General features: G+C 37.9%; 1 protein-coding gene across 1 annotated transcript; it reads right to left on the bottom strand.

Annotated features, from left to right (window-relative positions):
* Window positions 1-11772: 11772 nt before the first annotated feature.
* Window positions 11773-67564, bottom strand: TFAP2D (transcription factor AP-2 delta). The gene is made up of 8 exons (XM_069488590.1): window positions 67000-67564; window positions 65447-65944; window positions 61823-61883; window positions 52116-52281; window positions 51818-51936; window positions 36643-36784; window positions 30233-30346; window positions 11773-12160 (listed from the first exon to the last, which is right to left on the bottom strand). The coding sequence occupies exons 1-8, from the start codon at window positions 67036-67038 to the stop codon at window positions 11941-11943; spliced, it is 1359 nt and encodes a 452-aa protein (XP_069344691.1). The 5' UTR covers window positions 67039-67564; the 3' UTR covers window positions 11773-11940.
* Between the last annotated feature and the right edge of the window lie 4525 nt (window positions 67565-72089).

Genomic DNA, 72089 nt, shown 5'->3' with positions numbered 1-72089 from the left:
GCAGATGTTAAGAGACTTCATGGAATGACATGCAAATTGGGTTTTTATTACTTTCTGTATTAAAACTCCTCACTGACTGCTAATTGTACCTAGGATGAAATACAGGGTCTTCAGTGGAGGCACAGGGCCCTGAACACTTGTCAGCCTCCTCTCCAGCCCTATTCCTGGCTCAGCTGCTCCTGGCTCATGTATGGCAACCTCACTGGCCCTTGACAGTTCTTGCAAACACACAGCCCTCTCGCTCCTCAGGGGCCTAGTGCATGCTGTCCCTCCACCAGCAATGCTCTGCCCTTCCCCCTTGGACTAGTTAACGCCTACTCATCCTTCAGGTCATTAACCCCTTTCATTAGAGAGGTTTGCCCTACCCTTCCTTGGGTAGGTTAATCTCTGCAGTATTTTTCTCCATAAAAGCACTTACAGTTTTTACCTTTGTTAATTACTTTTATTAATAATAAAATTATAACTACATGAGCATTAACTGTGAGTCAGGCTAAGTACTTAGCATGGTTTATTGCCTTTAATTCTCACTGTATTACTAATTCTACTTTACAGAAGATTTAGAGAGGTTATGGAACTTTTACAGAGCACACAGCTATGAGAGTGGTTAGGCACAAACTCCAGTTGAAGCAGTCTGACTCCGGCACCCTCCTCACTCCTAACTCTTTGCAAAACTGTCTCCAAAATGGCTTTTTCTATGCTAGGCTCTCTGGTAAGCAATTTGCATGTCCTCGTTCAGTGCAGCCTCACAATAATTTTAGAGGGCAGTACTATTAGTATTATCATCTTCATTATATGGATAAGAAAATCAAGGCATGCAGAGTGATTTGCCTAAGGTTATGCCCAATTTGAAAACGTATTTGCACAACCAAAGGACTTCATAGAAAAGCGGCCAAGACAAGATCACAATCCAGGCAACTTGACCCCAGTCTCTGCTTTGAATCAATTCTGTGCATGGTCTTCAGTGCTGCTCTCTCCCTTTGAATCCATGGATTCAAGGACTCTGTTTTGTTTAGCACCACATGTCTGGCACAGTGCTAAGCTCAGAGGAGCAAATCAATATATATTTGTTGAATGAGTGAAAAGAGAGTTTTGACCTTTTCTATCATGGCTAAAACATGTGTTTGCTCAGGTCAACATATATTTTATCATCAGAAATTATCCTCCAACAACTTCGAGCTATATTTCCTATATTAAGTATGAAACAGTACCCCCTCCCTCACTGCTTTTGATCGCTGGTCCAAGGCTTTTGGCTACTATAGGGAGCATTTCCAGCAGACATCATCAGCTCATTCAGAGCAGAGATAAGTCCTTCACTGTCTCCTCAGTTTTTCTGACAGGAAATCAACCTGTTTCCAGTACAGCAGTTTTTAATTGTCAACTAGATCAGTTACATATTGCTGGGTAACAAACTATCCCAAAACATAATGAATGTAAACAGCAAGCATTTATTATTTCTTGCGAGTCTGAGGGTTGGCTCGGCCGTTCGGCTGATCTGTATTGAGTGCCCTTGTGTTGGTGGGTCTTGCTCATGCATCTGTGCTCTCCTAGCAGATTGGCTGGGAGCTCATGTCTTTTCCACACAATCCCCTCTCCTGCAGCAGGCTAGCCTGGATTCGTCCTCTAGGTAGAGGCAGGAATCTAAGTGATGGGAAGGAAAAGGAGAAGGAGTTGGGGATGGGGGAAAGAAGAGAGGGAGAGAGAGAGAAGGAGAAAGAAGAAATGAGCAAGTGTTTTTTCAAGTCCCTACTTGCATTGTCTGTTACTGTCTCATTGGCTAAAGGATGTCACATGGCTAAGTCCAGAGTTGGTGTGGAAGAGCCCCAAAGGGTGTGGGTAAAGGAAGGTGGGAAAATTAGGGCCATTAGTACAATTTAAAAATGCAAATTGGAATAGTATTTACTTAGAAGAACAATCTCAAAATCACAACAACTCAAAATCCATCAGAGGTTCAGATGAGAAGAACAGTCTTCTTAAAGTCCTAACTGATGGATATCAGTTAGTTACTCTAAATATAACCCTGGATTAAACCTGGCAGTAGAAGGCTGAATAACTGGGCTATCATTCTCACCAAAAAGACTCTTGTTTTCACTGAACTGTGTTTAGACATAATGCCATTTGTCTAAAAACCATTCTTTCTCCTTGTTGGATCTGCTGCAGTGGTTCTTAACAGGCAAGGCATGGGGGTGGGGATTGGGATGGAGGACATTGAATATTGGCCCCTAAGGGACATTTGGCAATGTCTGGAGACAAAGTTTGTTGTAACAGCTGGAGGAAGAGTGCTATGGTCATCTAGTAGGTAGAGACCAGGTATAGTATTAAACATCCTATAATACACAGAATAACCTCCCACCGCAAAGTGTCATCCAGTTAAAATGTCAATGGAAGCTGGGTGTGGTGGCATGCACCTGTAGTCCAGCTACTTGGGAGGCTGAGGCAGGAGGATTGTTTCAGCCCAGGAGTTCAAGGTTGTAGTGAGCTATGATCAGGCCAATGTACTCTAGCCTGGGTGACAGAGGCAGATTCTATCACTAACAAAATAAAAATAAAAATAAATGTCAATGGTGCCAAGGTTGAGAAACTCTAATCCATTGAAAGGATGTTGTTTGTAGTTTTTCCAAGGATTCTTTTGAAAAACTTTTTTTTCCTAATTATGTGTCAGAAATAGTTGTACTTCTGAGCAAATGTTTTGATTTAGTCTTAGACACAAACACTGCAAATTGAATAAATGATCAACTTTTCCATTTTGCAATGGCTGTTAGAAAGCTCAGAGTCTCAGAGTCAAATCTGTTACCCACCTGTAGCAAATACCCACATCTCCATTTTTCTTTTAATAGACAAGGTCTCGCTATGTTGCCCAGGCTGGAGTGCAATCAGAGCGCACTATTGGGCTCAAGTGATCCTTCTGCCTCAGCTTCTCAAGTATCTGGGAGTACAGGCACATGCCACCATGCCTACCTTCTATTTTTTGTTAGCTTCATTTCTGGCTCCATTTTATAATCTTACCATTAATTTTTCTTTGTCTTTCCCAGCTATATCTAATTTATAGTCTTTTATTATTTTTTAAGTTTCTGGAAGCTGTTTTAAATCTCATTTTTGAAGAATCTAGGGATATAAATGTATACATGAATAAAATAAAACAAAGTATTTCTAGTCTGTAATCAAGGACTTACTCAAAAATAAGTACAGAATGAGAATTGCTATTTGTAGCCACTGGAAGTAGGCATGAGCTCTTAGATCTAGAACTTGAAATTAATTTGATTCTTTTTTTTTTTGCAGTTAGTGTTCAAAGTTTATTTTATTCATGTGTTTATTTGTATCCCACACTTTGCAAAGAAGATAAAAGACTAAAAGTTAAACATTTACAGTTAATCACCTTAAGTTTAAAGTTTTCTCAATAAACAGGTGAAGAGTTATGTGCTTAAAAGATTTTGCCTGTTTTAAATAGAATACTTGATTAACTCTGGACTGCATATATCAATCATGCTGGATAACAGTGTTACCTATAGTATTAATAAAAATAATCAAAATTATTAGTAAATACTAATATAAAAATCATGTGTGATAAAACAGGTTAAACCAATAGTTTTAAAATTGAAACAGAATAATTTTATTATTTTTAACTTTGAGATATGATTCTGTATGACATGCTCTTTCTTCTTTTCTTTTTTTTTTTCAGCTTATTATGGGGGTACAAAAGTTCAGGTTATATATGTTGCCCATGTCCCCCATCCCCCTGAGTCAGAGCTTCAAGTGTGTCCATTCCCCAGACAGTGCACATCACACTCATCATGTAGTTATACACCCATCCCCTCCCCCCACCCCCCACCTCAGTCCGATATCCAATTGGTGTTATTCCCAAATGTGCACTTAGGTGATGATTAGGGAAACCAATTTGCTGGTGAGTACATGTGGTGCTTCTTTTTCCATCCTTGGGATACTTCACTTAATAGAATGGGTTCCAACTCTCTCCAGGAGAAAAAAAGGGATTCTATATCACCATTATTTCTTATAGCTGAGTAATACTCCATGGTATACATATACCACATTTTACTAATCCACTCATGTATTGATGGGCATTTGGGTTGTTTCCACATCTTTGCAATTGTGAATTGTGCTGCTATAAACATTCGGGTGCAGGTGTCTATTTTATAGAATGACTTTTGTTCTTTGGGGTAGATGCCCAATAATGGGATTGCTGGATCGAATGGTAAGTCTATTTGAATCTGTTTAAGGTATCTCCATATTGCCTCCCACAGGGGTTGCACTAGTTTGCAGTCCCACCAGCAGTGTATGAGTGTACCTGTCTCTTAGCATCCACACCAACATGTATTGTTTTGGGACTTTTTGATAAAGGCCATTCTCACTGTACATAAGTGATATCTCATTGTGGTTTTGATTTGCATTTCCCTGATGATTAGAGATGTTGAGCATTTTTTCATACGTTTGTTAGCCAATCTTACATCTTCTTTTGAAAAATTTCTATTTATGTCCTTTGCCCACTTTTTGACAGGGATGTTTGATTTTTTCTTACTGATTTTCCTGAGTTCTAAATAGATTCTTGTTATCAGTCCTTTATCTGATGTGTAGCATGCGAAAACTTTTTCCCATTCTGTAGGTTGTCTGTTTATTCTCGTGACTGTTTCTTTGGCTGTGCAGAAGCTTTTTAATTTAATCAGGTCCCATTTATTTATTTTTGTTGTTGCTGTGATTGCCTTAGGGGTCTTTCTCATAAATTTTTTGCCTAGGCCAATGTCTGTAAGAGTCTTTCCTACATTTTCTTCTATTAAATTACCAACATCATTTTTCACAGATATAGAAAAAATAATTTTACGCTTTGTATGGAACCAGAGAAGACCCCGTTTAGCAAAAGCAATTTTAAGCAATAAAAACAAAATGGGAGGTATCAATTTGCCGGACTTCAAACTATACTACAAGGCTGTGGTTATTAAAACTGCTTGCTATTGGCACAAGCGCAGGGACACAGACCAGTGGAACAGAACAGAAAATCCAAATATAAAACCATCCTCATATGTGGCGTGCAGGAGAATAGTATGGATTTAGAATTCATTAGCATTGTGCTAAGCCATGATAAGTTATCGTAACAAATAGACTCTCTTGGCCTCCCCCATCCCAGTTTGAGTGGTTTAACATAATAGAAGTTTAGGTTGAAGTAATGTGTTCTTCTCCTCCATGTGGTCATTCAGGCATCCAGGTACTTTCTGTCTTGTGTCTCTGACATCTCTAAGACAGTAGTTCTCAACCCTGAGTGATTTAGCAATGTTTGGAGTTAATTTGGGTTGTCACAATGGGAGGAATGCTACTGACATCTCCCTCATAGAAACCAAGGATCTGCTAAACATCCTACAACACACAAGACAGCTCCTTACAATAAAGAATTAACTGGCCCCCTATGCCAATAGTGCCAAGGTTCAGAATCCTTTCTCTAGGGCCTCATCATATACTTCATATAGAAGAGGACAGAACTGAAGAAAAATGCAGGGCTGATTTTTACCAGTAGTAGTGAATATCACTTCTACTCTTCAACTGGAGAGAACTTAATTACATGGCTACAAACAGCAAGAAGCTTAATCTAGGCAGGAGTTGGCAAACTATAGCCCTCAAGGCTAATCCAGCCTACTGACTATGTTTGTAAATGATGATTTATTGAAACACAGTCACAGCTATTGTTTACATATTGTCTATAGCTACTTCCATGCTAATCGGCAGAGTCGAGTAGTTGCAACAGAGACCATATGGCCTGCATAGCCTAAAATATGTACTATCAGGCCCCTGATAGAACAAATTTGCCAACTCCTGGGTTAGGGACAAACCCAGAAAAAGGTAAAATGGACTTTGTTAGATGATAATTGGTCTCTGCCACAAGAAAAGAAATGATAATTAAAATTATGGTAGAAGGTAATATTGCCCAAGGAGAATGTTCATGGTGAGAAGATAAAAGATCTTAATATTTAAGCCCATAGTTAGCTTTTATGGACAGCAAGAACATCATGATTGCTCTTGGAAGGAAGTCCAAACATAAATTTATACATCGTACTTCACTGCCTTTTTTCCAGATGCTTTTGACATAAAGAAAATAATTAAGGAAATGCAATGTTAAAGAAGAATAGCTTTGAAAACTTATGTTAGACTCTAACTGGAAATAACTAATGCATCCACATTTAAAAACTTCTCTTCTGCTTTTTATGGAGGATTATTGCATTATTTCAAAATTTTTTAAGTGTCTGAGTCTTTTTGAAATATCTATGATGTAGATGGGAAGTAGCTGAAATAGAGTTTTTTAAGTGTAGTAGGTATGAGTGTCTGTCTGCCAATTTGGATATATGAGAAATGTCACTTTATTTTCTATAACATGACAATTTCTATTTTTGAGCTTTCATGGTGAAATGTGGCAGAAATTTTATCTCAGTCTACTCAGAGTCTCCTTGTGTTGCATCTATATCCCAAGGTTGGGTGGGACACCAGTGTTTGAAGAAACATCTGGCCTGGGTCTTTATCTGTTGATGCTGGTATCTGCAGAGATGCCCATTCTTCTATAGTGTGTAATGCCAGGCCTGGGCATCTGTAAACTATTATTTCTCATAAGTCTTTGCCAACTGTCTTCTAATTAGATTCTGCCAGTGGGAGGCACTGGTGGGAATTGGAAGGAAGAAGGAGGGAAAAGGATGCTCCGGTGTATTTCTAGTGTCTGCTGGCTTTCCTCCAGCAGAAGAGGGAGGTTAAGGTTCCAGGCTCCAGCATCTTTTGCACTCCCAGCATTAGCATGCTCTACCCACTCAGAAGCACAACCAGCACCAGCCTTAAGGAGGCTCTCTCAGAGGTTCAAACAATAACCATGAGTAGGAAGGTTCTCACCTCCGAGTTCCTACATTTGGGTAACTACACCTCCTCCTTTTTGTTCTCCCATGTCTGGGGATGATAGCTGTTTTTTCAATTATTAACATTTGGGTGACTCAGAGTCTTGATTTTGTTCTTTCAGCCTTCTAACACCTGTTTCTCCTATTCTCTCTATTAAAGCCTCTCTCTGAAATCTCTAGAGGGGTTTCTGAATTCCTATCTGGTCTTTGGCATGTGTCTTGGATTTTTCCTGTCAGTACTTCTGTCCAACCTGTGAGGACTCTGCATTCCTGTCAGCTATCTGGGTTGCTCCTGGGTGAGCCTGAAATATCATATTGCTGCTTCTTTTTTCCTGCTTGCACTCACGTCATCCTGGTCTGTTCCTGCCACGTTGAGAGAAAGTCTTCGGGAGAAACTCTGGGAGGCTACCTGAGACCCACCTGTCTAGACACACACCACATCTGCTGGGCTTTCTTCCTCTCTGGGATGAGTATGTAGCTCCCCCTCTGTCATGACATTCACACTTCAACTTCACCCCCAGGCCATGGCCTCATCTGGGAGATACAAGGATAGCTAAGCTTTTAAAAATTCTACTTTTTCCTCTTTCTTTCCCCAACCTGTGGACTATATTCTGGTCTCCAGAGCGTGTATTTGTGTGTGTATGTGTAAGGAGGAAGAAAATAAAAAGGTCCTGACTGATATGCTTTTAAACCTCAAGTCCCCCCTAGAGCCTGATTTTGAAACTGAAAACTTTTATAAAAGTTTCACTTTTTTGTTGCCTGCATTCTTCTGGGTCACATTCGTTCCCTGAGGCAATGCAGGCAAAATGTTAGCTGCCCCCAAATGCAGGAGGAAGGTAGGAATAACCAGAAATACAAGGTACATCTGTTAGTTTTCAAAATAGCTTCCTGCCCCCAAAGTTTTTCATTCTCCCAAAACTACAAGGTCCTCTTTTCCTGATCTCCACCTTTTTGTTTCCCTAATCACAACTCCCTTTCTTGGTTTCTCACCCTTCTGCTCTCCCACCACCTTCTGTTTTCTAGAACCTGGTCTGGTTTGTGCTGGGCGCCCTGTGCAAATTTGCTTCATGGCACATAACAGTATCTAATGGCTGTCTTCACAGGAGACTGTAAAAAGCTGAACAGCAAAAAGAAAAAAAAAAAAAATAGATGCCCTATTCCACTCTGCATCTTCAGTCTCTAGGACAGAGCCTGGCATAGAAGTACAATAAACTGATCTCTAGGCAAAAAATGATTTGTTTAAATTCTAAGTATTAAAGACAATAACTAACACTCACATAGCACTAACCTGTGCTTGTTCTGCTATAAGCAGTTCAAATACTTGATTCTAACTATTTGATTCTGACAGCAATTTTGTGAATAAGTACCCATTATTTACCTTCATTTTCCAGATGGGAAAATGGAAGCACAGAGAGGTCCAGCAACTTGCCCACAGTCACACAGTAGCAAGTGAAAAGGCCATGATTTAAACCCAGGTAGTTTGGCTTTACAGTCCATACCGAGTCACTAGGCCGTGCCACCTCTCACACATTGACTTGGCTTTTGTAAGGAGACAGCACACTCATTGTGCAGGGGATTCTGACACATTTTTAAAAATCCCAGTGGTTTAAAATCCTTCCAAAGAGGTATAAAAGGAAGAAAATATGGGAAAATAGATCGCATTATTTTTCTCATTATTAACACAGGTAATTTCACATTTATCTTAAAAGTGCTGTGCCAGAAGGGCAAATTCTTATCACTGTCACACTTGGGTCAGGACGCTCATAGTCGCTAAAGGGTCCTGTTCTACCCTAGATGTTGAAGAGAACATACCCTAAAAAGGGAAAGGAAAAAGGAACTGCAGAGCCAAGCAGAATTATCCCTATTTTAAAGGCATCTAAAAAGAAGGCGGGAGGAGAATAGACAAAGCATATTTCCAGTGCTATGATCGTTCCAGGGAAGAAAAATATAGAGTAATTTAGAGTTTTCATTAATTTTTTTAGAGCCACCAAACTTAAGTCAAATGTCTATTTTAATGAAATAGCCTGGTCGTGGCATTTAAATTGATTATTGAAACAGTCTTAAAACAAACATGTCTTTGCATAGAAATTTGACTTACTCCTTCATTAAGTTTTAAATATAAAAATTTTGTGTTGTCATTATTAATTTTGAGTAAGTATGAGAGATTTGGACAATTTTTCTGGGCCAGTAATGGTTTATCTGTTAAAGTTTTCCATCACTTTATTACTACTTATTATAACACTGAAAATCAGACAGATTTTTGTGAGCTATCTTCCTTTACTACAAACTATAATGATTATAATTTCACTTTTATTGAAATCTTGATACCTAGTTTTTATTGTTCTACATCAAATATACCTATTTGCAACTAATGTGCCACCTTGAAAAGATGTCCTTATTCAAATAAAAATAATGATCCATAAATTACCATGGAGGAAGCAAGCCAGATTGAAGCACGGAGTATTGGAAAATAAATCAAAATTAAAAGGTCCTTTGGCCCATTTTGGACAAAGAACACACACACATTCATTTATTCATTTATTTAAAAAGTGTTGAGTACCTATTATATACAAGGCAAAAGTTGGTATGTTAACAATGTCTATTAGAATATGATAATAAATAGTGATTCTAAACATGACCAGTCCATCAATTCTTTTATGTCCTAATGGCTGGTTAAGTTAAATGATGGGTGCTATCCATTTAAGGCTCTTACGACACCCAAAATCCTGGTAAATAATATGCACTGTAGTTATAGTTATACTTTTTTTCCCCAAGTCTAATAAATAATACCCCATTGAGGTGTTTATAACCCCAACTAGTCACAACTAAAGGTGAGTAAGTAAGCTTGTAATATAAGCCAGATCTAATTTTTTGTCTGATTATTGGTGAACATTTGACATGGTGTATAACTACATTTAATATCTAGCAGATATGCATATCAAAATGCCATATTAAATACATATGTATTATTAATAACAAATGGAATAAAAGAAAGTTAATGTTAAATTTTATTAAGGAAATAGTAGCCCACATTATCCATATATAACTTTCCTACTACTTATTAAACTGAAATGTTTGTCATTTTTATTTCATATGTATATTTTACAATATGATAAATTGCATGTAAGATGGAAGCATTTATTTTGTGATGAAATTTGGAACTGCAGCAGAATTTCGGCTTTATTCTATTTTATTTAAAAAATTTCAAAGCCATGAATAATGGTAAAATTTTAAAAATGGAACTAAACACATGAAATCACAATTCTTACTTTTACATTTCTTTATTTTAAGCTCTTCTACTGTGTAACTATAAACCCCCTTTATTATGGAATTCCTTAGTAGTGTCTTCTGTTAATTAAATTTAGTCTAGAAAATTTAGATTTTCATTGGTATAGTTCCTTTTTTTGTACAAGATTGAAGATAATGGTCAAATGATTTTAAAAATTATTGTTAGGTAAAAATAGTTTTTGTGATCTTTACATGAAAATTCTTGAGCTATTTCCTCTCAATTAAAAATAATACTAATGTTTCCCATGGGGTTATAATATGGCAGAGACTTTTTAAAAGTAATTAAATATGTTCATGAGAGGAGAGTATTTTCATTCTTAAGTAATGGGATTCCACAAATTATTAAACTGATTCTTTTTTTTTTTTTTTTACATAGACGATGACCTACATTTTTATTTGCCTAGAAGTTTAAAAATTGTTAACAGTAGAAAGGTTAGTTCAATGTGGTACCAGTCAAGTTTCTTTACACATTCAGGTTTATATGGACCAAACTCTCATTCAATTAGCCCCTGGCCTTTGCAGCCAGGAACTTCTGGTTTTCGGTGTCTAAACTAAAGGACAATGAAGTTATAAGAATAAGCTATGAAAAAAGGAAGCATCTTAAAGGCAAAAGTCTTCTCTGATCATTCTGATTTTGTTTTCTTTATTGAGCACAGACCTGAATGCTTTTGTGCCTCTCAAGGTTTAGAACACAGCTCTTGGGTAGGTAGAAGCAGCACAAAAGTAGAAAAGAAAAAACTAGCTCTCATTTTAACCATACAGTCATTGGCCACCAGAACTTCAAGAGGCCTCCCTTGGGTCCCTGTTTTCCTCTCCTGTCTCTGAGGGGCAGGACTTCCCAGAAAGATCATTGTTCTTATTCCCATGTTTTTCCAGGCAAAACAATGCCACTGCTTTTCACTGGGAGCCCAACAATGGCAAAGCTACCCTTTCCTGTATCCATTCTGCCTCACCCCACTAAATGCAATCTGTTTCCTTGAACTGTTACGTTGGTGGTGCACAGAGAATGGATAGAGGAGTCCATCTCTTATATCTTCAGTATTATGCTTTCTGTGTATCTTCTTAGCTATGGGTGAGGGAATGAATCTGGGATGGGGTGGGAATGTCATAGATAGAAGGGAGAGAGTTTTCTGCAGTTTAAATTCCACCAAGGAACTGGCAGTTAAGTGGGCTAGGGGTGACCAAATTTTATATCTGCTGTCCAATTCACAGGACAAAGAGTCATAACTGTTTCTTTCAGTTCCCCAAACATTTATTAATGGATTAATTTCCAGATTGATCTATTTACTGGAAAGAGGCACTGAGTTACAGGGAGTTAAGTCAAGAAAGACTGGAGCCAGCCGTAAGCACTGGTGGTGGATTCCAGTTGGTCATGCTTTCTGATCCCTAACTATCGAGTTGGATAAGAAAGTGCATCAGTTAGATGTGAAAAAGCATGTGCTGCCTCTCCAAAGTCCAGAAGTGCTTAGAAACTGTGATGTATATAATTCAGAACAATAAATTACGTGCACAAAAGGAGTTTATCATAACATAAAATTAAAAAGTGACAATTTCATCACACGGTAACACTGCTGTTTTCCTTTTTTTCTTTTTTTCTTTTTTTTTTTTTTGGTTTTGTCCTTTTTTGTTTCATTTTTCATTTCCATTTTTGTTTTTTTATGGAGGGTTGGGGAAGGGTAGCAATTTGGTCCACCGAAGATTAGTCACCCTCAATGATATATATATTAGAAAAAATATCAGCAGCAAGACTCTCTGGAATAGATTCTGTTTGATGTAGCTAGTCTGTCTTTTCTGTTTTGCCCTCTTTCACGGCAGCCTCTGAAGTTTTCCGCAGGGGGGCTTTCTCCGAGTTGGCATGTCCTTGGCCAGAATCCGCCGCTCCACCGTTTTTGTGAGTAGTATGTTTTTCCAAGTAGTTCAGCATTTCACTGAGGACTGTTTGGAAAGTGCTTAGAGCTGCACATATTGCTGGAGTCCCAAAGCCATGAGTGATCAAACTAGAAATGAGAAATGGTAGGATAAAAGAATGAATGATTTGCAATAGGATATACAACAGCACTTCTCTCCATTTAATCCAGAACATTCAATTAAACAAGTGTTTATTGGGTTCCTAAACTGTGCTGAACATTGTGGAAGATACAACACAATTAAATATGTTTTCCTTGACTATAAGAAATTTAGGACCAATGTAGAAAAAGACTTGTCATTGAAAGACTTGATAGGTACTAATTATTATCAAGTCTGAGCATTTAACATGTGACTTGATTCTCCACCTCATTAGGAAGTAGCTAGAAAATGTAACTTTCTATGTATGAGAATCATCTTGCTTTCAAGAATGGCATATATGCTTGTAAGGGCACAGATCACCCATGAAGAAATCATAATTGGTTGAGTGTGCCCAATGGCTAGCTGTTCCTCTAGCTTGATTCTTCTTTTCCATAGTAACGCAGTGTTTTCTGGGCTTATGGCCATCCAGCTGGAAACTACATTTCCAAGCTTCTCTTGCAGCTAGGTTTGGACGTGGTACTAACCTACACACAATAGAACACTGGGGGAAGTGATATATGCAATCCTTACTTGCTTAAAAGGAAACTGAGTGCCCTCTATTTACTCTCAAAATAGCTATGCATTATGTAAACGAAGATAATCACATTAGTGGCAGGGACAGAGCAAAATAGAAGGAACTTCTTTACCTCCCTCTGGACTCCTAAATGAGAGATAAATAAAATTCTATTTTATGTAAGTCACTCTACATTTGGGTCTCAGAAGCTAAATAATTAACTAATAATCATAACTAACAAGCAAATTTAAGGAGTATTATGGTATCCTCAGCATAGGTAGCCCTTCCAACTATGACAAATGTCATCTCTGGTTGGACAAATACATAACTGTAGATTCACTCTTGTTGTGAACAGAACCTACAAAGATTGTTCATTTGTGTACATTTTTCCAAAGTGACACTTTATCAGTTTGCTCCCCATAATTTATGTCTTGTAATAATATGGGAAAACATGCTTGCCACATATTATGCTCATGTTATAATATATATACAACATTGCACATTAAAAAAATAAAGCCATTAACTGCTTACAAGTCCTAGGTTGTAATAGTAGTTATGACATTAGCAGTTTTAAAGTCATATAGTACCATCCTTCATAATATGTTAACTACCCATAGTTACTTCTCTTAGGGTATATAGGGTATCTTTAACAAAAAAAAAAAAAAAATGAGATTTTTAAAACAATGCAAATGAGGGGTTTAAGGTTCAAGGTAGCCTTCTGATATACCGGAGTGGAAGTAATAGTAGGATCTATCATATGGGGTTATTGTTTATATTAATTCGTGCAGAGGGCTCAGAATAATGTCAGACCTACACTAAGTGCTGGATAAATGATAGAGATTGTTGGCTGTGGTATATTCATGGTAAGGATAAAATTTTCTGCATGCTCCTTATTATATTCTACAGGTTGTTACCATCTTTCCTCTGGATACATTACAAAGCTTGTCCTATGCCACAGTCATAACTGGCACACATTAAAAAGAAAAAAATGATGTCAGTCTATGATTACTTAGAAAACAAGAATGGACAATGCTTGAACAATTATGTGCACCCAAATTTGTAGTATAAGACATCATTAGAGCTCAAGTACCATATTCACATCTTTGCTGCAATATCTTGCATTGCCAAGCAGGAAAACTGATTGCAGCTCCATTTCTACAATGAGACAACTAGAGGAGAATCTATATGATTTTGGATCTATCAGGGAGCCAGGAAAACAACTGCAATTGTTGGAGTAGTAAAAGAATTAATCATGATATCATCCACCAAAAGAACTGAGTGAAACCAGCCATGAATGTTTTTCTAGATGGTTGGCCCTAGGCACAAACTGCCTCTGACTTTTTTCTTATGCTTTACTGCTGTTTAGAACTCCTTACACCATTAGATGAATTTTATTTCCCCTATATTGGCATGTCTTTTTTGTTGTGACTCACCTCTTCATCTATAGCTTAGTATACAGTATTTAGTTTCACTGGGGGAAATATTAAAATTAATAGCCAATATTTGAGTTCTGAACATATGTCAGGTCCTGTTCTAAGTTCTTTATCTGTATCACCTCATATAATCCTAGCTAAAACAATAAGGAGTTTCTATTTTGCAGATGAAGAACTGAGGCTCAGAGACGTGAAATAATTTGCCTGAGAAATTGGATATTCTGTATTGTCTCTATGCTTATGTTCCTCTTGGACCTTCTTTACTTCTTTCCTTTGAGAAATCACATTTCTCTGGGGAGTTTTAGCTCAGCCTCTCTGACTTAACTCTGTTCTTGGGCAGCCTTGTAGGGAGATAATGATTCTTCTTATTCACTTTCCTGTCGAAGAGCAGGGTTTTTAAAAATCAAGCATAAAATGAGTAGTTCTGTATAAAAGCTTTAAGCTTTATTTATCCACGTCAAGAAAAAGGTTGTCACTACAATAAAAGATTCCTCTTAAGCTGGTATCACTTCTTGACTGATGGGATTTCTAGCTTCCAAAATATATATCTAATCATTAGCAGGTTGCATTGTCATCTTTGCCCTGGATTGAGAACCAGGTGCACTGGGTCCTCAATTTTGTTCTGGCCTCAGGCACTTTGTGATTTGGGGAAAGTTATTTAGACGACAAAGATCTGACAAGAACATCTACTTGCATGTTCTTTCCAACTCTAAGCTTTGCTTTAAGAGTACTAACGTTTATGGTGCTCTTCTTAAAACCAAGGACATGGGTGGGGCCTGGTGGCTTCATGCCTGTAATCCTAGCACTGTGGGAGGCCAAGTCCGGAGGACTGCTTGAGATCAGGAGTTTAAGACCAGTCTGAGCAACAGCAAGACCCCATCTCTGCTAAAAATAGAAAAACTTAGCTGGGCGTGGTGTTGCACTCCTGTACTCCCTGCTACTCCGGTGGCTGAGACAGGAGGATCACTTGAGCCCAGGAGTTTGAGATTGCAGTGAGCTATGATGCTGTCACTGCACTCTACCCTGGGCAATGGAGTGAGACTCTCTGTCAAAAAAAAATATAAATAAATAGATACAAATAAAACCAAAGACATGGCCAGAGGTTATGGAAGTTGAAAACTCACTTAGTTCAACAGAGGAGTCTAAAATTGATTGTGGAATATTTAACTTAAGAAAAGTAACTACCTGAAATGTCATCTTTCAACATGAAAAACGTTATGCAAATTTTGTTAATTACCTTAACTTAACATTGCCTGCACCTTAAAAAAAATGTGCATGGCACACTGCACAGGATGATAATAAATACAAGGCATAGCCTTGCATCTATAGAAAAATTAAAAAAAAAATAGAAATGTTAGGGCTGACTTTCAATCCTAGATGGAAAATAAACTAAGGTCATCTGTAAGGTAACAAACTATAGTAAAATCTCCAAAATCTCTGATAATGAAGATTATTTTTGCCTTTAGAAAATATTATTTTTCAGGCACAGATTTGCTCTTTAAATTATACTTGGCATTTGCATATACTGTCATTAGATTGCTATGAGAGAACATTTCATATGCAAATATCACGAGGGTTAAATAGTAGCCATAATGACTCGAAAAAGGTAGTCAAAATATAGTTCTTCTATATTCAAATTATTCATTGAGAGTCAATTCCTCTATCTTCAGTGAAGCAATTGAAGGAGAAAACTGGTATTACGCTAGATGTGTCATGTTAGTGACACATTTGTAAAATTTTTGCTGAACAGTGATTGCACAGGATTCAAATGTTGGATCAGATTTCTTAATGTTTCCCAAATCTCCTTCCTTCATCCTATGTAATCATGTTTTCTATTGCCTTATTTTTGTAAAGCTTATTTCAGGCTTATTCTTCTTAATCTTCAAACCTATGATAGTCATTCCTAATTGTGCACCTTTGTGTGTCTTCCCTCTTTTCAGCCAATCCAAATTTCACTCAACTTTCAAAGCTTCTTTGACGATACTGATGAAAAAGAGTTAGGGTCCTGGTCCCTTGCTAAAGATATTGAAAAAGATGTGCTCCTTCCAAAGGATAGAAACCTGCCAAAGTGATGAGAGGAATTAAATAGAATTTTGGGGAGAAAGGAGTAACATTCCCAAAAAGATTATAAAACCAGAATCCACAGAGGACAATGGGAAGAAAACAGACAGGTAAGGCTAAGCTCCCAGTCAACAAAGTGAGGAGAGGAGTGGGAGCAATATTGGTGGCATCAGAGCATCAGTGATAAACAAAGTACACCAGATATTTACTACAAGTGGCAAGTAAGATGTTATATGTATCTCTAAATATTCATGGTTTGGGTCTCCTATTATAAATTGGTAATCAAATGTTATGGTTTAATCTTGAAAAAAGTACAGGAAGTATTAAACAAAATCAAAATAAACTATAAACCAACAGCAGCAACAACAAAAATACACAGGACTAAAGATAAAGCATTTGACAAAATTTAACATCCTTTCATAAAAAAAGCTCTCAATAATTTTAGGTATAGGTGGAATGTACCTCAACATAATAAAGGCCGTGTATGAGAAGCCTACAGCTAACATCATACTCAATGGTGAAAAGCTGAAAACATTTCCTCTAAGATCAGGAACAGGACAAAGGGCCCACTCTTACTGCTTCTGTTTAACATAGTACTGGAAGTCCTAGCCAGAGCAATTAGGCAAGGGAAAGAAATAAAAGTCAGTTAAATCAGAAAAGAAGTTTGAATGTTTCTGTTGCAGATGACGTGACTTTATATATAGAAAATCCTAAAAACTCCACTAAAAAACTTAGAACTAAAAAATGAATTCAGTGAAGTTGCAGGATACAGAAATCAATTGCATTTCTATGCACTACCAATGAACTATTTGAAAAAGGAAGTTAAGAAAACAATTCTGTTTACAATAGTATCAAAAAGAATAAAATACTTATGGATAAATTTCACCATAAGACATTGATAAAAGAAAACTGAAGATGACACATACATATGGAAAGATATTCTGGTTGTTTGGTGAGTACAATGTGCATTGCTTCAGTGATATATGAACTAAAGGCCCTGACTTCACCACAATGCAATATATAAATGTAGCAAAATGTCACCTGTACCCTATGAATATATACAAATCAAAAATAAATAGAAAAAAGAAAGATATACTGTATTCATGGATTGGAAGAGTTAATATTTTTAAAATGTCCGTACTGCACAAAGCAATCTATAGATCCAACACAATCCTTGTTAAGAAGACATTTTAAAAGAAATAGAAAAAAAATCCTAAAATTCATATGAAACTATAAAAGACCACTGAATGCCAAACCAATCTTTAGAAACAAAAATGAAAGTGGAAGCATCATGCTTCCTGATTTCAAATTATATTATAAAGCTGTAATAATTAAAACAGTATGGTACCAGCATAAAAACAGACACATAGACTGATGGAACAGAATGAGTCCAGAAATAAAGCCACACATATATGGTTAGCTAATCTTTGACAAGAACACAAAGAATACACAATAGGAAAAGGATAGTCTCTTCCTTAAATAATGCTGGCAAAACTGGATATACACATACAAAAGAATGAAATTGGACCCTTATCTTATACCATACACAGAAATTAACTTAAAAAGGATTGAAGATTTAAACGTAAGATCCAAAACTGTAAAACTCCTAGGAAAAAAACAGGGAGGAATCTCTTTGACATTGGTCCTGGCAGTGATTTATTGAATCTGACACCAAAAGCTCAGTCAACAAAACCAAAAATAGACAAATGGGATTATGTCAAACTAAAAAAGCTTCTGCACAGCAAAGGAAACAATCATAAAATGAAACAGCAACCTATAGAATGGGAGAAAATATTAGTGAACCATATATCCCCTATGGGATTAATATCCAAAATATATAAGGAGCTCATACAACTTACTATCAAAAAACCAAATAATCTGATTTTAAAAATGGGCAAAGAAACTGAATAAACATTTTTCTAAAGGCAACATACAAATATCCAACAGGTATAGGAAAAGATGCTCAACATCACTAATCATCAGGGACATGCAAAGTAAAACCATAATGAAACATCACCTGACACTTGTTTAGGGTAGCTATTATCAAAAAGACAAACAGTAAGTGTTCGTGACAGTGTGGAGAAAAGAGAACCCTTGCACATTGTTGGTGGGAATGTAAATTGGGATAGCCATTATAAGAAACACTATAGAGATTCCTCAAAAATTTAACACTACAACCATAACATAATTCACCAATCTCACTTCTGGGTATATATCCAAAGGAAATTAAATCAATATCTCAAAGAGAGATATATACCCTCATCTTCATTGCAATATTATTCATAATAGCCAAGATTTGGAAACAACTGAAATATCTTACATAAGACACTATACACATAAAATTGAATATTATTTAGTCATGAGAAAGAAGGAAATTCTATCATTTGTGACAACATAAATGAATCTGGAAAACATTATGCTAAGTGAATGTGAGGTGCTTTGATTAACTTGACTATGGTAATCATTTCGCAATGTCTATGAAATTATCACATGGTATACCTTAAATATATACAATTTTTATTTGTCAATTTACTGTAATAAACCTGGAAAAAAATAAACAGGTCTGAGATGGGGAACTATTATCATCAACCTATACTCCACCTGACATTACCTTCCGGCAGCACTTGGGTATCAGCCACCTCCAGGAGGCATCAGCCTAGGGGAACAGGGGTAGGGACTCCAGGGTAGGGAATAATTGAGTTAACAAGAGGCTAAATGTTCTTTGGTTTCATTTGGGAATCTTTGATGATTAGTAGGATTTAGTTTTAAAGTTTTGCTCCCAGAATGAGGAAGAGGAACAATGCAGACAGAGACCGGATGCTTAGGGAAAGAGTGTTGTGTTAGCATATGAAAGATTAAATAATAAGATACTGATACTTTGCTTTCTTTTTAAAGAGTTTAATCTTTAAAACTGGTGATAGTATAATTAATGAAGTTGAGACTTTTTTTTAAGTCTAGAAAACTCCCATTTCTGGATAAAGAAAATATAGGCACATGTTTCAGAAACAATGAAGCTATTAGGTAATCTTTGAGAAACATGGAAGATAGGGAACAAAGTAGTAAAATTAAACAGAGAAACATGCCTTAATAGTTAAAGCAGTGGGGGGAAAGACAGATTTTAGAAACTCGAGGTTATTAAATTATTTTAACTAGTCCTCTAACAAATTTCTGTAATGGGATATTTTTAAAAATTGAGTTTATCAAGCTTGAATTTGCATGTGGTAATATCACCTCTTTTCAGGTGTACAGTTGGTTGGATTTTGACAAGCTTACACATTTGTGTAACTACCAACATTTCTCACAAAGCTTTCTCGTGTCTCTTTTCAGTCAACTCACTCTCCCCACTCCCAGCTCCTGGCAATCACTGCTCTAATTTCTGTCCCTATAACTTTTACCTTTCCTCAGAGTATCATATAAACTGAACCATAAAGTCTGTAGACTTTTGTGACTGGCTTCTTTCACTTAGTACAGTAATTTTGAGACTCATCTATGTTGTTGTATTTATCAATAGATAGTTTCCTTTTATTGCTGGTAGGTATTGCACTGAATGTATTTTTCACAATTTGTTCATGTAATGGGTTATTAAAAAGTTTAAGCACTAGTATTTAAAAGTAGACATGATCACTGACATGCTGCATAGATTTAGTAAGAAGTACAATAAAGGAACTGCATTTTCCTCTAGAAAAGGGTAATTACAGTCGTAGCAATGTAATTTAGTGTAAGATTTTAGAAATGGATCTGACAAAAATCTCTTCAAATATTGTATGATAGTGAGGGGGGACTAAACTAGATGACAGTAGTATAAGGCAAATTCACAGCTGGTTACGCAGTGACACCCAGAGTGTGGATGTAAGGGCAGTTGTCAACCTTGAAGGATGTTTCTAGTGGAGAGCTGCAAGGCTCTCATTAATCCCACTCTGCTCAACATGTTAATTAACAATGTGATTGACGGAATCATGGATTTTTAACTTAATGGCTTGAATTAAAATAGAGAGGAAAATTCCTGCATTGCATAACAGAACCAAAGTTCTGAAATACCTTAATGTGGTAGACAGCTTAATTGGTGGGCCAAAATCAATGATATGAAATTTAGGGGAGATTAAGGAAAGCATGTCTACTTGGGTAAAAAGCAAATTAGTGTTGCAGTATACTAAGGGAGAGATTTGACTCAGGAGCAATTCATAGGGAAAAGGCTTACAAAAGCAGTGAGTCTAAACTGAACAAAGCAAGGGTCAAAATTTGAGGTTTGGATCATAGGTAGTCACGCTTAAAAGCTACATCTACCTTGCACTATGTTGTCTTCATTTTCCCTCTCTCTCTCTCTCTCTCTCTCTCTCTGTAACTGGATTCCAGCTCATTGATTTCATTTTCCTATTACTAATTTCACACTGAGGAGCAGAAAGTCTCTGACAACTGACTGTGAGGAATGCGATCACCTGCTGAGAAAATCCGACTGCTGTAGTTTATGGCACCTGACATTAGGGAAAATGTAACTTATATTTAACAGTCATCTTCCTACTTTTATTCACGGTTTTAAAAACTATTTTGCTAGACCTCCTAATTAACATTCTCCAAAGCATCTTTCTGCAACATAAACCATCTCTTCAAAATGGCTCAGTTCAGGAAGGTGGTGACTGTTTGCTGGATTCAGAGATGAAGCTCTACTTCTCAATTTTCACCCTAGGTATTTAGGTTTCCCTCTTAAGTGTTCACATTTCAGCCATTGAAAGGACATCACAGGGTAGAGCAATTTTTCTAGGGAGATTGTATATGAGTGTGTGTGTGTGAGAGAGAGAGAGAGAGAGAGAGAGATCATGCATGCCTGTGTGGACTTGTACTGTTTTTGCCTTTTCATACAGTGATATACTCTTCTTGACCTTGACCTGAATAAGTTTTACTGATGTAGCCTTTAACTTTTTAAAGGGACATATATCATACCAGTTAAAACTGTGTTCTCTATCAGTGGGTGTTAGAAATGAAGAAATTGAGACTCAGAAATGAAAGAGGAGAAGAGGGTAGAACAGAAGGTAGAAGAGACTCTTGTTGCAAGATGAATAAATTTTAATTCTTTCTTCTTTTTCCCTGTGTAGTTTTGCTAATAGGATGGTAGTAACATCCCATCTTCAACTCGGTGTCTATATTTATAAACTGCTTGACGTTAATAATTAGGACCCATCAGAAAACTTCCATATAATAGAAATTTCACAAACTTCACACCTTATGATCCCTGTTTAAGTGCATTTCTTGCTTGCGGTCCCAGGCCTTACCCATATTTGTCTTTAAAATCTCCAAAGATTCAGTGCTTACTTGGAACATACCCTAATATAGGATTCCAAATGGACATCTGTCAGAAGAATAAGAGTTATTTTACTTTCCTTAGTCTAAGTAAATATGGTTTGCATTTCACCAGCTTTGTTGTATGCTACAAAGCTGCTTACATATTGTTCTAATTGTCTTTCAAAAATTCTTTCTTTACTTTAACTAATTTGTCTAAACTGATTTAAATTAAACCACTAAAGCAACTTTCTAAAACATAGCCTAGAGCAAACTTCTATGGAATCTTCACCTGGATTCTTCCTATCTTGGCAAGAGTTGTGTCTGGTATCCAATACCTGTCTACCTACCAAGGAAATACTGATTTAGAATGTATTGAAAAGAAAATGAAAGTTTCTTTAGTATTTGCCACTAAAGACTGGGTCACTCTGTTGTATCTGCCAACCATAGATGATTTTTTCTGAGTACAAAAAGCTGCAAGTAATAGATACTATTATGCTACAAACTAGATGACCAACAATCAAGAGAAAGTAGTCTGCCACCATCATTTGAGTAATTCAACTAAAAGCTAATTTCATTTCATAAAATTTCAACTTAGTACTTGAAAAAGCTTGGCAAGCAAACTTCTCTTTTCCTCTACTTCTTTTGGTATGTATGAAGGTTGAAACAGAGTTTGGGTTATTATTCCTATTATTTTGTTATGTTCTATCATTCCAATGGTCATATGCTATCATGAATCTTTTAGATTCTAGAATTGCATAGAAATGCAATTTCTAGAATTGCATACAGACACTACTCAGTTCTGCTTTTTGGCCTCGGGAAAGCATGCACACAAGATTTAAAGGGAAGACAGATCTCCCTTTCCTTCCCTCTGGGATTATTCACCTACTGCAGGTTTAGGTCCAAATGTAGTCCAGGATGCTCAGCCTGTACCCCCCACTACAGTGTTAGGTGGCCACCAGAAAAGAGCCCTCTTCTGCTCATGAGAACAGCTGTTAGGAGTCTGGGAACCAGACTCTGGAGAACAATAGCAAAGGATTGCAGATCTTCTCTGCCAAACTTTACTTCCTTTCATAGCTCTGAGTATAAGGCAGCACATCTGCTAAATGTAGGCCATGGAGAAAGACCCTCATACTGAGCAAAGTAGATGGGGTTTATCCTCCAGAAATTGATGGCATCTATTTTTTGTGGCCTAATTGACTGAGGAAACAGGAGAGGGGAAACTAACTGATGGTGCCCCAAAGGCTTTTAAATTTTAATTTAATTAAGGTACATAATTAAGGTATCTAATTCTCTGGTAGTGGGGAATCATTGAAATGTACTCATTAGCAAGGCCTTGACAGCACTCCCAAATGTCTCAAGGTTTCTTTAGCTGGTGGTTCTCAACTCTAAATGCATATAAGAAATCACCCAAGAAGCTCATTTCAAAAATACCAAGGTATAGGTCTCACACCAGAGACCCTGACTTAATTGGTTTGGGATGGGTCCCAAGTATGAGTATATTTTAAACAGTCCCCATTCAGTGTAAATGAAGCCAGGGAGTTAGACATGTCTCCTTGAGGCCAAGAAATAATGCCTCACTCCTGTGTCTGCTTTCCTCCATGGGAAAACACTTCTTCAGCATTTCCCCAAGAACTGCAGAACTTTAGTTCCATAGAATGTTAGCAGGTATTCTGAGATTTAAAAACAGTCTCTGTGATCAAGTTTTGGAAACATGAGCCTAAGGGTACAATCATTGCAGGTACATTAGAAGAGACCAAAGCCAATCACATCCAAGTCAGCTTTTTTACTTGATAATACTTGACACATGCACCATATCTTTTACATACGGGAATGGAGTTTTTAGGAACAAGTTAACCATTTCCTTACATTTCTCCCTGTCAGATACATCATATTTTCTATTTGGAATGAAAATGCTAAGCTTAGGACTTAACACTTCTTAAAGTGAATTTTATTGAACTTTTGACTTTTTAAAATGAACAGGTGGAGAAAACATAAGAAGATATGAGGTCATATAGAAATACAGTGTAAGTAATAATTTAAAACAGAGTAGCAAATTAAGAATGGGGTAAAATGTCATTGGTCTAGAAGGAGCTTGAAAGATCATCCAGGTTAACTGCATCGACTTACAGCTGAACATGCAGAGGCCAGACAGGTGAAGTGTCTATTCTAAAACTATACATCTAGTTGATAACCAAGAGGAAACTGAGTTAGGTCCCCTGACAAGCCATCATAAGTTCTTCCCACCATCCTGTGCTGTCTCCCTGTGGATTCTTCCCCAATCCAAAGCTTAACAAAGATAGAGATTATTTAAATACAAATTTACCAGATTTCTTCTCCAATGTGTTCACTCCCCAAAGTCAATTATTCACACATGTAGTTATTACAGGGTCATGTTTGCAACCTTTAATTAGAAGCAATTGATTCTGCATGTATCTCCTGACAAAGATTCTTTGCTTGATCTAACTTTAGTCAGGCTCTTGAACCTTCTCTAGGCCTTTCTGTGCACTTCCTTGTAAAATTCAGTTTTAGCAAGAATTTGCTTTTAGCAAGTCCATTTAGCAAGAACCCTACACCCTCAATATCTGATCTCCCTTGATATGTACTCAGGTTCTTCATTCTTTGCCATTCTCTAGGTGTTATCTGATCACCATGGTCTGTCTTCAGCAAGAATCCCACTAGGTAGGTTTAGCCAGAATCCTCTATACCCCTGACATTTCCTCTTGGCAATTTTCCATCTCACACTGTTCCTTGGCTATCAATTCCCACTTGACCATGTTGGATTTAGAGTTGAGCCCAATCTCTGTCCCTCCTGGCAAAATCCCATTACAATGGTCCCCATACCTATCACAATGGTTTTGAATAAAGTCATTCTTACCATGCTGTAAGAAGTATCATTGAATATTTTTTCTTTAATACTCCTACAGCATTTAGTTCAGTGTCATGCAACTTGTGAAGTACGATACAGATCGACAACTGATTTAACTCTTTAATTTACTGCTTAATGTTAAATGAATGCAAGTAGTTTAAGAGGAGCATGATAGTTGCTCTTATCTGCCAACAAAGTAAAAACCGTTGCCTGCTTTATTTTTAGTATACATTTTTGCTAGTAAATGTTTTCCCTCAAGGAAATCTATTTTTCACTCTTATATAATACAGGCTGTCCTTTCTTAACTAGTGAATAAGACCTGAATATTACAGGTATATTTATCTTTGCATGTGAGTGTGGCACTCACTTTTGGAGTTTAAGTTAAAGTTATAAACTTTAATTTCAACCTTACATAAGAAAGCTTATTTGGGAAACATAGGATTTTTTTTTTCTTCATAATTCAGGCCTGCTAGTTCCAATATTCTTAAATTATGAAATGGTCTTAAAAGGACTATTGAACTGACAGAACACCCTGAAGGAGGCTTGATAATTTTATTTCTTAAATGCTAAGCCTGGTTATATAATTTATTTTATGATCTTTCCTTTTGAAATTATAGATTAAATTGAAATTTCTTCATTTCTCTTCTGACACCAAAGAATGTTTTCACAAGATTAAGAAGATCCCCCACTGCTGATGACCTTCAGAGACACTTTTCAATCCCAATTAAAAAAAAAAAACCTGAAAACTATACATACTTTAATCTCTTTGGAGAAGACCAAACATGCTCACGTTTAAGTAGAGACAAACATCCTCTTTTTAGCATGTTGCCAAGAACATAGCACTCCAAAAATACCAGTAGAGTTGCCTGGAATACCTGTCATGGGTCGACCACTAAAGAGCATGGGAATGGATAACCCAGGAAGAGAAAAATCAGGAAGATATAAGAACTGCTGTTAGAAATGGGGAGGAAAACAGAATTAAAGTGACTCTGTAAGGCCCTCATGGAGTGGGATGTTAGCGAGAGAGTATTGCCTTAATTGAAGGAAAGCGTGTCTAACAGAATTGTCAGAGATAGAAGACCAATGTGTCACTGAAAGTTTTCAAGCCTGAAATGGATGACAACTTGATAGGGATGTTGGAGAGATCTAAATGTTGAAGGATAGTGGGAAATATAAGGAGCCTGCCTTCCAATACGGAGAATCAATGAAGAAAATTTTATCACTAGCAAACACACAGATATCTGGGGCTGTCTATATATTTCTTATTTCTCAAGGGTTATGGGAGTAGTAGGAGGGTCTATTTCTAAGAAGCTGAGATGTCAGTATACTTTCTGACTTAGGAGAATGAAAGCATATTGATTATTTTACTTTTTTGGTCCATAGCCCAGTGAAAACACCATGGCCCTGGGAATAAATCAGTGGAGAATACATTTCAGACCAATAGAGATATTATAATCTACATTTATTAACATATATTTATTGTATGCATACTATGTGCTAGGTACTATGGGTAGAAAGATGAAAGACTTTCTGATTGCCCTAGGCAAACTGCCAGGATGTTTAATCCTCTATCGTAGAATCACTTTTACATATTAGAAGTCTTAATATGTAATTTTTTCCACTTTAGCAGTTCCTAAATTCTAAAGATGATCCTTTAGTCATCTTTCCACTACCTGCCATTTTTTTGTTGAGCAATGTTAATTTATTTTCATAACTTTAATAACAGGGGCCAATTTATGAAATTCAATCCTGCCATTAGCATGGTAAAATACCAGAAACAATAAAATTTTAGCCTCCCAAGGTGGGTGCTGAGAAAAATCTTCCCCATTTTTATGATAGCCAGCCCTCTCTGAACTGAGCATTAAAGATAGTCTGACTTCTTATATACATTGTCAAACATGCTTTTGCTTGACCTCAGATTCAAGGAGATTATGAGAGCATAAGAGACAAAGAAGGGACAAATTATTAAAAATTCCTGAAATCTCAAAGCCCAGAAAGCTAGAGCTCTGAGTTTCTATCTGAGCTGAGTCTGTTCTGTCTGTGAAGCCACATGCCACCTTGGTCTAACTGCCATCTCCATTCCTGGGAATTGTGAGTCTATGGGGTCTTCTGCAGATTTCAATCAAATTTCTTCCCCCTTCTGGCCGGTGTTGTGATGTCTCTGCTGTGTTCTCTACAACAATACACACTGTTGATGGTACTCAGTAAATTGTAAATAATAAATAAGCTTGCCTTCTGTCATTTTGATGGAAACAAGAAGCTTTCCAGGCTGTGAATTGTGAACAGGGTCACTGCCATGCACACGTCTTCCCAGAACACAGTGATATGCCACTGAAAACTGGAAGTAATCTGTGCTTTGTCTGGACATATTCAATCTGCTGAAAATAAGCCACAGTTCTCAAGGTACCAAATCTGCCACCCTATAAGGTATAATTTTAAGTGGCATGCATGGGGAAGGAGGGTTTGAGTAAATAAAATAGTAACACAAGTTGATGTTGCTAATTAGAGTATCCTCTATGCCTATCTGATCACACTCCATCTTCGCTTCTTTCCCAGCCAGCACTCAGCAAAAACAGTGTAAAATCAGATTCTGCCAATTGCCTGCTTTCAAAGTCAGATGAGATATGCTTCTGTTCTAGTTCATTTTTCTCTTGAGCTTATGGTTCTATCAAAATTATGCTTACTACTGTCAGTGTGAATTATGAAAGAGACACACTCTATTCTAACACATTTTTACTCAGATTATTAGCAGAATAATAGATGTAGAATCTTTTTAATATGTTAGTATACAAGACAGAACTTTACATAATTCTCAGTGTCACTTTCAAAATGAATTAGAAGTGTTTTTCTTCCAAACGGGGGAAAAGGGCTAATAGCTTAGGAAAACCTTGGAATGGTTCCTAATCACAATCAACGTCAGGGTTTTGAAACTGACATAGATGCATGAGTCCCGTCCTAGAACTATTGAATCAAATCTTTAAATATGTGCTCAAGTCCTTGAGATTTTTAAAAGGTTCCAAGAGTGATTCTGCTGTGAAGCCAAGTTTAAGGAGTATATTTGTACAGTCTATTTCAAGGCCAGACAACAAGCTGACTTCTACTATCCTATTGTTAAGCTATTCATTGATGCCTCCTTTAATAAATGCACAGTAAAGATATTATACACATTTAAATTCAGTCTATATCAGGAGCCTTCATTTGGGTTTTAATCGGAAATGTCAACCATGTGTTTTTTGTTTGAAAAGATATAATTTATGACATGCAAAAGAATGAATTTGGACCCTTACCTTATACCACATACAAAAATTAACTCAAAATGGATCAAAGACCTAAACATAATTCCTAAAATTATAAAACTCAGAAGGACAAATAGAAGAACAAGTAGAGGAAAATTTTAAGACATTGGATTTGGCAAGGATTTCCTGAATATAATACCAAAGCACAGGTGACAAAAGTAAAAATAGACAAATTGGACTATATCAATCAAAAACTGTATATCAAAGACAAAATTAACAGAATGAAAAAGAAGAATAGGAGAAAATATTTACAAATCATATGTCTGATAAAAGCTTAATATCCATAATATATAAAGAACTCCTACAACTCAACAACAAAAAACCAAATAACTTGTTTAAAAAAAGGGCAAAAAACTTGAATAGACATTTCTCCAAAGATGATATAGAAATATCTAGCAAGCAGATGAAAAGACATTCAACATCACTGATAATTTTAAGAAATGCAAAATAAAACCACAGTAAAATATCACCTCATATCCATTAGAATGGCTACTATTTTAAAAAGGTAAATAAATGTTGGCAAGGATATAGAGAAATGGGAACCCTTGTGCACTATTTGTGGGGAATGTAAAATGGTGTAACTGCTATGGAAAATGATATGGCAGGTCCTCAAAAAATAAAAAAACAAAATTACAGTGTGATTCGGCAATTCCACTTAAGGGTATATATCCAAAAGAACTGAAAAAAGAATCTCGAAGAGATATTTGCACACTCACATTCATAGCAACACTATTCACAATAGTCAAGAAGTGGAAGCAACCCAAATGTCCTTCAATGGATGAATGGATAAACAAATGTGGTAATAAATACATACAACAAAAGATTATGTAGCCTTAAAGAAAGGAAATTTTTACATATGCTATCACATGGATGAACCTTGAGGATATAAGTGTGGAGCCACCCATACTTTTAAAACTTGGATCAGTGGTGCAGGCAAATGATACATTATTTATTGAATGCTTATTTTATATTCTTTATCTCATTTTAACTCACTAAGACTATACAATGGAGGGGTTCTTAACCTATTTAAAGCTAGGGACATAAAAGTTTGGAAAGAGTGTATAAGTTACCCTGAACAACTCAGCTCACATGCATAAGAGCCTGGATTTGAAAATGGTTCTATTGACATTAAAACCTTTTGCTCTTAACTTCTGGGCATCCTATTTTCACCCAATTTTATTGCACTTCCCATTACTAACTCAGTTGAGTGATAGGAGAAAAGTCTTATGAAATATAGCCTATATTTGGTGCGTTTTTGAAAGATAGATCCTAAGTTGAGTCCCCAGATATGTGTCTATTACATCTTAAGGAAATGTGTGACATATTGCAAAATAAAATATTCTCTTTAAAAGTATCTGATCTTGCACACTAAATTCAATTTAATCGCCCTCCTTATTATATTATTTTACATAATTGAGTACCCTCCTCAACAGCCTTATAATCTTTGACAGGTATTAAAAATATTTTTAAATTTAATGTATATTAGTCTTTACTTAGCACTGTTTTTTTAGCCAAATGATAAATAACTGAAAGAGGATAAAATATTTTATTCTGATGAGAAATATCATGTAGACATTTAAATTCTATGGTTTTAAAACTATAAGGCACCTGTGTAATTACTATGTTCTTTCTCACATTGCATCTAGGGCATAGATTAAACAGAAAAAAATATTCTACTCAGGTCAGAAACATCTCAGAAAATGAAATTTAAAATATGCTTTCAAGAATTCATTCCATGCTTTTGTGTGGTCTAACTTAAGAACTGTTTGCAGCTTCTATTTGTATAGAAAGTATTAACATACTCCTGGAAAATCAGTCAATGATATCTTGTTCATGTCTGTCATGTCATCTGTCCATTTGACAATTTACACAACCAAGGCAAAAAACCATTTAAAAGATTTCAGAATCCCCTCCCCAAAGTGCTAAGTATTGTTGGAAATAATACTGTTTACTTCCATAAAGTCACAATTTCTTGCTAAGTGCATGAAGATATTAAATTTTCTGAACTGAAATGCTTCATGTATTGTTCTTCTATCAATTTGATCTTATGAGCTTGGAATTTTAAAAATTTCAGTCACTGCTATGGTCTGAATGTTTGTGTCCCCCTCAAATTCATATATTGAAGCTTGATTCCCCAGTGCAATAGTATTAAGAGGTGGGGTCTTTAGGAGGTGATTTGGTCAGGGAGGCACATGCCTCATAAATGGGATTAGTGCCCTTATAAAAGAGTCCAAGGAATCTTGTTTCATCACGTGAGGACAAATTGAAAAGGTACCATCTCTGAAGCAGACAGTGAGCCCTTACCAGACATTGAATCTGCTGGAACCTTGATCTTGGACTTCCCAGGCTCTAGAAATATGAGCGATAAATTTCTGTTGTTTATAAATAACCCAGTATAAGGGGTTTTTTGTTTTTGTCTTTTTATAGCAGTCTCCACAGAATAGAACAGTCACCATATGAATATACAAGTCATATTTCTAAACGGAACTGTGATAGGAATACGAGAAGGTGTGGGTTAGTAAAGACGGTTTGATAATTTAAAAGGGAGTCTGAGGAAACTGGCAAATCAGTCTTACCTGAAATGTGTTAAGTGTCTCTGGATGTCAAGGTCTAGAATTGGAGTGGGTCTGGAAGATCCCAGTGGTGATCTGTCTTGGCTCAAGAGGTCTTGGAATTCTTTACAAATTTGTCTAAAATAAAAGATTCGAAATTAAAATTGAACTCTTGAAATGGGGCTTTAATTTTATAGCTATGATATTTTGCCAAAGGTTTGTTCTCTTTTGTAAAAGAGGACTAGATAAAATTTCATAAAGCAACCTCCAAAGTTCCATCTGCAGCATGCAGTTGAGGTTCACAATGATGACTTTGCTTCCAAGGACTATAGGATAGTCATAAAACATTTCACATTTCAAGCAAATGATAATTCGTTGACACTGACAAAACCAATATTCATTTTTAAGGAGAACATTCATAGTTTAACCTCAGGATAACAGAAAATCCACAGGAAAAAAAAATCACAATTAGTAATTGCTTTTTACAAAATTAAAATGTGATTTTTTTGGACATCATATCTGTAAACAAGTTTTTTTGTTTGTTTGTTTGTTTTTTCTGTAGAGACAGGGTCTTGTTCTGTCACCCAGACTAGAATGCACTGGCCTGATCATAGCTCACTTGTAGACAAGTTTAAAGTTATACTAACTTCAGAGCTATGATTCAAGTAGACTTTGGAAAATCCCTTTGCCTAATAGTGCATTATATTTCAGACTCTTGTGGGCTAATTCCGTATTTTAATATTTGAAGTAGTTAATCACTTACCCATAATTTAGTCCACTAGCCTTACAAAAATGATAATATTATGTTTCATGTAAGCTGATTTCTTTTCTTTCCTTCTCTCTCTCTCTCTTTCTTTCTTTTTTTTTTTTTTTGTGGCGTGATCATAGCTCACTGCAGCCCCGAACTTGTGGGCTCAAACTCTCCTCCTGTGTCAGCCTCCTGAGTAGCTGGAACTTCAGGTGCACCACCACACCAGGCTTCCAAGTAAGCTGATTTTTTTGCAAAAAGTACCCTCCAGTTCATATTTCTGCTGCCTTTTTTGCTTTACATGGCTATGATTTCTGATAATTGGTTTCAGTTTAATTACAGCCTTACCATGTACATTGGATAACAATAAATTCCTTGTGTTACATAGTCCAAATGATATAATTCTAAAGAAGCAAAATACTGTATACAAGGAAAATAGATGTGTTTCTTTTAACAACTAACTACTAAATTAATGTCATAACTAAAAAGTGAAGGATTGCCAAGAAACTGCTTAAAAGCATCTAGCATCTGAAGTGAGGCCACTCCATAGTCAAGGGATAATATGATAGTAATTAAGTTTTTTGTCTGTTTTTGTAATGAGCAATCACAAAATGTAATAATGTAACCTGGATTGTGATTATTGACGTTGCCAAAGACAAGTACAAAAGGGTCAAAGTGTCCCAAGTGAATATGGGCCCAGCCATTATTCTGCTCTAAAGCATTTGTGTCATTAACAAATGACTACTAAAAAGTGACAAAATATGTTGAAGTACAAATAATTTATTCCTGAGTTAAAATCAGTGGAGACATTTATTATTAGGTGCCTAGAATTTAGCAAATTGTGCCAAAGATCATTTATGACTTTTTTATGGACAATGAGGCTGTGGTTTATTGCCAGTGTTCAAATATTGTTGTCATTTCACAGAATTTGTCACATTCATTTTCACAGAACACAGTTGAAAGTAAAGAGTCATGGACAGGAAAAGTCCTTATCTGCTTAAATAAAACAGGATCCTCTGTATTCTCTTTCTGTTTTGGTCGAGTCTCTGAGATACAGCATTTAAATGCATTCTGTTAACAAGTGTGTGTCTACTTTTATTGAGGATATTTGCATTGAACTTCCCATTTTTTCTGTTCTAAAGAGGACTTAGTTGGTTCACATTCAGGTGTATTGCCTATATCTTAATCACTTTAAACACTAAGTGTCTGATGCCATTTTGATGCATCATAATCTGTTGTGCTTTGTGTTATTTAATAGAATTAGATATATTGTTATCCTTGTTTTCAGGAAATTTCTAACTCAGAATTTTAAATATAGCCTCACGCTCTATTTTTTCAAACTAGAAATACAAATTACTGTGTGGCAGGCCACCACTATGATCCATTCTTACAAAGAAAAGTTGGAGCTGTTTTTAGACCAGTCTTTTAATTTTATATCACATAAAAATAAATTTTAAAAAATTAAAATAAAGACTGAAGCATTGCTTTAGCTCTTGTGGTATGATATGAGAAATATTTGGAAAATTGAATAATTTGTAAGTTGACAAATCAACTTTGTTCCTGTATAAACAATACATCAAGTTATAATAAAATTGATGAAGAAATCAGAAAAAGGCAAAGGGTAGAAAAACTCAACTCATGCTAAATAATGCATCTACACCACACATGAAGCTCTATCAGAAATAGTATTATAATTATCCACCTTTTATATTTAATTCTGCTGCTTAACTCACTCACTTTCAAGCTTCTAGAGTTGGAAACAGATGACAATCTTGTAGAGTACCCTTAGGCAATTATCATCATCTCATACGGCAGCCACAGAATTATTATTTTTATGACTAATCTCATTCTCATTTAAATTTTTATTTATGAAGCTAAAAAAATACTTTTACATCTCAAAACGAAATGTCATAATTTGAATTATGTAACACAAGATGATCTTCGATGAATCATACACTCTAACTTTATCACTCACGTCATTGTCCTTAAGGACGTAAGTTTTTAGCTGATGTCTGAATTTAAAATTATGTTTCGTCTTTTGAAGATTAATACTTTAGTAACATTAAAAATTGTCAACTATTCTGCTTTACCTTGATACAGATCAAATGCTAAGTATTTTTAGTTCTAAATTCAATGAAGAGGTTTAAATGTGTTTTCTACTAACCAAATAAACAAATGTTTTATCTGGTACATTTTAGAATTCAAAAATTATATCTGTTTCTATCTTTCTACCTAAATAATTGTCTAAATTACAACAAAATATTTGGTTAGTCAACAATTAATAAAGAGGAATTAGGAAGCTAATGGCACTTAATTGAAGGGCCCTTCATACAACTGTGTACTCCACAATATACTTAAATACAACTGAATCTGTTATTCATGAAGGTAAGAAACAAATATGCAGGCCAATCTGGCACTGTGAATTAGCAATTGGATCTTTCATCCAATGAATTTTAGATTTTGTAAATTTTTTTTTTTTTTTTTTTTTTTGAGACAGAGTCTCGCTCTGTTGCTCTGGGTAGAGTGCCATGGTGTCATCATAGCTCACAGCAATCTCAAACTCTTAGGCTTAAGCAACCCTCCTGCCTCAGCCTCCCGAGTAGCTGGGACTATAGACGTGTGCCACGACGCCTGACTAATTTTACTATTTTTAGTAGAGACTTTCTTGCTCTTGCTCGGGCTGTTCTAGGACTCCTGAGCTCAAGCAAACCCCCCAGAGTGCTAGGATTACAGGCGTGAGCCACTGTGCCCAGCCTACATATATTTTTGATAAAGTACTCAAAATCTTATGAACAAAGGTGAACTAACTAGAATGCAATAAATATCCATATAAGCTACTTAATGTCAACTTTTAGCATTTTATTTGATGAAAATATCCAGTGCTTTATCATTGGTGAAAAATTAGAAACTGTTCTGAACACATGTTGGGTCTGTTGGTATGTTGCAAAAATAGCATGGTATTTCTACATACCCCTTAATTTATCTAGTTACAGTGATTACTGCTTGCAATGTGTATGTTTGCAACGACTGCAGAGTCTCTGATTCTTTAATTTTTGTTTCACATTGTCTAATAAGAAGGTGGGATGTGTGTAAATAATGAAAAAAGAAAAAAATATGTAAAAACTGTATGGGCAACAACCTACCTAATGGGTACAATGAACACTATCTGGGTGACGGGCACATTTTTAACACCGACTTGAGCATTACAAAAGCAATCCATGTAACCAAAAACATTTGCACCCCCATAATACTTTGAAATAAAAAAGAAATTACCTTTAAGCATAAAACCCCCCAAAACTACATTCTAATTTCCAGATGTTTAAGGCCTATTCATTCTTATCAGAAGTAAGTTAACTGGGACTATGGAACTCAATTCTTGCTTGACATTTAATATTCTGCAAATGTCCAGCTACGGGCAGACAGAGTAAATAAAATTACATGTTCTCACAATGCTTTATGAAATCAAAGTTCAAAATACTACTACGTGGTTAAATATACTACCCAGAAATAGATATCTCAGCATAACTTTGACAAATATGGAAGTAATTCTTTTAATTCCCTCAAATTCTTCTAGCATTTACTTTTGTGAAAACAAAATCTCAGTATCAATTTGAATGTACTCAGGGATTTCCAGACACTTCAACAGAGTGATGGGAACCCCTAAGAAAATGGGAACTTGTGTTTATCATCTTGGTGGTGGTAGCTGTGTACAGAACCGTACTTGGTTGGGGGAGGAGAACAAAAACAGTTTCTTTGGGTTAGTAGTCAAAGTCTTAGAATATGCATGATGAAACCAATGAGGTAGAAAATATACAGCTGTGTTCCCTTGGATAATGAGTATTTGGGGATAACACTACCTTTTAAATGTTATCCCATGGATACGCATATTGGGAAATCTGCATGATCTCGCCAGCTAGAATGACATGCCTTGGGAACACCAGAAAGATACCACCTAATGCTAGTATTGTATAATTCTCTTGATCTGTAACAAGTCCTTCTTTCTCCTCAAATTATATTAAGGAGTCAAACTAATTAACTATATGTTCTTCCAGTTCCTTCTGGAGAAACTGAAACATGACTTATAAAGACCCCTTTGGGTCAAGAAACTATTTGGAAGAGGAAAAGAGTACAAATAAAATAGAAGGAAAGACCCCCAGAAGATAAACCATGTGAAAGGTCCAGATTAAGTCTTTCCAATAGCAAGTCAGGAGCTTCTATAGCACACAGCTTATCTTCAAATTTTAAGTCTAAGTGTTATACCTGCCTTATAATTTTCTTTCTCTAGCTCTTGGTCTTCATTCTCTCTTTCTGCTATTCCTTTCCCAGTTATCTTATTTTGCCTTTTCTCTTCTCCTTTTGCCACCAACTTTTGTTTTTCTTCTCTTAGGACAAGGTGAGATAATCATCTAGTACTTTTAGAAGTGCAATGGATAAATATAATCCTAAATCCAAACAGTGACAGCCATAAGCAGTGCTCAATCCCCAATTAAGGGACTCAAGTGTTTTGGGCAGCCTGTCAGATGGTAGGTGTCTCATATAACCCCTTAAATTTGTAAAAAGACCTATCAGTTTACATTAGAAGCTGGTAGAACAGTGACTATTTAGTTTTGGTTTTCTGCATTTTGAGCCCATTTAAATTTTAGCCAGCATGTTGTAAGGTCTTTAGATGATTATTTTTTCATCACTTTCTAAGAAGCAATGTTTCTGATACTTGCTACCTTAAATTTTCCTTAAAAAGTTTTTCCCAGATAAGAAACAAATTTATAAATGATAGTTTAAGTACCTGGAACTGTCCTTCTAAAATCTAGAGCTAGAAAGTTATTTGAGATTATTAATGGCCTATATGTAGTAATAACTTCAACTCATACCACCTGAAGGATTTTTCTCACTTTTGAATGTGACTTGGAATGGTACTTATGGTTCTGCCAGATTTTCACACAAAACATGGTAGTAGTCCCATAATTTATCAAAGAATTTTCAAGTTTGAGGATATTTAGAAGTGATCTTACGCAAGCTTCTTCCTTTCCTATTGTGTTAATACATTTGCCTATGTTATTTTCCTCATTATTTTAGTTTGCGTTTTAATTGGGCTTTTTACAATTTCCAGAAGCTTTCAAATACATTATACCTTTTTTTAAAAAAATCACCATGGGGGGTGAAGAAGTACAGGGATTATTTGCTGAGTTATACACAAGAGAAGATGGGGGTATTACTGATGGAGATTTGTGGTCCCAAAGGGTCTCCCCGTTACCCCTTATGCATCTGTGCCTTCAACTTTTGTCATATCCCCCAAACATTCGTAGTGTTTTGAGATATTTATCCTCATCTATTAAGGCACAATAAATGTCTTAGACCAAATTACATAGCAACCAAAGGCATATTTACCTAGAGTCTACATTTCCTAAACCTATCTTTCTCCCAGAAATTTCTGCATATGCTGGAGAAGTTTTCTAAGAAATTCCGTAGTTTCAGTGGTAGCCCCGTCACAAATGAAGGGCAGTTTGTAAACCTTGTCATGGATACAGAAAAGTAGAGAGTCCTTGTTTAATATATATAGCTGCTGGAGTGTTAGAACCCCCTTGTTTTAGTTTTAGAGAGTCGGTACTTTCTAGATTGTTTACCTCCTTCAAAGAAAATTTTAAAAACTGAAGATGAAAGCACACAGAGGCTTCCCCATTCTGCTTACTTGGTTGCTAGTATCATCTTTTTTCTTGCTGTCTGTTCTTTCTGTTCCATATGTTGTCTGGCAAGATGTTCTCCTACTGCTTTGGCTGGAAACTCTGTTTCACAAGTATAGCCAAAATCCCGAGCCAAGTGCAAAGCCTCCCCTGTTGGCAGACAACACAAGTCAGTTTCTTACCAATATCCAGCCTTAATAATAGCAGTATCTTACATTTTCTTCAATCCTCACTCCTTATTGTGGCCAGATGGGTCATTTTTCTTACTTATTTTAAACAATCCAAGAAAAAGGGCTTTTTGGGGTAGGTGCAATGAGGAAGGATGAGGAGAAATTGAGGAACACATAAGTAACTTACCAGGAAGCGATACGTGGAAAATTGAGGGGGAAAAACCAGAAACACAATCCAGAAGTTTTAACTACCCTCATGGCTCAGGCCACTACACCAGATTGACTTCTCAGATTCTACATTTGATTCCCAAGGGAAAAAGCTAAACAGAAACGTCATTTCGTTGCAGCTCAACAACCTAGTCTCAGTGTATATAAACTATTTAGATGTCTTTTCCATGAGACCTATTAAAATATATGGCAAAGGGTCCAAATAACTTTTCAAACAAGTTGGAGAACTTTGGAAATCAAAATAAATGAATTATATCAATTTCGTAACATTGTGTTGCTGAAGACAGTATTATGTGATTATAGAACTAGCATTATGAGGCCTCATGGAAGACTGCAGTACATTATGGCATTATTTATAATACTTACCTACATTATAGGATTACATACAATGCTTAAGTACAATAAAATCATAAATAAATTTTTTCTTTCACAAAATCTTAAACCCAAGTAAATTTTTAAGAAATGGGGTAAAAATGGCTTATTGGCAAAGTAAGATTTAGTAATAGAAATCAATCTGGGAAACAATGGTATTTTTAAAGCTCAATCAAGCCAAATCTTACCTGGCCATTAAATATTTTTAAAAAATCAAGTTTCACTGCATATATACTAAGCACCTACTTTATTCAAGGCACAGTGCTAAGGAGGAGTAATGGGAATACAAAAGGGCACCAAAGATTTCCCTGTCTGTAGGAAGATGACAAACATAGCAATAATAACACTAAAAACATGAACAACAAACCAAATACCGTAGTAGCACTTTGTAATTTTTATTGCAACTAGATAAATATTATTTATAGTCTATACATGTTTATTAATATTGTGGTGGCATTAAATATAAGACATTGTATTACAAGTACAAATGAGTGCTAAAGATAAAAATGTTTTGCTTAAAGGAGGAGAAGGTGGTAATCATGGAGAGGTGATCCAACAGCCACATACTTAATCAACTTTTGCCATGAAGAAGGAAAAATTGGGCTTGGTGACCAAAATCATATAAAGCTTGTTTGGTGACTGGCCAAAGTAATAGTCTAAGAAGTGATGGATTTGACTCTGTTTTATACTCATAGATAAGAGAGTATTTGATGAGTTAATACCAGGAAGAAATAATAGCATTATAGTATGGAGGAGGAGGAAGAAAGGTTTATAGATATACAAAATTGACTAGTTAATATCAAGTAAAATATCCTTAGTAAAGATACTATTTTCTCTAGAAAAAATGTTAGTCTTTCAGATTTAGGAATTCATATTTACAAAAAATGACAGAAAATTAACAAAAATGGAAAACAGGAAGACATTTTAGGATGGTATGGAGCTTTAAAAAATATAATTCTGAAAGAAATTTCCCCCTTAAATTATTCTTGCCTTTCATAAAATTAAAAATCCTAAGAAAAAAATGTAAATCAATTCCCAAGAATTTTTTTTCAAACATATTACGAGAAATTTCAAACATAGAAAAGTTGAGAAAATTTTACAGCGAATACCCATATGTCCATCCTTAATATTATACTAAACTGGCTTTATCACATATCTATTCATCTTTTTATACCTCTATCCATCAATTCATATTTTTATGTGTTTCAGAGTAAATTTTAAACCTCAGTACACATCTCCCTAAACATTTCAGCATACATATCAGTGAGGTTCAATATTTGTTTATAGTTTTTCCCTCTAAAAGCTTTTATTTCAAGAGTTTTCCCTGATATATACTAAAAAAAAAGGAAGGAATAAGCCTAAGAATTCTTTAATGATGGTTTATTTGTATGATTTATACCTAATAACTATATAAGAACCGGTGGGATTTTTGCCCTTATTTATTTGACAGGTAAGCACATTTAGACAGCAGAAAGGTCCACTGTCGCTAATATGGAGATATTAGTTAACATTCTGATTTGAAGTTTCAATGTGTGCAAATATTAATTAAGCATCATAATTAGGCTCTTTCATTTATGCAAGTATGTTCAATTTTAATTTGTTACCAACAGACAGTAATCTTTTCACTCCTTTTTTTTTCGTCTATTCATTCATGCTGTAACCGTTTCTTTCATTCCCACAATGTGAGACTTCCTGTTCTAGACCCTAGCAAAAGAGTTTAGTTCAATATAAAAACTATTGCAATGAAGTAACCATATTAGTTCAGGTAATGTTTTGTGAACTAGCTAATCATTCGCCTTCCCACCCACATTTCAAATGAGCAATGACAGGTCTTTAGCTGAAATTTTTATATTTATGTGCTCAAAAAATTATTGTTTTTTCCTCCATTATAAATAGAAAGATGACATAACTAAATAGAAAGGGTCTCTATATTAATTAGTCTGAGTAGTGCTAGTTTAATGGAGGATCACAGCTTTGCATAAAGCCGAAATGTACAAGTAGTAGGTTTAAATTGTTTATTATCAGTAGCTTATTGTCCTAACCAATTGGGAAAGAAAATGTATGCATATTTGGCAGAAAAAAATGACACAAAGGGTTTTTTTTTTTTTAAGAGGATGTCGTAATGCCATATATGGGATGGTTAGTATTCTACAAATTTCAAATTCAATGTTAAAATATCTTAAAGCTTGACCCATCAAATAATGCTGTACTACCTGACCAGTGTATAAACTCTTGTAGACCTTACAACTCAGAGGTATCTTGGAACAAACACAATAACACCATCTGTAGTGCCATCTTTGTACAAGTTATATATATTAATATAGATGCGCATTGCTATTATTCATGCAGAAATAGGTATTTAAATAACATTTTAACAGAGTTCACATATATATAAATTTCCCTCTACTGTTTGCACCGTAGTGAGAGAAGTGAAACAGTGCAAACAGGACGGTGGCAACATGCCTCCTGAGTTTTGTGCTAAAACCTGATTCTTGAGATCTGTCCTATTTTATGCAAAGCTCTCACCGTGTGTTAGTTTTAAAAACAGTTTGAGTGGAACAGTTGCTATTTACATTTACACTGACAGCCAGATCCTTCCTTCCCTTAGTTCTGTTTACTGCTTTCTCCTGCTTGCGATATAACATTGTTACAGGATGTATAGCAATGCTACATCAAAAGAAGTGGCAAGTGAAGACACTCTGATATGTAGTTAAAATGTGTATATCATGCCACGAAAGCTTTGTGTGTGAGGACCCAAGAATGAATAAATAAATGGATCCGTGAATTAAAGTACACATGATATTCAGAAACAATGACAAATGTATAGTTAAATCCTTTACAACAGATGTCTTAGTCAACAGGTTTAAGAAAAATAGAAATTTTAGGATCAGAAAAGCATATGAATAAGGCTCTGAGGGATTTGACTGATTTGTGAAAATAAAGACCTATGAGTTTCTCTGTTTCTCTGTTTTTTTGTTTCTGTGCTAGGACAAAATGCTTATGTGAACAATGAGCAAGTACAGTAGCCTGTGGTAGAAAGAGCAATCCAGGAAAGACTGAGAACGTTTTTCCTTCTACTTCCATAACAGCAAATAGGGCTGCCGTGGCCTCATTTCTGTGAGAAGGGGAAGTTGTCTTGTTTTTTTTTTTTCAGAGTGAGTTAAGATATTCTTTTAATATACCGTGGCACTTGGCCATCACCCTCTTTTTTTTTTTTTTTTTAACATGACTGAAACAACATACTAACTTTACAAATACCTCCCTTTTACTTCATGTCATTTCAAGAATTACATATTTTAGAAGTAGGGTATATGTGCGTTTAGGGAGCTGAAGTTACTGCTTGGAGATGAGTATTCCAAGACCAAAGCTTTAGGCTCTGTGTGCCAATTAACACCCCCCTTACAAAAAAGTGGGAACCACTGAGGGATATTCCATTTTTCAATAGTCACATCAGCAAATGATGACTTATATTAAATAACTTTCTTAAAAAGCAGGCATGAGTAAATTCCAGAACCTGGGGAGAATGTAAAAGGAGAATTTTCTCCTTGGTTTCATGGAAGTCATTTTTCCACGATCCAAACCAAAAAGGTAAAAAAAAAAAAAAAAAAAAAAAAGAATTAGGAAAAATGTAAATGACAGTCATTGATTTTGTCCTGAAATAGAAATGGAAAAATGTTTTCTGAAGAAAAGTTGTCCTGAGATTCTGGGTTCTCACATTATTTTATGAGATTTAGATGCATTGTTAAACATCAAAATAAGGACACCTGACTTTCAACCTTCTATACAGTCATTAAGGTTTTTCATTTCTTTAAAATTATTACATTTTAGGAAAACATGTGCTTTAGACAACTAAAAAAATCAAGATCTAATACTAATTTGTATTAAGTATTACTTCTACATTGTTATTCACTAGGTAAGTCTTATCAACTGCCACTGTAACATTATTGCCTTAAAAACATTTTAAGTTTAACTTAGTATTACAACGCTCAATGTTATTAACTTAAAGCAACAATTCCTATGTGTAAACTCCAGTCACATATCTGTGATTCAATCTTATCTTCATGTGTAGGGAAACAGCACATTCAAAACTAAGAAATTATTCCAAGAAGTACCTATTAGAAAGGAAAGTTGAGACTATATTCAAACCTGAATAAAATATTATATTAAATGAACTGTCTTATAATATTCAAGCTTTAGCAAACTCTAGAGCTGAAGGACAAAGCAAATATATCTGTTACAGGTTTCCCAGTCTATTCTTAAGGGAATGTACTCTACAACTGTATGCACTATACAAACTATGGCATAGATAGGTGCCCTAAAATGTGGTAGTTTCCCTGATTTAATGATGATTTTGTTCACACATCAACATGTTGTTTTTCAAAGTGACAGGTTGCTTCCCCATTCAATATCCTGCACTTAGCACAGCACCTGATTCACAATAGCTACTCGGTAAACCTTTGTTAAATGAAAAAGCTTTCAAATATCTTATTGGTTAATTATGACAATAGTCTTGTGAGGCACCTACTCCAAAGAATAGAGTGAAAAACTAAAGCAAAAGAGACTTTCCAGAAAAAAATAAACATATATAGAAAACCTATGAAAAATAGAAAAATGGAGTATATCACCATATTAGTGGAGCCATTTAATAAAATAGACTATACTTGAAGGCAGGATTTTTCAACCCTTGCTACTCCCATAACCTTTTTGCTTTAAAAAAAAATTCTGGGTTTTACCCCTATATCAATTAATCTCTCATGCCAGGGCATCTGCATTTCTTGAAAGCTCCTAAAATAATTCTCTCAAACCAGGGTTCAGAATCACTGTGTTAAGGTAAAGAGAAAGCATTAGGTAGAGATGAACTATACATCTTCCCAAAACATAAGGATTCTATGATTTGTACAAAGGGAAGGCAGCCACTATCATGTTAATATTAAAGAGTAAGAGCCTGTCTCATGGGGTACTTGCATGATGAGTTCTGCCTACTTGGCTGATATGGTAGAAACTCTAGAAACAAAAAAAGAAATGTGGTAGTAGAAGTAGAGGTAGTAGAGATAGCATTGTTAGGGAAACAAGGAAGACATTAGTCTTTCCATATATTTGCATACGGGCATTTAGCATAAGATGACACTTGTTTCTCAGGCTGGTGGAGAAAAGATGTATTATCAGTAAAAGGTATTGGGACAACTGGGTGGCCAATTGACCAAAAAAAAAAAAAAAAACAAATAAAATTGGATCTATACCATACATCTATTATAGCAACAAAATGAAGTCCAGATGGATCAAAGATTTAAACATAAAAAACAAAATCACAAAGTAATTAGAAGATAACATGAGATAATTCTTTTGTAATCTTGGAATCTAAAATGCCTTTTAAATCATAATAAAAACTAAAAAATATGAAATAAAATATGAGAAATTTGATTATATCAATATCAAAAAGTTTTGTATGACCAAGACCTAAACAAACAAGCAAACAAATAAAAACCTAAAAACTGCAAACAGACAAATAAAAGCCAGAGATGTGGAGGTTTGCAACTCATATCAGAGATATATCAACAAAAAATGAGCCAATTTTCTTAAAATATACTGAGCACTTAAAAATCAATAAGAAAAGTACTAAAAATTACCCCATAAATACAAAGTAAATGAATAGACAAGCTTATAAAAGTCTAAGAATATGACCAACGTCCTTCATAATAGAGGGAGCTTTTTTAAAAATAACCAATCAAATTATCAAAGATCAAAACATTGATAGCATTCTGTTTAGGCTAGAGTACAGGAAAGTACTACAATGTCGATGTTTTTTACCCCATTGATGATAGGATTTTAAATTTGCAACCACTACTGAGAAGAATCTGCCAATAATGTGTCAAAATTACAAATGCAAATATCTTTTTACCCTGCAACACCACTCCTAGGAATTTATTGAATAGATGTACTTGCATGTCTGCAGAATTACTTATGTAAGTATGAGATTACTCATCGCAGCACTGTCTGTAATAGCTAAAGTCTGAAAACGCCTACATGATTTTCAGAAGAGAATTGATTAAAAAAATATGATACATACATGCATTAGAATACTATGAGTGTTTAAAAGAATAAATAACTTGTAAACACTGAAAAAGGAATGAACACTAAGACCAAGTGTGAAAAAAATGAAGTGTAAAAAAGAATGCTATTTCTTTTGAAAATGAAAAAAAAAATGCATATGCACATATACCCTTAGAAGGAAACAGAAATCCATAATGGTTTTCTTCTAAGAGGGGAACTGAATGGGGAACAGAGTGAAAGGAAGTATTTTACTGTACACGTTTGTGTAACTTTTGAATTTTGTACACTTTTTGTGCATTATCTGTGTGAAATTATATTAATTAAAAAGAAAAATTTCTCTCTGTTCTGTTTTTAGAAAGATTTAATTTGGAACTCAAATATTTGTTATAAATTAAACATGGGCCATGCCAAGATTTCCATTGTTATTCAATAGGAGTTAGACATTCCTAGGAATAATTACAGTCTTCAATTTGATTAGAATACCTATGAATTTCGATAACTGTAAACAATGGACAAAAGCATAAAACTGAGTGTTTGAAAAGTACATTTGTTGAGCCGTAAACTTTGAAAGGAGAATCATAGAAAAAGGAAAAGAAAGTCACTAGGAAAAGAATGCAGAGATGGGCTTTTGAGTGTCATTATTTGCAAGAGTGAATACTGAGCCCAGAGCAGGAAAGGGAAGGACCGACGCAAATAGGCCTGGATACACTTGCCTTTTTGTGCCACAGTCACCATGAGAAGGAACAAGAGTTGAAGGACACCTAAGCACATAGTCAGACACAATGGCATATGTGTCGTATCCTATTTCTCTTGCTTCTACATGCAAACACCTTCCCTCTCCAGCCCCTCAAAATGAATGAAATTATAAAATGAGGGTCAGGGGAGTGATGTTAGGAAGTAAGCAAATAATTTAAAATATACTCTAAGACAGTGTCTATTGGTCCATAGTATTGTATGATGCAATCTCAGGTTCATTTAGATCAACTACTGAATATTGGTGAATACCTCATATATTAAGAAAAGTTTTTATATATGAGATAACAATATCTAATTGTTATCTAATTATCAATTATCAATGCAGAATCTCTTAGGTAGAAATTATTCTGTGCCTAGAATAATAAATTTACAAATAATACAATACCTACTGGTCTAAAAAAAAAAAAGACCCTTTCCATAAAGGACCCTAAAATGATTAATTAACACAGGTTCTACTAGCCTTCAATTTTTTGAGCACAAATTCCACTGGCAGCTCTGAAGTGCAAAACTGGGCTCAAGAAGACAGTGTTCATGCCAGAGTGTTTGTGTGCAAAAGGGAATACCAGGGCTCTTCCAGGTACTTGTCTGACTAAAATGAGCATCAGTTAGAACTAGTATGGCAAAGGGTCAATGCACTATCCTTTTCATATCATACACAGTTTTAGAAGAAAGCCGACAACCTTTACTCCAAAGATGAGACTTAGATAGGAATGTAATGTCTGGAGAAGGCTAGTGAAGGAGCTTTTTGGGCTTGATGGTTCTTTCAGACATACAAGCACTCTGTGAGTCCCTCAAGGCTAGCCTTTTACCTCCAAATGTCCAAAACAGCCCATTGCTGGCACCTGTGTGAGGACAATGAGAATAGTTTATTCTAAACTCTATAAAAAGAATGATTTATGATGAGCATGCCCTAAACAGACATTATCACTAATACTTGGCAAAATGATTCTGATATTTGAAGTCTGCATGTCTCATGCAGTGAGCAGTACTTCTTTCTAAAGCTGTAGACTCATCTCATCAAGAAAACTTGCTGGACAGATCTCACCTATAAGAAAGAGTTCATTGGCAAATTGTTTGTTTTTATTTTCCGCTTGTTTACTAGAAAAGCAATCATTGAGGCTCAAGATAAAAGACAGAAGGGAAATGACACGAAGTGGTAGGATTCCTTTCTACTACCTTTGGGTAGTTTGGCTGGCCTGGAAGAAAGAGGTTTTGTTGGGTAATCTTGTAACTATTAACAACTAACTGAATTGGCATCCTTTTGAAAGTAAAATGACATTACTGATAATTATTCCAGAAAAGAAGAATAAACCAAGAGTTAATGTTCCTCTAACTCTGAGAGATTAAGTAGCAGCAGAAGGTTCATTAGGATTTAGAAATCTTGCACTAGTGGACAAGATTTTTGGACCTTGGACACAAGAAAGTTTGAGAAACTTGTGCAGTATTCCTAGTAGCAGGGGAGGTCTAACCCAAAGTGAAAAACAGGATTGAGACTTTCTTTCTATCCCCCAGTTTTACCTTGGTTAAGTTCAGAAGTAGCTCAGAAACACAACTGTTCATAATCCATGCCACAAAAACAAATCCAAATGGAAAATACACTGTGGTGTTGCAAACCAGAGAACTTAGTTCCCTTCCTTGCCATATTCAATTGCATAATCCTGTGCAGAACACTTAACCTCACTATGCCTTCATTTGCTCATTTGAGAATAACAGTAACTAAAATTTATTGAGCATTAGCTTTATGCCAGGCACCATGCTGAATGCTTTGCAAACATTCTGATTTAACCCTTACACCAACCTTATGAGGAAGGAATTATTACCACTGCTTTATAGACAAGGACACTGATGCTCAGACTGGTTATGTGTCTTCCTCTATAGTAAGCGGTAGAATTGAGTTCAAACAAGCTTATTTGACTCCATAATCCACACTCTTAACTATAGCACTATACTCTAGTACATTAGACTGCTCCATCTTTATTTTCCTCCAGGGCTAAAGTTTTATGATTCTTAGTAAAGTTTACTATTAAGCAGCATTGTTGTTTAGGGAGAGGAAAATAGAGAATAGATATTAAGTGCCTCTATGTCATCCTGGTGCCAAGTATTTAATTTACATGAATGTAGTTAATCCTACAAAAGACACACAGGGCAAATGGTGTGGTAGATAGGGATGTTAGACCATCAAAAACTTGTGTTTTCTTTACATATTATAAAGTTGTTTCTCAGAAGACTCTGCCAAACTAGAGTCTAAATTTTCTAGCATATCCCACCCTCATCCCTGCAATTAGTTATGGCCATGTGACTAGTTCTTATGGAATGTGAGCAGTAGTAATGGGCCACTTCCTGGCCAGAGTGAGTAAAGAAGTGGTATACTTTCACCATCACTCCTTCCTCATCCGTGGGCTAAGTGAATAGAATGCCTAGGACCTAGAGGAGGGCACAGCTATAGGTGGAAGAACTCTGGTCCCTAAATGAGACAGTGACAAGAAGACAGGCCCCTGACAAGGAACATCCACATCAGACTGTAATGAGTGAAAAATAAGCTTCTATTGAGTTAAGCCACTGAAAATGTGGGAATTAACAGCTGGTACTACCCTCATCATTATAGACAGTATGGTTTTTACCTATAAATTAGGAAAATGAGCTCAGCCATTAAGTAACCAGTCCAAAGTCAGGCAGAATTTCAAAAATGATATTATTCTGGGGGTAGGGAGCAGCAGGAAGAATACTAGGCCAAGGGCTAATAGATTATGCAAGCAGCACAACTAGTTCACATGAGGTAAAATGTGCAAGACAGAGTTTGGGAGTTTATATATTTTGAAGCTAAGGAAAAGAGCAACTGTGACAAAGGGATTAAAGTACAAAAGAGTTAGTAGAGATTATATACAGTGCTTGGGAATGGTTTCCCTTTCTTTTGCTGATATATATTTACACCCTTCTTTGTCTCATACTGTTTAAATACACACAGAGAGAGAGAGAGAGAGAGAGAGAGAGAGAGAATTTGACCTCCTATCACAACAGACTGCAAGCCAAGGTATTTATATTTAAGGACTTAAATAAACTGTGCTTTTGGAACCCCAGGCATTGCCTGAGAATATTACATGAGCTTTTATAAATGCAGCAAAACTATGCCTAGAAAGCATCCCACTCAGGCAAACAGAACTTCCTTGTAGCAACACTCTGCAATGTCAGCTATCTTGGGAAAATCACAGGTGAGGACAGAGTGATGGACAGGAATGACTAGATCATTGATTCCTTAGATTTGTTTTAACAACCACCAACTCTGTAAACGTTGTTCTGAAATAAAATACAGAGGCGACAGCTACAGAAGTTGCCAATTCAAAAATAATAATCATACAGCAAGGGTGTTAGAATTAGAAAAATAATATTGGCAAAGTTTTTTAATGTTTTATAGAGACAGAATTATTTCCACTGTAGAAAGAGTCTGGAATTATCCCAATGTCTCCTCAGGAAGATCAGTGCATTGGATTAAGCAAATCTAAGCCATCATATTTTCCAGAGACTGACATCTCTCTGATATTATGGATACTAGAATGGACAAAGGATAAATCAGGGTAATATAATTAACAAGAGGAAATGAAAGAAAGAGGCTTATATTAAAGTGAGGTATGAGAAGTTGTACCTAATCATTAGCTATATATTTAAACTTTAGATTAAGACATGTGAGTCAAAAGGGAATAAGATCTGGTGTTGCTTTCATGGGACTGAATTCAAATATTTCTATCTCATTCTACATTAAATATATCTATGTTATGTAAACCCCCTCAAAAAATCCCCACTCTAAATACCTGCCTTACTAAAATGTTTACTTTTCAAACAACTTTATCAGGTGAAAAAAGTCAATCTCACATTCTTTATCCCATTGGTTACTACATACAATATTTATAACAGACAAGTTATGAATTATTGAAATATATTGTAAATTTGCATCAAATAACCCTGTCTTATAAATCCCTAAAATAATCTCTAAAAATAATGACTCTAATATATGGATTCAAAAATGATGATAGCAGCTATTAGTAGAGTGACTCTTTTGAAAAGAAATATAGGAAAAAATGAGTTTTAAAATAATTTTTTAAAAATGATTGAAAATCCAAAGCAAACATGGAAAACTAGGAATATCATGATGAAATCTATTATGTCAGTGACAAGGGTTGTTTTTGAAAAACAAATGTTCATTTGCTAACTTGAATTCCCTTCATAAGGCATTTTACTTACTGTTCATTGATTGGATCTTTACAAAGATTATAACATCTCTGCATGAAAAGCCCATTAGGGCTCCTAAACACAATTCTTTTATTGGTATTCCTATAAAAATGTCAACAATGGCCAGGTTGTATTCAAATCTTCCCCAGAAAGAAGCAGAGGCAAGTATTTGTAAAGTCATAAAAGTTTGACCTTCATGAGATTTATTTCTAAGTCTGGCCAATAAAGAATAAAGTCAATTGGATATTTTCTCTCTTGTGTTCAATATAGTATCAAATGAAATATCAATAATGTATTGAACCATCAGGATGCTTAAGAAACTATCAGTCCAGTCATGGCTAGACTACTCTATATAAGTTTCAGGCAGTAGTTTCAAGAGAAAGTTAAGAGAAATTACTAGCTATTGGTGATTAAAATGCACACATGGGTTAATATAGAAAATTCAGGAGATAAAGGGGAGATGTCAGTAAAAAAAAAAATGGTGAAAAGTAGTAGTATTCTTTCCCATAAGACTATATAGGTTTATACAAAAGCTGATGGACAATTTTAGATGACTAGGAATCTAGTTTTAGAATTTCTGAAAAAAATAAAATGTTGCTGGCTCTTGTAAAAGTATTTGATTGAAGGGGAAAATTATTACCCAAAAGTGTGGTCAATTCAAGGGCTTATGAACACCAAATGGTAAATATGGTGAAGTTTGTACAGAATAAAACTGTACAAATGGAACAAATATTAGACTCAAAAAGGTTCAAAGTTTCAGAAATACTGACAAGAAACATAATCTATTTACTTCAATGTCCCAGGAGGTTGGTAACTCAGAGTTGGGTGGCTAACATTTTGTATACATCTAACATGATCTGTAGGATTTCAGGGATCATGAGCTCCGTGCAGAACATGGCATCTTGTTAGCTGGAAAGGAGACATCAGCTGTCACCACCAACCCAACTGAAATGTGGGAATGAAAAATATAAAGGAGAGTCATCAACAATGAGGTCACTCTTCTTGTCAGCTCAGGGTTATAATGAAGCCTATTTCAATTTAGATGGAATGTCCTATTCATCAAATACTAGGTTCTCGTCATATCCCAAGATAACCTATAGTTTTTTAAACTGTGGCTCATGACTCATGACTCAGCAGTGAGTTGTGAAATAAATTTAATGGGTTTATAATGAGCACTTAAAAAGAACACAAAAATATGGTATAGAACATTGCACATATGGATAAAACTTTAAAAAAAAATTATGTGTGTGTGAGAGTGGGTTTGAGAGTCATAAGGTGTGGAGAGTTGAAAGATGCAAAAGATCCCTTTGTCCCTAAATATCTTTTGCACAGTTTCATCAAAGTGCCTAAAATACAACAGTAAAAGATTTATTTCTCTACATCATGAAGCTTTTGGGGATTTCAAAAGCACCCAATTAAGATAAGATGTATCTTGGAGGAATAAAATCTTAAGTTGCATTGGCCAAGGCTGATAGTTATCTGTGAGCAGAGGCCAGATGAATAGAACACAAGTTAGGCACTTCTGTGAACAGGAGAGTTATGCTGAAAGAGTAGATGGGAAGTCTCCAGAGATCATCCTAGCATTTCATGTATTTGACCTGCACCCATTTTGTTAGTATAGATTGATGACTCCCACACAGGATACCCCAGTGCTCTTGGCTACCATGAAAATCAATTATGAACATACACTTTTATGGCTTTTCCATTTGTACTGGCCAGTACTTTCACAGACACGATGGAGAAAAATCTTTCTTGGGGTCTTTAATTTTCATACCAGTTACAAATTTCATGAGAATTTATAGTCAATCCATCCTGACTGGTGGAAAGGACTCAAGTAAAATTTAGATCAATCATACTTAAACATCATTATACATTAGAATCACTTGCGGAGTTTGGAAGAATATAGATGCCTGGGACAGACTCCCATATTGAGCTTCAGTTGGTTTGGAGATGGGGTCCAGGTACTTTCTAATAAAACTTCTCATTTGATTCTGCTCTAGGGTTGGGTTTGAGAACCACTCAACTCCTACCATCCATATGATTCTTGAATTCCTTCTTTTATATCATGAACAAGCATTTTGTTATATTTTTAGGTAACTATAATTTTACCAATGTTTTTACTTAAAACGAGCAGGAATCAGTCTCCCTTTAGAATCAACCTATTAGTCATTAGTCATTTTTTGTACTTTGCTTTTCCCCTAGAATCCCCCAAACCATATGGGCAGATGATAGGTCAATCCCTCTACCACATGCCACTCCTCGGTATCAATATACACAGGCAAATACAGCACAAGACCTACAACATAGCAACACTTATTAAATGCTAGTTGCCAGTAATACTATTGTCATAGTTGTTATTTTCATTACTACTATTAGAGAGCAAAGATGACTTTTAAAAGCAAAATCATCAAAGCAATTTTGCGAAGACAAACATCAAAAACACACTACTTCTCAATGTTGTACAGTAAATGCTATATATTGATAACCTAGAAAAATGCTAGATGTCTGTTTTTATGTTTCACTCACTACTTCCTACTGTGTCATATAGACAAGTAATGGATGCAAGAAAAGTGTCACAGATGTGTTCAGGTGAGGTTTGGCAGAAAAGGCCCCTGCCTGTCATATTTAAAACAGTAGCATTCTGCATTATAGAAGAACTTTCCTTTGACATTCAAAAAACTTCCTGCAAAGTTAAAAAAAAGTTTCCAATAATACCTCTCCTGAAAACATTGAATGAAAATGTGTAAAGTTTAGTCCTTACAGAAAAAAACAAAGAGGAAAAGTGAGCAGGGAGAAAAACAACTTCTGGGAGTATATTTATTTCCACTTCTCTTTCTATACTACTGGTTGACCTTAACCTCTCTCTGACTCAGCTTAACCACCCATCGAACACCATTGTGCTTTAAGAGATGTCTACTAGGATTAATACCATGTGATTTCAGGCTCAGTATCATGGCTAGTCTTCTGTGAACTCTTTATAAAGGATTATTTATCCTGTAGATCACGTTGTACTGAATTACAATGAGTTAAATCAGATTTGTCTAAACTCTAAAATAAACAATAATAAAAATGACAGTAGCACAGCCAGTTTTTCTTATTACTGTTATTTAGGGAATACCTGGAGAAGTACTTAAATCTTCCATTGTTTTCTTCCTTATCATGCTAAGATCAGTATATTAAATGGTATTTTATGAATTATCTAAGTCTTATATTAAGTCTAATTTAATCATCCTTGTCAAGATTAATCAGGAAATTTACCTGTAACTGTTAATTGTGTTGCCTTATAGTAGGGAAAAGAGTTAAACAGCATAATATAACAAACCTGAGTTTTGAAGAAGCACCAACCTTCCAGCAATTACTTTGCCAAACTAAAAAGTCATACCTTCGACTAAGGAAGTCAGGAGGGTGACATTGGCTGCTTTCCGTCTTCCTGCTGGTAAGTTCAAGCCAAGTCTATCCAGTTTCTCTCTCAGGCAGCGGCCCCCATTCTTGGATTTTGCTCTGTCCGAAAACAAGTAAAAACTAGGTTTTGAAATTTCACATTCTGATAAAAATTATGAGAAGACTTGACCATGAGGGGACTACAACATCAGATGGAAGACTTATGAGGGCTAAGGGTTAAGGGTGTGGGATCAGTACAGTTAGCACACATACAGCGCCGGAAGACACTTTCGTCTTACCTTCTCAAAATGCCTCCTAAGAGTGAAGCATTGAGGCACTCAGGTGGTGAGAGGCGCCTCTTTACCTCAGCAATGGTCACCTTGTATTTGGAAGTAGAACTGAGAAGGGACAAACGGCCAGGGACAGAGCAAAACAAGTCTGTGGGGTTGACCACACAGGTGCCACCTTGGGGGATAAAAGTATAAAACATGTTAGTGATAGCAGGAGAAGACCATCGTACGAAAGCCTGTTAATATCAAGAGACCACTCTGGATTTGGCAATACATGATAAGAATTGTACTTATACATCATCCAGATCATCTCAGACAGCTGCTCTGACTATGTCCTTTCAAATACTACTCAGGGTTGTATCTTTCTAGTATCACACATAAAATGTGAGGGTACAATTGTAATATTAGAGAAAATTGGTATTCTATGGAATGTAGACTGGCTCACCAGTATAAATTTTGACATCATCCATGACAAGAAATGCTGCAATTAATTAAAAACCCTGAATTCCAACCCCACAAAGCATAGGTATTATTTATTCATGGCTGCGTGTTTATATACACATAGGCACACACAAACACACATACACAATAGATAGAAACTTTTTATCCACAACGGTCTTTTCCAAAATGTTTAAAAACTGTCATCTCCTTTCTTTCATCCATCTACTATCTAAGGGACCACAGTCACTCAATCCCAGATACCACTAAAATCACTTGCCCATTGCCAGAAATTTCCAACACATATAGGTGACAATGGGTCAAGTACCTCTACTATATGCCAGCCCTTGGTATCAGCATACATAGACAAACACAGCACAAGACCTAGATCATAGTAACATTAGCTCTTACTAAATGTTAGCTGCCAATAATATTATTGTTGTAATTGTTATTGTCATTATTACTATTAGGGAGTAAAGCAAAGATAACTGTTAATAGCAAAATCACCAAAATCACCAAAGCAATTTTGCCATGCCAGAGTTCCAAGAACAGAAGCTTTCTGTCTCTAAGGTTGAGCAAGCCCCTTGAGCTTCAGTCTCCTCCAGGAACAACAGTGTACATTCTCTATCCTCAGACAACCAATGAGAACTGAAGTAGACTTGAAGACCCAAAGGTGATAATCTCCAAGGACAGTTTCCTGCTGCCCAACTCCTCTCCCACTGAAAAAGTCCTGAGCTGATGTCCACCCTGCTAGCATGGTGACTATATGGTCTTGGGATCCAAGGCTGCCTCCTCGTGCATTGAGGAATCTGAGGGTGGAGTTTCTAAGGTTCAGTGGCAAATGTAAATTCAAAGTTAGCTGGCTTTTCAGAGCATGCATGTGATTTCTTCAGTTAGTAGCTATCTTAGGACCCATCGCCAGAAAAGGGTCAAGAGGGGGAAAAACATAGATGGGAGAAGAAAAGTGGACAGAAGAGTGTTGATCAAAATATTTTTACTCAAAGTGTGGTCTTCATTGGGCAGCATCTGCATATCCTATGAACTTGTTAGAAGTGTGAAATCTCAGGCCACCGCCAGGCTTTCTGAGTTAGAAAATGTATTTTAATGAGACCCATAGATGATTCATGTGCTGGTTAAAGTTTAAGAAGTGCTGGAGTGGACTCACCACTTGCCTCTCAAGTAGCTCCTGCCCTCTTTTGCTAAGCAGCACAGTGAAATGTTGCATAGGTGGAGTCTCTGGCATTCAGATTTGGGTGTGTTTCCTGGGCATCATGGCTAAATAACCTAGAACATTTAAAAAGGCAAAGGAACCCCAGACCTGGGGGGAGAGAACAAGCTAGCCTCACTCCACCCTTAAAATGTTTTTACCCCTGTACTTTCTGGAATTTCTCCTGGCTTATGGCACCCAAGTTTCCCCTGAAAGTGCTGGAGACCAACCAAGATCTTTCTCCCTAAGTGTTCTCAGGCTAAATGCTTCTCTCCCAGAATGGGAGAGAAAACAGTAGGAACCTCAGGGAAGCCAATTATCTCCAGGCTGGAAGTTGGGTCCTATATACTTGACCCAAACCCCCTCACAAGTGCCTGGAAACCTACCCTCAATTTGAAATCCAAGAGATCATAATCTCATTTGTCAAATTAAAATCTTTTTCTTGGATTCAAACTTGTAGCCAATACCATGAAAACTTGGAAAACTGTGCAAACACCTGCCTTAGGAGCTGGAAACACAAGTTCTCCTGTACTTCCCCACTTTGCATTCCCAGAGAGTTTTAAATCGGAATATAATAACAATAACAATACAAACATTTTCCCAGATTCTTGGACCTCAGGCTACTATTTTACTTTTGTTCATGTTTTCTTTTTGTACCTATTGATGCAAAATGCATTTTAAAAATGAGCTCTTAAGTGAATTCTCAAAAGTTGAGAAGAACAAGAAAACAAGATCGGTATCAATGTATCTTAGTTTTAGAGTAATATTATGAGAATCATGACTGATTACTTTAGAATTTAGGTCAGTCTGAAACAAAAATATTAAACAAATAAACGTCTATATCCAAAATTCACATAGCTCTCTTCTAAAAACAGGCCTCTACCCACAGTCACTATGAATCATAAGCAAATTTATATTGTTACATAAACCACCCTCTCTGTACACTAGCCAGTATGCAATTGAGGACACAGGAATCTTACCCAATCGGTTCCAAGTTTACTATGAGTGAGAGAAGACAGTGTTTGGGTATACGTACATATTAGTTTTTCGGCTGCTAAGGGAAGGAAAGGACACAATTTTAGACCTCTCCTATCTTCACTAATCTTCAGTGGGTTAGAAACCTAATTTAGGAAGATGTGGAAGACTATTTTTTTTTTTTTTTTTTGTAAAAGAAGAAGTTAAATCATGCTCTCTCCCATTGGAAAACAGCCCCCCTTTTGGCAAAGCAAACCCCATGTGTTAAAAGCCAGCTGCTCCCAGGGAAACCACTGAATCCAGTACTTAGCATGTGCTAACTCCCTGGGCCCTGAGTCTCTCTTTCCTACACCCAGGTTAGGTTTCTGGCTTATGCTCAAGTAGGTAGGCATTTATTAGGTAAGTTACACTGGCTGCATATTAAGAGTATGCTTTATGCACACACAAATTGCCTGAAGGATTTATTTTGTATTCAGGATTAGCCATCAACTCTAGGGTCTTTTATTTTTTATGTCACAGCATCTTTAAAGGGAATTTCTGTTGCTTTGATACTTGGCATTGCTGCAGCCTTGGGGAACTCTCTCATTCTGGATAAAGATTTGGCAACTTGTAGAGTTTACAGCAACATGGGGAACCTGATATCTTTCTTCTCAATTGTTTATTTTTTTAGGGAGGTAGAAAAAAGTAATAGGTCAATATTCCCAGAGTTTTGCATTTGGAATGAAGTTACTGAGGGGGTGAGACTTCTTTAAGGGGATCCAGACTACAGATGGTAATGATGAAATCTCAAAGAAGGAAAGTCATGAAACAGTGGATTACATCAAGCAATTTACAGTAGTCATCCCCAGTGTTACCAGTTGAAATTGCTCATGGTGCTTGTGTTGCATGTCAGCTCTTATTGAAATTGTGTGATAGTTATTCTAGATCTAGCATCCCAGTTCAGAATGTCTTTGATGCTACAGCCAGCATAATCATGCAGAACTTCTCCAGAGTTCATCTCTTTTTCCTTCATAGTTCACAGAAGCAATACTTCCACAGAGGTCATTATTTTCAAATTTGGAGATAGGGCTCTTTATTTCCAGTGATGCCGCAAATTCTGATGGGTAGCTATAGTAACAGTGTTAGCAATCAGGAACTATCTACTTAAGGTCCCTTGTCTAGGACATGGATTTCATAAAAGGAATAACTTTACCATAGCTGCAGGAAGAAGTCAGCCAGCAACACTGTGAGTGTGAAAATGCCAGGCACATAGATGCACATAGATGCAGCTTCTCAGCCTCCATACTTTGTCAGACCCCACGCAGCCTGAAGCATGGGTTGGGGCTACCTTCTTCTTGGTGTAGCCAGGAACATCTGGCCCTGTGTCTGCAGGTACAGTGTGAGGTAGTGGAAATAGCACTGGGCTACTGGTAAGAACTTGGCAAACTGGAGACGCATGCAACCTGGGGTGAGGAACATTCTAGGCTTCAGTCTGTCCATCTGAAAAATGAATCTCCCCAGCTTGTGAGGAGGTGCAAGGGATGCACGCGCGCTCATCAGCCTGACTAAAGGCCACCCGATCACATCGCAGGGTGTGAGCTGTGAAGCTGGACGAGACAATCACCCACAGTCTGTGCTGCAAATGGCTGGAAAAAGCCAAACGCTGACGCCTAGGCGAGCTTTTCCTCTTCTCTTCCCAGGCTATTAGGTCAGAGGAAACATTCGCGGCTGTCTCCAAGGAGCTAAGGCTCCCCGGGCGCCCCTAAACCTGCCTCTCAGCCACAGGCGCGGCCTCGGCGCCTCCCCCCTCTAAGAGCACAGCCGGCTGCGGCGAGAGGCCCGGCGCGCTCTCCAGGTGCGATCAATACTTCCTAGCGGGCTTCCGGGCGCTGGGCCGCTGCGCGCAGCCTCTCCAAAGCCACAGCGCCGCCCCACTCGTCGCCGCGTCGGTGTTGACATAATTAGACCAAATCTTGAGAGCAAAATAAATGTTCTGTTCGCCTTACAGCCAAACAGATGTTTACAATTCAAATGAAAGAAATACAAACGGCAGGGATTTTTCTTCTCCCCTTCTTCATCTCCAGTGATCGCTCGTTTTTTCTGACACATTAAAAATGTGTAAGCGATTACAGGAGTTTCCTGTCCCTGTTTGTTCTGCGGCTGCATCTCTGCGAGGTGCGCGTGTGAGCTGGGTGGGTAGGATTATTCTCCGCTGCTTCCCCTCAAGCCTCTCACCCTTCCCAATCCTCCTCCCCCATGTTACCCCTCCAACCACGGCAGCAGATATTAATTGTAATCAAATAGCAAAGGAGTGCGGGCTTAATTGCAATCAATTAGGCCTTTGATGAGTTGTCTGCAGCGAATTGTGCTGTTTGGGGGAAGGGTATACCATTACAGGTATAACTGGATTATCAGGGCTGAATGAGCTTCTCCCGGAGCAGATTCCAGGCAGAACAAAAGAAAGCGAGGTCTGCTCCAGGAGACCGGCTAGTTGAATGTGGGGGTGGGTATGTAATGGTGCGTATGGGGGGCGGGGATTAATCCCCATTCCTCACTGCGGAGAGTGCTTTGACTTTTGATGATTTTCAAAGCAGTAAAGAAATAAGAGAGAAGGCCATAGGGTATGGGAAAGCAGTTCCTCTCTCCTAGCCGCCCCCCAAAAGATTCCCAACAAACCATGCCTCTAGAATGCTTTGGTGCAAGAGTTTTAGACTTCCTATGAAGGAGATTGAATTTCAAATCTGCATTTGGGGACTAAGGCAGGTGAGGCTCCAGGTGTAATTCTAGCTCTATTTTCACCCACAATGGAAGAGCCATGGAGATGAGTTTTGGCCGGTTCCAGTTGACAGAGAGAGAGAGAGAGAGATTCCCCGTAGTCACTCTCCAGGGGTACTGACAAAGGAAAAGAAACAAGGCTTCCCACCCTCCTCCAATCTTACTCCTTCCAGAAGCTGCTGAAAGAGCCGACGCCTCTCTCCAACCCCAAGTCCAAGGCTCAGGGCCCTGTGGAACCCGAAGCAGCAGAGGGAAGCCACCTAGCTGCACAAGCAGCCCGAGGGCCGCCATGAGGGCAGCAACAGGGAAGGCGGTCAGGTTCACCTACCTGTTCTTAGCAGACTGAACAATCGAAGCTAAGGCTCCGTTTCAAGGAAGCATTTTTTTTTTTTTAAGAAATTAAATCAGATCTGACAATATTTGTACCGCAGCATAAACGCCTCCACCTTGGCGTGCCAGTCACCTCTAAGCGATCTGATAAACTCCAGCTCGCTTAAAACGTGCAAAGTTCAGGTCATATTAATTCTCCGAAAATGTTTTGATTCAAAGTAGTTTGTATTTTGTGTAGCCACGGGCAATCGGGAAAGCGCTCCCGCCTGCCGGTGGCCGGGGCCGCTCCCTCTTCGCGTGGCCCAGAGGCTATGGCGGTATTTAAGCTTCTGAAATTAGCCTGGGGCTGCAAGGCAGAATGATCACAAAGCGAAACAAGGGCGCTTCCCCTTTTCACTTTTTTCATTTTTTTCTCTCTCCTCTCCCCCTCCTCCCCCCCTTTTTTTTAGTTTGCCATCCCGATTTCACAAAAGAGACCAGGGCCAAAATGTCACTTTCCACCGCACTTGGAAAAGCTAGGTCTTCTCATCTCACCCCCATCCTCTTATGAAGGCCACAGCCCACTACGCAGTTCAACCCCAACCCTACAACTCCAGTCTGGATCCGTTCATTATTAGCTTCATCATCATCATCGTCGTCATCAGCATTGTTCACTTATTATTAAATACTCAGAGCAAGAAATGAAAGGCACCCTTGCCTGACAAAGGGGAGGGGGGCATAAGGGAGCCTTAGAAGATTCACGAGGAAAAGAAGAGTGGGTTTTCCTTTCTTTTTTTTTTTTTTTAATGATTAAAAACACAGACGACTCCTGTAAATAGAAGCCTCATTTCTTCAAGAGATGCCTTTTGAAACCCAGTATCTGAATATTCAACGAAGGCAAAGCTCCACTCTGTACGTACAACATTAATATGATCTCTGCAGAATTTGCTACTCAGTAATATTAACATATCAAAGCCGACGCCCGAGGCGAAAGAAGCTATCGATACGCGAGCACAGGGTAAAGTAAAGATTATTGGTTCTGATGGTTGGAGTGGCGGAGCTGCGGGCAAAATCGCGCACACCATTAACCGAGAGTGAGCGCGCGGGGAGCTGCGCCTCCAAGGCGGTGGCAAATATTTTATCTAGGTGGTAATTACCTCGCCGCTGCCCCCTCTTCCATGTATTCTTTGGCTATCAGGCCTTCATTACAGGCAAAACCAATGTAATTGCCACTTAATAAAGTCAGTCAAGACAATGATATTTGGTTCTTTACCTGTAAAAGTGGCCAAATTGAAAAAATAACTGGGGCGACCTCACCCCCAACCTCTTCATGCCACTGCCAACCAGGGCAATTTCCCTGATAAACGCATGGAAGGTATATAGGCATGTTTTCGAAACGAAATCTATTCCCTCCTCCCAGTAAAATCTGGAAATCATTAGAAATGAAATTTATCCAAGAACTTATCAGGAGAGAGAAAATAGTGACCAGTTGTGTTTTTCAATAAATCATGTTTCATGTGGAATAGAAATAGACATTCTTATCCAAGCTGTTAGACAATGTTATGTTATATGAGGATTGGTGGTATGGCAGAGTGCTTGAGTTAATATCCTCCTGATTTTTGACAAAGGTGATCTTAGCTATTGGTATCAGGGGTCCTGTGCACTGTCATGATAATAGAGAAAAGAGGCTTCCTTAGCACTTCTCTAAACACAGGAAGTCCTGAGATGGGGACCTGGGTGGCTCTGTGGATCATATACCCCCTTTTAAGACAACACTTCCTTGCTAACCTCTTGTAAATTGTCAAGAACGTTGATTGTTTCAGACACACACCTTCCTCTCCAGGGCTCAACCAGGTTAACCGGCTTTCCTCTAAGATAGGTGAAATGGAATAAACTCCGCAGCTAAATTCTGAATTCCTTCAAAGTGGGGGGATTAGAGTTTAGCCAAACAATGCAGGCATAAACCCCAAGTTACATTCCTTTTCTCCTGAAAGATATGCTGTTGTCCTATGAGATCCATGTTTGGCTTAAAATAGCACATTCAGTGATGATTTCTAGGTGAAACGAATAGGTACCGAATTCTACAAGAACAATAAAGCATCACCTAAGGAAGACTGTTGTGGCTCTGACAAAGTTAAGACCGTAGCTCACGCCTTGTAGATACCTAAGAGCTTTGGTCTTTTTGAGAGGGTGAGGTGACAAGGTGAGAGGGTGTCCCTTAAATCTCCACCCAGAAATTCAACGATTCTACAGCTGCCTCTTCTCCAGCTCCTGTCCTTGGCCTGGAATAATTTCCACCCTCTGTCAGCTATCGTAAACTCAGATGCAATTTTTAAGCATTTGAGAAGGTGATTTTGGAGCAAGTGCGAAACTGAATGCAAAACCACAGTAGCTGGAGCCGGCTCTGGGAGGCGCCGGCTTCCGTCCCTAATTAGTGGCGCTGTCCTTCAGCACCACCGATATCTCTGTGCGCCCGGAGGGCTCTACTTCACCTTTAGTTTTACCCGCCCAGACAAACCCTGATCAGCTCCTCTCACCTGGTCCTCTTTTCTCTGTGTATTCTATTGTTGTTGCTGTTGTTGTTTACCTCCTCCAATAGTGTGTGTATTTTATTTCAATATTCACCAGTCTTGGGCCTGTTTCGTGTCATTTCAATATGGCTGAGTACTAGCTGGGCTGACAAACTTAATACTGCTCATTTTAAAAATCTTTGTGAAGCAATACCAGTAGATATTTTCTTTTCTTTTTTTAAACTAGCTTTTAAATCTCCATAGGGTGAAATAACAGAGTTGAATAGCTCTTTTAAATTTAACGTAAACTCCAAAACCACTACAATAGCCAAGTACTGAAAGGAAAGTACTCTTTGTTTCCTTTCCCCGTCAATTTAAATAGAATTTCACATTGGACATTAGGTTATGAAATCTCAGTTTAAACACGAAAGAATCCACTGCTTTCTACCAGTACATTACTTTCTTCAGAAAAGCAAATTTTTCAAGAAGCTTTGAAAGAGATGGAGAGGGACTGAAGGATGTTTATTTGGTATTATCCAAAGTGACTCAGTTTTTAGTGGTTAGGTTACTAAAGACAACTGCGGCCCTGGAGCAGGAATTAGTCTTGGTGAATAGGCCACGTCTTATTAATTCGTATGAAGTTGGGATAACAGCTGGTCCCTCTTGCTTGCGTGCTCCTCGGGTTACTCAGCTTGCTAGCAAAATAAACTTCAGAGGCTCTGGGTACAGTTAAGTGGGGAAGCCAACAAAATCTGCACTGCCTTGAGGCCCTGAGAATGTCATAGTTCAAACCCTTTTGTCAAAATGGAACATCTGAGATGCAGCCCCCTTCAGTGCCTGAACTGAAAGCAACAGCTCTCTTCTCTCCTCTTGCCTTCCCTCCCCTTCCAATTCCATGGGTAACTCTGGATTCAGATGTTTTCCTCAACAGATGGGAACAAGAAAGCTTTATCCAGTACAGTTAACACCACCTCCTCCTCCCACCCTCCCTTGAAGAAAGAAATGTTCTGGACACTTAGAAAAATAAGGGCAGCTACAATATTGGTGTTTCATTAGCCTCCCCTAAAGCCTCAATGATCTACCCTTTCACAGAATCCCTCAAAGCCTCAAGCTGACACCATCACCTCAAACACCCAGGCTGTGGCTGGCACATTTAGGGCTAAAAGAGACCCGAAATTCTGCTTGAGGATGTTGTGTTGAGTTGGGGGAAGGGGATGTGAGAAGCTCCCCTCCTTTTCTTTTTCTTTTTTGCCTCTAACTTTGATTCTGTCACTGTTCTGGGAGGAGGAACAACAAATATCTCCTATCAAAAGTCTTTTGGGCATAGCCTGGGTTCAAGCCTCAATGAAAGAAGGGAGACTTTTTAATGTAGGTATGCTTGTGTGGGAGTAGAATACTTCACTAAGAATAATTGTTTTTTTAATCATCAGACAAGGAATCTGATGTTTAAAAGCACCACCAGATCTTCAAAACAATGTAACAGATAAGAGAAGAATGTTTAGGGTTAACACATTGTTACTTACCTCTTCTTATCACTCCACCTTGGCCATTGAGAACAAGCCCACACTGGGCTTCCACAGAGCCCTTAATAAAAAATAAAATAAATAAAATCAATCAAATAGATACTGATAGGTATGGCCACGTGGGTAAAGTCTTTTAAACTGGCCCATCCCTGAACCCCATCTCAATAGACATTTTAAAGCAAACATTGAGCTGAAGCAAGTTTGTCAGCAAACACGATTTCAAGGAAATAATCTCAAGAAAAACCACAGTCTAAAAGTTGTATAAATCTTAAGGTATGCATTTTACATCACCATACAATATTACACTTCAAAGTGCCTGAGAGCCTTTCATCTTGGCATAAGAGAATGAGAAGCCCTTTGAGTCCCCATCAAGGCACATAGCATATATACAGACAGCGTATACTCAGCACTTTCTGAGTGGAGCAAATTACACCTAGAGTGTCAAGCCTGGGACTGTGGGTTTCTTGGGGGCTCAAAGGAGCATTTCATATGCAGGATTCAAGATATCTTCTGGAGGTTCTGTTTTACCCCAAATGTAGGGACACCCTATAATGCTACGCAAAATGGGCCTTATGAAGGAAATACCTTCAGGTTCACTCACTGTAGATCTTTGAGCTCCTAATGGATTGAGGAATCATTTGAGCTGGAAAGGTGGAAAGGATTTGCTGATTTTTGGTTAAGAAAAATAAAAATTTCTCTCTGTGTCTTTTTTTTTTTTTTGAATCGAAATGTGTTAAAGGCTCATTTTCCTTTACAAACAAACGAGGTATTGGACATGAAAGAGGCCTTGAAGGGTGTTAACCTACCCAACAGCCCGTGAAGAGTTAAGTAAATGCGGAGAGAGTCGGTGCATAATAAAAACCCACTTTACAAAACAACCTTTACAACCCTGGCTCCCTTTCGCCTCCCCATTTTCACCATATTGAGGCAGGCCTGTAAGACCCCCCTTTTCAACCTACTCACGAGCTCTTTCTTATTTTAAATGTTCTGCCTTAAAGTGATTATCAAATCAATATGAAAAAAAAAACTTGGAGACTGAGCATAAATTAAAGCGGTGATGGGAAAAGGTGTGACAGTTTCCTTTGTTGGCCATAGCAAATCTTTTTAGGGGACTCAAAGATGGAACTGAAGCCACAAGACTGTTTGCATCTGTTAGGCAGACTTAGACCGCCCTCCAAACCATTGGACTTTCACTTAAAATTCTGTGCAGGGAAAAGTATATTTACATTTGTTGCATTTGAAATGAGGCATATGCTGATGAATGTTTTAAAAAGGAAGAAATAAAAGGAGAGAGACGGGTTTCTCCCACACATTCCCTCCCCATTTCTCGTTTTAAAAGTAGCTATGACTCTGTCTTTCTTTTTCATTTTGCCAACTTGGTCCAAGAAGAGTGGAAGAAAATAACTTGCCAGATTTACAAATTTACTACATAACATTCATAGATAGATAGATAGACATATAAATATGAATACAGAGTATGATATATGCACATATGTCTAATCTATGTAAAGATATATGCATATATCATACACCATACTCTATTTCCTCTAGTATCTTGGATGCTTCCCTCAGTATGAGTAATATTGTCTCGGTATGAGTAATAAAAGGGAAAAGGGAGATTAAGTGTATATATATACATATATATATGAGAGATAGGCTGAAGAAAAAATTTCAAAATGTCTTAAACATAGGTGGTAAAGCGTCTTGAAGCTCTCCAAGGGAGTGAACCACTTTCCCTCCCACTCTCTGGTGCACCGTTAATATGTTTATTTTCTTAGAAGAAACAAATCTTAGTCCCTTCACTTAACAAACTTTTCCCCCTCATAAGTAAAACATGTTGTTTGGTCGGATGACATTGCATAAATGACCAGTTGAATGGCACTAAGTCGAAAATTGGATAAACTACGGTGTCCTTTTGCATGGGATTCACTCTTTGTCTGGTGCTTGCAAATGTTCTAATCCCCTCTTTTGAAAAATGCCCGGCTTTGTGCCTAGCACAGAAAAAAAATTTGTACAGATACAAAAAAATCAGCAGCAGACGCGGCTATTAAAAGGAGTAAATAGGTTTTAGTTGAGCTAAGCATTGAATGGCAGATTTTTTTCCCCTTGAGACATAAGGGGATCCTTGTGAAAAATGTAAAAATACCCTGAGCGTATAAAATTATTTTGTGAATATAAATGTAGAAAGTCAAGGTTTATGTGTCCAAATCTTTTTTCTTCTTCACCGATCTTGCCGGTATGGCTCTTTGTTAGAACTATAAGGGCTTTCACTTTAATTTAAAAATAATCCCTTGCTCAGAGGTAAATGAGGGGAAAAGATTTTCTGTGCGCAACAAGGGATCTCTTATGTCTCCAACTTGTGCTCTTGAAATACCTCTCCATTTGTTATGGAGAGCATGCAGAAGGTGGCCAGCTTTGTGCAGACCGAAAAAGTAGGGATTCGCAGGTAGAGCTGCACTTTCAGCTAAAAAGAAATACAAATTTGGGTCTTCTGAATTCTTTTACTAGACATTTGTAGGTTCATTTGTTTGAAATGTGCCTACGATAATATGATTGCATAATTATAAATTCTATTGTTGGCAAAGAATATGCAAAAGTGTGTTAAGAAAGAAAGTAAAAGAGAGATCATTTGACTGAGTGATGGCCTCTACAGTATATGAATTACTTTCTTCTTTCCTTCTTTCCATCTTTCGTCCTTTCCTTCCATCCCTACCTCCTCTCTCCCTCCCTTCTTTCCTTTCTCCTTCTTGTCTTCCTTCCTTTTCTTCTTTCACTTTCCCTTCCTCTTTCTTTTCTCTTCCTCTCTTGCTTTCTTTATTTTCTGATTTCTATCTTTTTAGGGGTTGCATCTTACATAAAATGTAATGGCCTGAAGAGAAAAAAAATAAAGTTGTGAATCATCCAACTGGGATGGGGTTCGGGTGCACAAAAAGCAGAGAGAATTAAACTCAATCCTAACTGTGGTGAAGTGCATTGTGCAGATTCTTTCATTAGGGTGGATTTTTGAAGCTTTTATTTGAGATTCTTTACTTTCCACAGCAATCAGTTATATTTAGTGAAACTTTTGCTCAAGCTCAGGGTTCCAATAATTTTCTAATAAGAAACCAGACCCCCACTTATAGTAAGATCTGCACAAGCTCAATTTGGGACAAACGCCTCGGGGACGTGGGTAGATCCTGTAAAGGGCAGAGACTGAGGGTGCGATTGGTCATCAACTTACCGAGTCTTACTCTGAGTGTCCAGTTGGCTCAACTGCAGCCTCCTAGATCTCCCCCACCCCATCCCCTCAGGGTCAAAAAGTCAATTCGCAAAAGACTTCCTTGTAGACAGACCAAAGGTGGGGGTCCGCAGCTGGCCGGACTCCAGCGGGTCCAGGTAAAATGCCTGGATCCAATGAGAGGCACAGAATGGAAACACTCCTCCTAATTGTTTTGATAACTTTCCATAAGTGGTGTGTGTGTGTGTGTGTGTGTGTATGTGTGTGTTTGTGTGTGTGTGTGAAAGAGAGAGAGAGAGAGAGAGAGAGAGAGGCGGCTTGCAGTCGGAGCATTAAAGCATTAATGGAGCGGGAGGGGGAGGACGAAGAGGGGAGGGAGCAGACAAATTCGCTGCATGCTTATTTACCTGCAAGTCGTCTGCTCCCGCGGCGGCCAGCCCCAGGCTGGGCCCTGGCAGGAGTCTTTGATCTGGGTGCATTCCATACTGAGAGCCATGGCTCATGAGGGACAGGTCGTGCCGACGGTAGGCATCGAGGCAGCCCAGCTCCCGCCTCTGCTCGTCCAGGCAGGACGACTTGAGCGCCCGCGCATTGTGCAGGTTAATAAAGTCGGTGGGCTCCCCGTGGTGGATCTGCTGGTAGTACTGTTGCGAATGGTGGAGCGAGTTCAGAGAGTAGGCGTCGGGGGTGACGGCCGGGTGGCTGTGCTGAAACTCGTAATGGAAGGACTGGTGGTGGAGCGGGGTGTACTGGTGGTTAGTGGAGAAGTAGGGGGACGCAAACTCGGTGCCGGTGGTGGAGTAAGTTAAAGGAGAGGAGGAGGAATAGGCGACAGTGGAATTGGCTACGGACTCCAGACAGCCAAGCTGCATCAAACGGTAGCTGTTTGATCCGTCGTGACGTATCTGGAAGGAAGAGGGGGAAAAGGGAGAGCAGAAAAACTTGAGGTTTGTCATTTTGCAACCAAGGCGCCTCTCTCCCAGAGCCAGAAGCTTTCTCTGGCACTCCGAGGAGAGCGAGTGCGCAAGGCTCGGGCCGTGCCGAAGCTGGGACTCGGTGCCTTTGCCAGAGAGCCTTTGCGAACAGGCTAACTGGGGGTGGGCGGCCTCGTCCTCACAGTCGAGAGAGCGGAAAAAAAATCCCCCACCCTATATAGGTGCGGGTGACACCACGCACACACACACACACACACACACACGCACACGCGTACACACACACACACACACACACACACACAGCCCCTGCCCAACTTGTGCAGGGAGCTGGGCGTTGGGAGCCAGGTTTGCAACTGACTCCGGGCCGCGGGAGCAGAGCAGCGAGTCACACGCCGAGAGCGCTGGCCGGCGCCTTGCCACTCCGGCCAGATCCCAGCACCGAAATTCCGCGCCTGTTCATGCCGAGACGTTCGGCCCGGGCCGCTCAAAATCATTATCCACATATTTAAAAAAAAAAAAAAAAAAGATCCAGTCTGTGCAAATCTTTCAACTTGCTCATCTTTAGTCATTTGTCGGAGGGAACCCGACCCCCCCTTTTCTGCTTCCCTTGCCTTGAATAAGCCCATTCCAAAAGGGGTGCGTTGTTCCCCACCCCCCTTGTCCACCTACTGCCCCCCCCCAGTCCCTTTTCTTTGCCTTTCTGAGAATCTTTTTCCTGGTCGGTCTCTATCTCTTTCTCTTCACCTCCCCCCACCCCTTTCTTTATTATTAGGATTATGTTTTCCCGCTCATTATGGCAAATGTTTCTTAACGTGGCACAGAGTTGCTCTCCCTGGCGACAGATGTCATAACGAACTTTCTCCCCTTTCCTTCCTTAACTTCCCCCGAAAGCCAGATTATAATTAAACATAACGGTCCAATATAGATTAGAGACAGGGGAAGCTGCCACCGCCGCCGCCACCGCCGCCGCCGCCGCCACACACACGCGCGCTCAAAAAAAAAAAAAAAAAAAAAAGTAATAATACCTCGGCATCGTGGACTAGTCCCGGAAAGGTAGTTGACATGTTGGGTTTCTCCAAAAGCTTACGATGCAATTTCCCCCTCCAAAAAAAGAATCGGGAAAAAAATCCAAACTTCTTGTATTTTCCAATTTTTTTAAGGAAAAAAAATGTTCTATAGATAGAGATCTAAATTGTAATGGTTTTGCCCGGATCAGATAGCTCCTTGCCTCGTACCCACTTAAAAACCTGTAGGAACAAAATTTTCCCTCTGCACAAAAGCAGCTCCCTGGAACAGATTTTGTACTTGCTGAGTATTTCTTTGGCTGATGTCGTAGGTCCCTTGGTAATATAGAAGTTTTGAAAATTAAGCATCAGCACTGAGAACTGGGAGGACAATAGGCAGAAGAGATTTATCCCAGGAGACAAGGAATAAATATTGTATCTTCGCCTAATAAGGAACTGGAGGTTCTTTCAACATTTTTATCCATTTTTTCCAACCTTTATCATGCTTTTCTATACCGACTGAGGTGGGGACTCATCTCTGTGGAGAGCATTTGCACACATTTTATTGTGAAGATAGAGATCTAGCCCCAATATATGTATATTAGAGATAGAACTATATATTAATTAAAGCTTCCTTTTATATGGGTAAGTGTTCATTCCTATTGGTTCCACTCCCTGGATGCTGAAAGCTGCTTTTTCCAACAACCATCCGAATCAATTTTGCCCAGATTGGGGTGTCTGCCTTTGCCTAAGTGGAAACAATGCTGTGCTTTTCCATATTTACATCAAAATTGGGTTCTTTCCCCCTTCTTAGAAGGCAAAACCAGGTGGTGGCTTACACTTTTCCGCAGCTTTTAAAATAAATAACGTGGTGATGGACAGTCTCAAGTTTCCATCCTAAAGAAACTGTGTAACTGGCAATGTATTTAGGAAAAATGCAAGAGAATAAAGATGTGTGACAAGATTCTACATTTAGGTAAAATGTTGTCTTTCACTCCCCAGCCCAACCCATTTTCCTCCTCTTTTGTGTTTTCCTTCTTCCCTTTTGGAAACAGTGCTTCTGGGGGGGGGGGTGGCGAATGGAGGCATAGACCATTTAGCAGTGGCACTAGGTTTTTGAACACCATTACCCCAAAATAACCCTTAAATGCTTGGAAGTTATATTTTACAAAGAGAAGGCAAGAAGGAGGCAGCATACACCTATCTCCACCTCTGCGGTGGATTTCTTGACTTTCAAACAGTTTTTGAGCTTTACTTCGTTCAAAATTCAGCTTCCCCCACCAAGTCTCAGAGAGCCTCGAGGGGGTGGCGGTGGCTACAAACCGGCAATACTGAGGCTTTGCAAGGTCCGATCTCCAACGGTGTCTATCTCCTAAGAAAGAACTGGCTGGCCCCACAGACTCATCTCAGAGGTGGAGGGGTAATTCAGTCTTAATTGCCATTTCATTTGGTTAGCTTTTAAGTGTTTAAGCTGAGAAGGTGTCTTAATAATAAGCCGCAGGCAAACAGGCATGTGGCTTTTTTTTTTTTTTTTAGGTCGGGGTTTGGGAGGGTTTATTAGGATCTGCTCATGCAGGCTAACTGGGGCTGTCACTCAGCGCTCTTTGCTTTATACAAATGGACAAAGGCACACGACAAGAATTGAAATGCATTGTCTGAAGTGGAGATCCATGATGCTTCATCCCTGCACAGGGGTCAGTAGCCAACACTTGCTCTCTATTTCAAGGTGTGCCAGCGCCCTCCCCTCCTTCTTGAAATCCCATATTTTGGTCTCATAAGGTCAAGAGACTGAGAGCCCAATGAAGACAAAAAGGAAGAATGTCCAACTTGATCTTTAAGTAAAAGGGGTAAAATGAGTGCTACTGGCACCCAGGGGCTGAATCCCAAAATGTTTGCAGCTTAGCCTTTGTTTGCCAAGTCTGAGCAGGGCCCATATAGCTTATCCATTTATTTCCACAGAGGAAATAAATAATTTAATTATCTATAGGATCCAGGACCTATCCCCGGGAGCCCCTGCCCCAGAGAAAGTACAAACCTACCCCCCCCCCACCATCCGGGGAAGAATATGTAGAGCCCATCCATAGTTTATCTTGGAAATGGCCAGATGCGATTTTCCTGGTGGTTGATGTTGGCTTCCCAGTTAGTCCAAGTAAAATGGAAAAGGATGGCCCCTTCTCAGACAAGCTGTAACCTCCTCCCCAACCCTCTACTGTCAGATACATCTTCATTGAAGGCGAAGGGAACTTCTCTTCCCAGCTTAGGTTCCGGCAGCAGACGCAAAACCCTCTCCCCCGGGAACAACCAGGAGGCTCAGGAAGACGTGGCCGCCTGCTCTGCCTGCTGTCCCAGTGCGTTTGTTCCACGTGTTTGTCCCTGTCTGGGAGAAGAGCCACATGCAGCCCCCCACCCCGCCCCCCGCCCAGCACTAGGAAGATGTAGCCTTATGTTACTGTCAGTAATGAGCTCTGGCCTCGAGCTGAGTACATCCCACAGAATGACCTCCAGTCGCCTGCCCCTGTGAATACTTCAGGACATCATCCAATAACTGGAAATTGTATCTTCCCATCCCATCCTCTATCCCCACCCCAATTTCTCCAGTGACTTTTAGGTACCCAAATAGAGAGCATCTAGAGTTTCATTTACTATGCTTCTTTGAACTCCTGTGGACTTGGAGGAAACTAAAGATCACGGAGAAAGAGAGAGAAAAAACACTTTTATTTGTACTCAAGGAAGATGAAGCAGGAAGGATAAAGTGCATCTCTTTCAGTTTGGAGGTCTCCTTTGCCAGGGCCCTAGACTCCTTTGGAAAACGTTCCTCTTACCCCCATGTCCTGGCTTCCCACACCAGCATCTGAACTGTAGGGAAACTTCACTTGGCCAACTGCTCCTTCCTGCCTCATCCCAACTTAAAAAAAAATAAATAAATAAAAATAAAAAAAGCTGTTTCTTCCTGAAAGAAATGTTGGGGAAATCATCTGTGCCATATGCACATACTGGTCAATGCTCCCTTCCATCTGCTCTGGGGTTGCTCAGCGCGCCCCTTTTCTAAAGAAACTCACTGAGGCAGGTGTGTGGTGTGTTTGGTGCCTGTGTGTGTGTAATGTGCGCACAGAATTTGTTCCTGTCAGACAGACCCCCCCCGTTTCCCCCTCCCATCCAATTAATAGTCTTGAGCAATTAATAAGTACCTACCCGCTTGACCCAAAGACTGGGCTTTTCAGCAAAGTTAATTCCTCTTTCTCTGTTTTGCTTCTTTCCTGAAGAGTGATTGGCCACACATTCTCCAGCGGGTGGCATAATTGAATTAACTGGCCACAGCACTTTGGAGACAGGGTGGACTATTGCCTGGGGCCCCCTCCGTCAGGAATCGGTGGTGCCCTTTCCAGCCTCAGGCTGAGGCCAGGCGGGCACATGCCCAGTCAAAATAGCACACAAGAGCACGGGGAAAAAACCCACCAGCCTGGCACCATAGAAACTGGAGAGGTTCTCCCTCAACACCCATTGCTTCCATTCTGCTTTCTGGTTCCATGCTCCACACACCAGGAGGGATTGTCCCACCGTAGTCACTTTAGGAATCTGCAAAGAAATATTTATCACTTTTGTCTTGGTTAGGATCCATACACAGAAGAGAGTGTTTGGAAGTTGTAGGTCCCTTCCTGAGCCTCTAGGCCAGTACCATACAAGTCATTCCAGTTTTCACACAGTCTCAAACATCTCCACTGAATCTGCCACCCACTGCGAGTTTGATACTGGTGAACAATCACAATCCAATTTGTGCCTATTCATAGCTTACTAAACATATATTTTTTTCATGGTGTTTTTTTTTTTTTTCCCTATTCAGTGTTTCCTTTGCTGTTGCACATTGATTTTATTTATTTTCTTGTTGGCTGAAAAGACTTATCCCACAAAATTGCCTGTATAATACTAAGTGAAGTAGAGTAATGATTGCAATAATTTGAACATTTTGAACAAAAAAATATTTCCTTGGATATATTTACACACATGAATCAACCAGAGTATCTTATTCCCTCCCTCCCTACTTCCCTTCCTTCCTTCCTTCCTTCCTTCCTTCTTTCCTCCCTCCCTCCCTTTCTTCCTTCTTTCCTTCTTTCATTTTTAGAGGAAGGTAGAAATGACATTGAATCCATTCAACTTATGCCTTAAGCAAACATATGTGCACATTGTCTAATAATGAAATTTAGTGTGTTCTTCTCCAGTGGGACATGCAGCTCCATAACCAAACATAAATTTGCACAATAGAAAACAATTTCCATGGTCACAAAGATTCTGGCTTTGAAAGAACAGTGGAGCACTGAGGACCCAATTTATTAAATAGTAGGCAATGTTCATTCCAAGAAGCAGAACAAGAGATATAGATCTGAAAATGAGCACCTCTCCTTACTGCTCCCAGCCTCTTTCCTTTCACTCATTATTTTGGATGAACATAAAGAGCAGAGGTCCATGTGGAGCATCTAGTTTAGCCAGAGGATTTCTGTGTCCTATCTGGGAGTGTTGTTGTTCTGCCTGTTTTCAGCGACCCTTCTACTCCTTTCAGAATCCCCAGACCTCTGACTGCCTCTGTCTGGAAAGGCTTCCAAGAGGTGCTGATCCTCAGGTCTTCAAGAGCCAACTACAGAGGAAGCTCTCAGGGTCCTCTTCCAGGGGGACCTGAGTTTCACAGTCACTCAGGATGTTAAGGACCCAGAAATGTTGTCTTCTGGTCCAGGGATCTACTCTGGTGTGATTTTTCTAATCTCCTAACCTCTCCCAGTCACAGCTGTGGTTAAAGGGTGAGGGCAGTATTTCAGGTGGTCAAAAGAAAAATAGGTTGGGTTCACCAGGCAATATTCCAATCCCCAGTTCATTCATTTTTCTTCATTAGCAAGGTGGAGACAGAAAAGTGCTCCAAACACCAGGGCTATTCTGGGCAGGAGCCAGAAATCTAAAACTCGATCTAGTTACATGGATCACAATATTTGGGGAGAAAGGGCCTGACAACGTGGGTATTCACGTGCAGGGGCACAAGGTTCCCTCTCCCAATGAATCGCTTGCCTTTCTTGCTGACTCTGGGTCTCTTTCAAACGGCCCTTCTTTTCCCCTTCCCAGTTATC

This window comes from Eulemur rufifrons, chromosome 15, assembly GCF_041146395.1.
Source record: "Eulemur rufifrons isolate Redbay chromosome 15, OSU_ERuf_1, whole genome shotgun sequence".
Lineage (NCBI taxonomy): Eukaryota > Metazoa > Chordata > Mammalia > Primates > Lemuridae > Eulemur > Eulemur rufifrons.
This window is presented reverse-complemented; position numbering and strand designations above follow the sequence as displayed.

Bases quoted from the DNA above. Each gene is read 5' to 3' on its own strand.
- TFAP2D (XM_069488590.1), bottom strand. From the start codon at position 67,038: ATGTCAACTACCTTTCCGGGACTAGTCCACGATGCCGAG. The intron at 61,884-65,446 runs GTAAATAAGCAT...TTTTTTATTAAG, and splicing joins CGGGAGCAGACGACTTGCAG to GGCTCTGTGGAAGCCCAGTG. The intron at 36,785-51,817 runs GTATGACTTTTT...GTCTGCCAACAG, and splicing joins CCTGACTTCCTTAGTCGAAG to GGGAGGCTTTGCACTTGGCT.